Raw genomic sequence first — 60,948 nt, 5'->3', positions numbered from 1 at the left:
TCAGACCACAAAAAAAATTAAAAGTCAGGTGGAGTAGAATAATTTGTACCAGAAAGATTTGGCAAAAATGTCTCCAACATAAAAGCAAAAAGAATCAATGGCCAAAAATATGAACACACCATGATTGGTTTGCTTAAAAATTATAAAAACATTTTATTACAGACTAAAAGTTTCTCCACAGGTTGTGATCAGTTTAAAAATAAAGTGCAAGTGAAATGTCCACTGATGAAACATCAAAGTCGGCCTCAGGCGTCTTTGAGCAGAGCAGCCGCCATGTTCTTGACGAGCGCCGACTTGAGCTGAGGGATGAGGCTGATCTTCATCAGCTTGCTGCTCGAGTACTTGTTCTTGATGGCCTGAACAGAAACACAGGGTTAACGTCACATCTGTGTGAGGAGACGATCGACTCTGCTGTTTGACAGTCAACTCACCAAGAACTTTGTTCTCCCTTCGTTCACATTCACCACGTTTTTGGCGATGTGCTGCATGATGGGCTTCAGGTGGGCCTCGTCGTATGTGGAGTAGTGCTGCTGTGTGGGAGACTGAGACAAGAAGGACAGAACCAGTCAGTTGGTTCCCAGCAGCACAGACACAATCAGAAACATTAACAGCGAGTGGACGTCAGACTGACCCAGGACAGCCCTTCAAGCAGCAGCTGAGACAGACACAGAGCGGCAGCAGCCACCTCAGAGGGACGGTAGTGCACCATGTTGTAGTCGAGGAGGGTCAGCTCCATCAGGTACTTGGCCAGTGTGTGTCTCTCTACATCAGACTGACACACAAACAGCCACAACACACTGAGCACATTTCATAAACACCTGCAACACTCGTGTTATTTTCCACAGTAGCTCTAAAAGCACCAATCACATCTTCACTCTACAGATTAATGTCCAGACTATTTATCACAAATTAATTTGAGTAGATTTCATTATTGGACCATGATCGTCGAGTCAGAAACTTACGCTGGCCACCTTTGACGCCCGCCTGAGGAAGTGCAGTGGGAGAGGACGTCCCAGCTGAAACTTGAGCGTCTCCAGAATCACCTGCTCCATCTGCAGAATCTGAGACTTGGTGAAGGCGTTGTCTGTGATGTAGGCAAAGTCTCCGACCTCTGGAGCGTACATCTCCTCGTACTTACAGGCCACCAGCATGGACGTCACGCCAACCAGCTGCAGCTTCCTGCGAGACACTTGCTGAACCTGAAGGACGGCAGAGTATTGGTTTTATATTCTTGTCCTATAATTCAGTCTCACTCAGAGACTCACTGAATAATGATATTGAGTACAATTCTGGAGCGAGGCGGTCTCACCTGCAGGAAACGATCCAGGATGGCAACTGTGAGGTACAGAGTCTCGTGCAGCAGCTGGAACCTGGAGTGAACCTGGACCAGCCAGTCGACCAGAAGAGCTCGCATGCGTTCAGTGATCTCATAACCCTGCATGTAGTTGGCTCGTATGGACTGCTGCACCTGTGGAGACGCAACACGTTGTCAGACAACTCAAGAGGATGAGCAGTTGGGTTGTGTGGAGAATAACTCACCTCCAGGACATGCAGGTACTTGTAGATCTCCTTCACGTACTGTGAGCAAAGCTGCGGCAGGTCGCCGTCCTGCTCGTCCACGTCGTGCACAGTGAGCAGCGTCTCAGAAAAAGCCTGGCACAGCTCCTCCTCCTTCATGGACACATCGGCCGGCTCCTCCGGCACCAAAGGGAGCGGGTCCACAGGTTCCTGGACCTGGACTTGTGGAGGAACCACCGCTGTGGGTTCGACTTTCTGAGCACAAGGTGGTTTGTCTGCTGCTTTGGCTGATGGTTTGACTGGTCCTCTCCTCTGGGCAAACAAGTCAGATTAAGGTACAATTAGAAATATTTGGTAAAGCAGCAACTTATATTAACAAGTGAGAGATGCAGTTTTTCTTCAGTGTAGGATTACAATGGTGAGGTGTGAACTGTTGTTGGATGATGAGGACCAAGTTGCAGCTAAAGTGAGTAATGCGTTTTAAGTGGAGTCACAGTCAAACCTTAGACCTATGAAAATGTGTAGTTTGGGCTGACTGACACAAACCCAATCAAAATACTGACATTAACTGTTCTTTATCGATTAGCTGACCAGACACCTGATAGTGAACACATGGTGTCAGTGCTGCATCAATGATGTCTGACCACACATGTTGGGGGGGTGGGGGCTGTGTCTGACTCATACAGTCTGTGGTCTGCAGCTGCAGCTGCTGCTGCTACTGTTGTTGTTGTTGGTGGGAGCAGTGGGGAGAGCATGGGCATACATGTCTATTGTCTATGGGGCAGAGAGGTGGGCGTTGAGGTCTGGTCTGTGCTCCGCCATGTTGTTTTACCTTCGTGTTGACCGCCGCACCGGGAAAGTTGGTCACCTCCCCGAGAGCAGCTCTCCTCGGGCCCGGGACTGCAGCTTTCCCCCTCGCTGGGTTCACCGCGTGCGGCCGCTGCTGCAACAACAAACCGTCGAGATAATTAACGACACAGGTGAAACAGCGACGGTTGATAGAGCGGAGCACGAGGACGTGAACAGAGGAGCAGCGTCACCAACAAACAACGACCTGAACTCAGGTCACTCACCGCAGCTCGGACTTCCACAGACGACATGTTGAACGGCGGCAGGACTGACGTCTGACCGTCACTGAGAGGGACCACTCGCTGATTTAGCTCGAGAAACGACTGTTACAAAGCACCGACAAAGTCCGTGAACACCGACGTGAGCAGAAGCAGCAGATAACAACACGAAGACACGAGCAGCTTTCAAATAGCGCTCCGTGGAATCTGATTGGACAGAGCCTGAGTAGGCCGCTCCTGATTGGCTGACGGCATCGGGTCTAAAATTAAAGGGCTAAACCAAACACAGAAAACATTGCATCGTCGTTCTTAATTTTATTTTCATGAGTTATTTATCTTTTATCTATATTTGTTGTATAATCAATATTATTTACTTAACCTAATTCCAATTATTATGCTTTTGTTTGTTTTACTTTTACACTGAATTTGTGATCAGTCAGAAAATGACTTCTTCTCTGGAGGAGGGTCTGGCGAGGGAGACCAGAAAATGACTGATGAAAAAAAGTGTGAAACAACAATATGAAATCAGCCATATTTATGGAAGGTGTGACAGGTAGGCTACATGTAACAATAATCATGATGATGATCATGATCATGCTACCTGCATCAGTATTCTACATAATTTCGAAAGAACACATGTAATCTGGGCTCTGAGAGTCAACACAAGTGTTTACAAGGATGAGCAATTTTATTTCTTGAAAGGAAACCAGTCACACCTCTTGCCTCTTTATTAGAGCACTGTCCTGTCTGAGAGTGTTGCTGAAGCCACAGCAATACATGAGTATACAGCGGTATACAGTAGAAAAATACACAACCCTAATGGACGGCTGATAATAAAAAGTGTTTCAAGAAGTTATGTTTTCCCAGTGTAATGAGATGACAGCTGTTTACAAAAATCCCACAAAGAGACCAAAATAATGAATTTATCCTATTAACAATTATTGTTTAATGTATTTAATTATTTTGTGCCAAAAACTTCCAATATTGTGCATCAAAAACAAAACAAACTATACATTTTTTGTGTGATTTTTTATGTTAGTCAGAAAAAGGTAGAGAGAGGAACTAACACATCGTCTGTTTTGGTCTCTTTGTGGGATATGATAACAATAAGAAAAACTATAATACTGGAGGCCTTATCCTTTAAGAGTGTACAAATCCAGTAAAGTTATCAGAGTTGTACAAGTGAAATGAACCAGAAACACTGAAGATTGATGAAAATATGTAGAAAAGAAAATAACCTAAAATATTTTTGGTACAAATAATCTTGTCATACAGTGATTGGAAAGTGTCAGTGGCGTAAAGCAGAGACTTTCATGGAGGCTATAATCAATCACCAACACAAGTTACACATTTAGTCGTTTGGTGAAGGGACAACAGCCTTTATGCATCACACAGATCTTTCTTTTTGTTCACTGCAAATATCAGTTAATAAATCTTTATTTATGTGACATAAAAATAGCCCAAGATGTTATCTGATTTCCACTAGATGACACTAACTTCAGTCAAAATTTATTTAAAAATATTTTCTAATTTATTTATTTTTTGGAAAAAAAAGAAAGAAAAGGACTGAAAAATGCTCTTCAATTGGTGACATGGTGATAAAAAAACAAACAAACAAAACAGTTGGTCCAATACTGACATCTAGAGCTGCAACCACTAGTCAGACAGTTATTGCAATTGCAAACATAATGCCACTGGATTTTGGACTACTCTATTTTTTGTAATTTTACCATTTTTACCTTTTATAGACTCATAATGGAGGAAATAAGAGGCAGATTTTAAATGATGATAAAAATGATCATTAGATGCAGCTCTAGTGTCTTCTGCTAAGTCTGAGCTCTAAATATACAGACAGACGACAGATTAGAGGAGAAACCAGCCTGGATTCAGGACATAGAGGAGATTTAGGAGCAACAACAACCATCAAAACACTAAATGAGATGGTGTCTTTTAGAAGATCATCACTGCATCCATCCAAGATCAAACACCTGGACGCCCCAAGGCTTTAATTTAACCCATCACCTGTCTGTACAACCTCTTCCATTTGTAAATTACAGTAAAAATCATGCAATAAAAATATGATTTAATCCCTTAACTGACTGGCAGTGTTACAGAGTTTCTCTGGTATGGTCGTATCATTACAACCTCACTTCATTCATTTATTGCGTTGTTCTTTGCTGTTGTGAAGAGACAAAGTGACCCAAACAGGACAAGGAGGACACGTCATGTCTTCACATGTGGATCTGTCCAGTTTGTCCTCCATGATGATTTTTGAAGAAATAAAGACTTGGATTTGGCTGCGAAGCGTCAAATTTTAACCGTTATTCTAAAAAAAAACAAAAAACAACCAAACTTGTTTTCTGCTCCAATACACATAACCAGGAGACGGACGACAACCCAGCATCTGTGGTCTTAACATTTATTCTGTAGGTTTTTCTGTAGAGGGGCTGGACAGTCTGTGAACACTATCAGTTTCCATTTTGGTTCGTCTGCAGATAATCATTATGAAGTTTCTCCTGGGTCTCGTAAAGTTTACGCAGCTTCTTGGCTTGACCTTTGCTGAGCTCCTTCCCTTCGACGTCGTGAGTGGGGAAACCCTGAAAGGATAAATTGCGATTGGTCAAGTTTTCACACCAGAGCAGAGCAAATTATAATTTCAGTGTGTAAAGCTAAAAAAAAAAAAAAAAAGACCATTTTGATTCTGATACAAAAAACTCTTTTTTGGGGGGCAATATTTTTCATTTTGTTTTGTTTTGAGAATGTTTTTCTTGTATCTGCAACACCTACAGTGTATTTGGCCCATTTTCTACAAGTTTGCGTCACAGTTGAATATATCCATTCTTCAACTTCACACTTGAAATTTAACTCGACAGAGTGAGAATCAGGAATGAGATTTACCGTCTCATCAAACTTGGAGTATTTGTCTGTTTCTGAGCGAAACATCTCACATGGAGGGATCTTCATCTTGGCAAGTTTGGCCATCTGTAGGAGTGAGAACAGTGAGTCAGTGACTGGTGATGGTGAACAAAACTCCCAGCGCACAGTTATGTAAGAGAGGAGCACTCCCATTAACAAATATACACATATCACGCGACCAATAATCATTTCATTTTTTTTTTTTAAAAGGTCAACATCTTCTATAAAACAGGGAAAACATGTTTTAGTAAGTGTTACCTTTTGTAAAAATGTTAAAACAATTTGGAAAACATTACTGATCATGAGTTGTTGACATAACAACATCAGCCGAGAACTGAACCTCAGACCGTGTTCACAGTCTCTGTCCAGGCAAGTTTTTCAGCTATGCATTAGAAATGATCTCAAACACTTTATCACATGACTGTTAAGAGAAAACTGGAGTAAAACACAGGAGTGAAAGCACGAGTAAATACAAGTAGACAAAGGATCCATCTGACCTCTTGTTCCTGTTTCTTCTTGGCAGCCTCCTCCTTCTTCCTCTTCTTCTCCTCCTCCATCTATAAACGAAGAAAAGTATCTTTACATTAGAAATAATTCATATATAAATTTAAAGATATGTACATAAATGGTATTTTTGCAAGCTTTGATGCCTTTTCACACAAATTTGGCCTCGGTCTAGTTTGTTTTGATATTTCAAAGTCCACCACTTCCTTCAGCATCATGATACCAACTTTCCTAAACTCCTTTCAACTCTAGAAGACTTGTTTCAAAAATGAATGGCTGTAAAAACTCAGTCCTTGCAAAGATCAGGGCAGGATGGGTGGATGAGTTGGGGGAGGACTTGGAAGAGGACATCTGGGACAGCACTCTATTATGAGTGAATGACAGCACTTCATGTGCCAAATTAAGCACAATATCATTCAAGATAGAAGACATGCTACAATAAGGAAAAGATACAAAAACATCACTGCTTGCACACTGAATATTACATTGGAAAAAAAAAACATAGTATCACAGCCCTCTTGCATTTGCCATATTATCCTCCACTCACCTTCTTCTTCTCTTCTTTCTCCTTCAATAGTGTCTCCTTGTCCACAAGTTTCACCACAGTGGGCAGCCCTGCAACATGAGGTCACCATATTATGAGCTTCTGACAGTAAAACAATCCTTCATTAACTGAACCGAGGCTGTAACAAAGTGAATATTATTTTCCTAATTAACATCCTTAAACATTTATTGTGGTGTTCCCCTGTTGCTCTCTGCTGTTAATTCACCCCAACACTACAGATTGCACTGAATAATCTGGTGGTTCTTAATGTAGACAAAATTAAATTTATGCTTCTCTCCATAATTCAGATCCATAAACTAAACCAATCTGATGATCTTTAATATCATTATTATTATCATCATTAGTACTATTGTGCAGCTGCAACATGGAACAACTGAAACAGAAAAGTCTAAAACTTCCTTTACTTTTATTCTTAGGGCTCTTTAAATCTCCAATTACATCACACTTTACTTTAATATGTTTCTCTTTTAGCTGATTGGTACATCTTTATTTTAATATTTTAATAGGTGTTTCAGTTTGTATTTATATATATTCTTCAGGTCTGTGGCTTTTATTGTTGTCGTATTTATTAACACTCTCCTGACACTTGTATGAGCTTGACATTGCTGTTTCTTGTGTCTAGGACCTTTTAATTAATCTCTTTCAACAACATTGTAAATGAGGTTACTAGTTGAAATAACAGTTGAATGAAAGAATGAATGAATGATGTATATGTGATGTAGTTGCATTACCTTCATGATCCTCCAATCGGACACCCAGCTCTGGTAATGTGTCGTCACGGACGACGTCACAGAGTTGCAGCAGCTCCATCACTACATTAAATTAAAAAAGAAGAACAAAAAGACAAATAAACATTTATCTATCCTTTGTTTCCTACATTTGTGTTTTTACGTTAGAAAGTTATTAAGTGCTACAGACAGACTATAGTCGGCGATCACATCTATAGCACTCACTCCTGCAGAGTAATGACGCTCCAAATACAGCATTATATCTGGGTGTGCGTATATAATACATATCTTGTGGGTTTAATTAGACCCGAAGTCTTGCTTATTTGCTACAGACATGAATTCTATTGGTGTTAAATGCAGGTTCTTACCTTTCTGCTCTCGGGCGATTTTTCTGACCTGCTCTCTGAAATCGGACAGCACCGAGAGATAGGGCATCACAGTGCTCTCCAGCTGGAAAAAAGCAGCAACAATACCTCAGTCAGTGTGATTTAAAAACCAGTGGCCTGACATTGTGTAGAAATGAGCAGCAACACGTCTGTAGAAAATCACTAAAGCTCCATAGAGTATTTATTGGATTATAAAGCAGGATGCAGGATTTAGTTTCTCTGAGTGTTTCACTTGCAAACTGCTCTGTTTTAATTGGATTATTCAGAAAACAGTCAGTCTATCAGAAGAGACACTCAGATCCTCCTCTCTACGAATCAGCCAGTGTTAAATACAAATAGTAAAAACAGAGTAAAGTCTCATCACTTACATCAACACTTTGACCTTGTCCACCCACGGGGAAACCAATAGGATCCGACCCCTCAATGGCTCCAAATATCTACAAGGCAACAGACTGGTATCAGTGGGTTCACTGCTGCTTCACATAGAATAACACATCATATTCTAAATCAGAAAACAATGAAATGATGAAATTAGTCATTTATCCAAAACTGCCAAACAAACAAGGCGTCCCAGAGAAAATAAACAGCAGGAATCTTCAATTCTACTGAGAAGAATCTTGTTTTTCTCTCTTCTCTAAGACAACTGTAAACAATACTGCAATACTTGAGCAAATTTTTAAGTGCTTCCTTAAAATGAGACAATAAAAAACAGACAATAAATGGGAAATCAATAAAGTGGTACGATGCCTTTGAAATTATTCATGTGTTTGGCATGTTGATTGAGAACTGATGGTTTTGTCTCTAGCTCAGTTTTTACAGAGTTTGACTGGTGGCTGAGGGACAGATCATGTTTATTGCTGAAAAAGATCATTTCTGAGTGTTGTTCAATGTTGTCCATGGACATTTGTTGAATATTTTCCATATTTTTTTTGAATGAATCAGTTTATAAATGTTGATGATGATGGAAAACAGTGGTGGTGAAGACGAGCTCACCTTCAGCATGTTGGTGAGGTACACGGCGATGCTCTCCATCAGCAGCCGGTTGGGCCTCAGCTTGGCACCCTTCCTGCCGGCGATGTAGCTGTTGCTCTGGTTGACCAGCACCCTCATCTCCTCCATGGCGGTGCGAGTGTCCAGGTTGTCGCATAGAGCCTCGCGGACGGCCGACTTCCTGTCGTAGAAACTGGACGGCAGAGACAGACATATTTGGAGTGTCATCTGTAAGTCCTGAGTCCTTATCTAAACAATGGACCAGAAACACATGGGAATCTCACAAAAATAGTGGATTTTCAATGGGTGATATGACATCAGTTTGGAGCAGATTTAATCGCCAAAAGCCTAAGAAGTAAAACTGTCATTTTTTGTAAAAGAACAAGTCCATAAGTTGGAGGTATTTCTTGTTTTGATGTAATGATCCCATACTTAGAACTTCACCACCCACTCTATAGTTGCTTTTCTGGTGCCTGGTGTTGAAAATGTCTTCTTGAATCCAAGAAAAGTGTCAATATTCAAGATTTATAACTAGTTATCTAGTTGTCTTGCTTGCTGTGCAACTTGTTTATCATATATAAGGCTGTAGTCTTCTGTAATTATTTTATTCAGAGTAAAGACGGTAATGCTCTCTGTAATATGATACTACAATACTCTTCCTCACCATCCCCTGTTCCTGAACCTACTGCTGCTAGAGGGAGGGGGCTCTGCAGCTTTTCCCTGAATAACAGAACTTCTACATTTTCAAACATTTCCACAAGATACAGACTCAATGTTGAGACTTCTTTCTTTTTACAGACCAACAGAATACATTACTTTACAGTGATTCAGTCCATATGCTATGAATAGTGTTATATTAGTGTCCTAGCTTTATATTTCCCCACAATCATTTAAATCTGATTGTTCTCTCTTAACCTTCAGTGAGTGAAATGCAAAGACATCCCTGCAGCGGCCTTGCACACAGAAGAGACCTTGGGAAATATTTAATCTAGTCTTCCTTTGAGTAGTGTAACCTGTGCATGATTTTTTATAACGTATAATACATCCCAGGCTCTCTTCCCTTGTGTCATTTTGTATCTCTGCTCCCAGTTACTTCTGACTTTCTCTCTCTCTCTCTTTAGGGCAGAGGTAGTTGGGTCTATGAGCAGGTTAAATGTTTTTCTCTACTTTCTCTTACCTGTTGTTGAGCTCCTCCTCTGCTGCCTCCCACTTCTCAAACTGACCCGTGATGTCGGTGGGGGCACGCAGGATGTCTTTGACATTGAGGAAAAACTCCTGTTCAATGAAAAAAGGCACTAATCAGATCAACGCCAAACATGTGAAGAGACAAGCTGTCAGGATCAAAACCACACTTGGTCTCACATTCATGAACTTTTCGTACTGGACGGCTGACTCCATGGTGTTGGAGGAATAGTCCAGGGTGTCTTTCCAGGAATGCATCAGGAAGGCCAGACGGAGCTGTCGAGCTGCAGGAGGACAAACAGAGGGAGGCGTCGTTTCTATCGTCAGGGTTTCAGGGTTAGAGACGCTGTGAAACGCTGTCATATGAAGCCGCCCTCTGCTGGAACTTATGAGGACTGCAACTTGTGGCTCCACCTGAGGCCTGTACTACCAAGGGCGCTCAAAAAATGCAGGAAACTCTTAGTTATCTGGGTTATCTGAACCTAACACTGGTCGTCCTGATAATCTCGTACTATGAAGCAGGCTTTATGGTTGTCAAGGTAAACCCTGCTGGTCTCTGTTTCAAAGCAGAGCTGCATGGGAACTCTATCTAATAAAATATACTAAGCTTCATTTTAATTAAACAGAGATTCTTTTGACATTGATGATTTTACTTTTACTCCTTTGGTGGTCAGGCATCTGGCTCACCTGTGTTCTTTGCCAAGGCATCTTTAATGGTGATGAAGTTCTTCAGAGACTTGGACATTTTGCAGCCTGCGATTGTCAGGTGTCCGGTGTGCAGGAAGTATCGCACCCAGTGATCGTTCTCAAAGTAGGCCTGCAAGGGAAACAACCAGCGGCTCTCAACATCTGGATTTTACCTTAGAAAACTTTTCTGTTTATCATCTCACGAACAAGTTCACAGTAAGTGATAGTCAGACTGTTCCTCTGCACCTCAGACTGAGCCAGCTCGTTGTCGTGATGGGGGAACCGGAGATCGAACCCTCCGCCGTGGATGTCCATGGACTCTCCAAGGATGGAGCCGGCCATGGCTGAACACTCGATGTGCCAGCCTGGTCTTCCCTGTTACCACATCCAAACAACCACAGATTCATGTAAAATGTCAGAAAACAGAAACAACGTCCAGTTTAATTTCAGAGAGCCCGAGGTGACCATCGTTCCCCATCAAATATGACAAAGAGAAATAACACATCACTACAAAAGCTGGAACCAGGAGCTTCTTTACATTTGTGCTTAAAAATAAACATGAATGTGACTATTCAACTAATTTATAAACTAAGCAAATTAATAAAAGACCATGCAAGTTTGGCCAAATTGCCACCTCTGTTCCTGCCTTCTGTACTTTTCTCTTGTTATTTACTCAGTGAATGAGACGATCATCTCTTTGACATTGTGCTGTAGAAAGAGTGACCACTCACCTTCCCCCATGGAGAGTCCCAGGATGGCTCTCCTGGCTTGGAGGCTTTCCACAAGGCAAAATCATTTTGCGACTTTTTCTCACTCAGTCTGTCAGCAGAGATGCTCAGGTCACCTGCAGCAGCACAGAACAGAGAGGAAAATAACATGAGCAACACGACTTCAAGAATATAAGTGAAGCGAAAGAGTCCAGGGAGAAAAAGTTTCCTTGTTTAAAACAATAGAGTCACGAGGTGACGTCAGTGTTAAACTAGTTCAGATATAGTGCAGATGGATCAGGCCAATGCTTTAATGAAAACTGCTCACCTTTTCTTAACCATTTTGAAACCTATTATTATGACCTTACTACATTTTGCCTCCTGTTGGGGTCACTTCCGTAGGTTTGAGAAGGGGGGCTGCCATATTGTGTAATGTTTGATTGGTTGCCTGGTCACCTGGCCGCTTAAGTCTGACGTGAGCGGAAGGAGCGAGGCAGTCTGGGAAAACGCCAGTGGACAGACGAGGCTGCCGCCCCGAGGAGAAGTCAAGGGAGTTGACGATAGAAAGGACCCTCTCCACCTCAAGAGTGAATTATCGTTTTAGTTATTGTCTCGTCTAAACAAAAATGAACTGACAAAGACGCGACCGCGTGACGACGGACGGAGGTCGACACAAGCAGGACGCTGGAGCTGGTGGCCGGCCCGGTGCCACTGGAGCCGGACGCCGGTCTGCCAGGAAAGCCTTGCGGACCAAGCTACAGGTGGTGAGCGGAAGCAGCCGGTGAGTCGAACATTGTGCAATATGGCAGCGAATCCCACCAAGCTCCAGGTTTTCAACAATAGAAATATGTGCACCTGTGTCATCCCTGTAGCCTAGACTCGTTAGAGCCCTAACCGTAAAACTTTACTTACCAGGGTGGCGCATGGTCGCTTAGGTTGTTTAGTTTTTATGTCTTATTTTGAATATTTGTGTGAGTGTGGACATCTGTGTAAATGAGAAGCCAATTAAATTACAAGTAAATTTAATTGGCAAGTAAATTCACATGTAAAAAAATAAATATTTTTGCAATATAACTTAAGCTGTAACGGCATGCTGACGTACCCTCTCCCTCCTGTAAGGCTTTCTGGTCTCCCACTGCCTCTGGCACCAGTTTGGCGTATGAGTGCTTTGGATTGGCGTCAAACTTTGAGGTGTCAAAGTAAACTGAGCCGTTTGATTCGTACCTGTGAAACATCACAAAAATGTATTAATTAAATTAACAGTTAAGAAACAACAACAACAATGCCACAGTCAGATGGTTGTGTCAGCGGTGTCTAACGGCTGCAGTGTCCTCCTCACCCGTAACCATTCGACACAACCTTCTCCACAAACTCCACGATCTCGGGCACATACTCGCTGACTCGGGTCAGGACATCAGGGGGAAGAACCTGGAGGACGCAGAGCAGGACGAGATTAGACAAAATCCTTGACATATGACCGATGTCCTACAGTTCTCAATACATCAGATGAACGGAGAAAAAATAGATCGATACTAAGATAATAGTCCACTATTTTGCATACAAGGCAAATGACCAGAGAAAGACTTAAGAATAAACTGTGTCTCAGTTCAAGAGCTTCATCCCCCCCGCTGCTATGTCTGCATGTATCCACACACTGTGGGATACGTTCACCTACAAAAGATCCAACAGTTAGATCCTTCAGATTTAGCAAATAAAGTTTAGGTTTTGGTTTTGGTTGGTTGTGCCACTGTGATGCATTCAGTCTTAACATGCAGCCTCACAATGCGGTGCCTAAACTTGGACACAGCTGAACTGCTGTCATTAACGTTGAAAAAAGTTTTTATGCCTCTTAGTAATTTTCTCTGGTGTTATTAAAAATGGTCAATTGGAGACACAGTGTGATGAACCTAAAGCCTTCTTGGTCTCTCGAGGCCTGACTCACATTCAGGGCGGCCATGTCTGTGTGGTACTCGCCCTCCCAGTATTTGGGCAGAATGGAGAAGATGGAGTTCTCCGTCACTTGACTTCCAAACTGTTTGTCCAGCCAGTCGGACAGGAGGTCCTTGGAGCTCTCCAACAGCACCTGGAAAAATGATGAGAAATCAATAATAATGATGACAATTAATATATAATATTCACATTAAATATGATATAAAAATAGCAGCCGTTATCAACTTTAATATAAAATAGTAAAACAATAGCAATAAGACCAAATTATTGTTTGAGCTTATTGGTAATACCGGCATTTGTTTATGTCTCTGTCTCTCTATTTTCTTTTTAAGCTGTGTTTGCCTTTTAAAAATTGACAGGATCAGACAAAAATTTTTGAGCCTGAATCACAGCTGATTCCAAATGAAATTATCACTCAACAACATCATTGCAAGATCATATTCAGTTATTAAGCTGGACCTGTTATTCCTTGTTTCCATTCTATGTGGACACCAAATACAGTGACATCTTACACACACATAGTGTGAGAAGAAGGGAGATATTTTCCTTCTTTCCAAAGAAGAGTAAATCCATATTTAAATGCAGAATTCCAGTTGAACATTAGAGGCCGTGGGTTCAGTCTCACCTCTGCCAGAGGCTGCACAGCCTCGTCCTTCCTCTCCATCGCTGCCTGCAGAGGCTTCAGAGCGGCAGTGACAGCAGCGTCCAGCTTCTCCAGCATCTGCTTCTTGTCTGGGTCTGTGGTCGAAGCCAAGTTGACCTGGAAAGGCTGAAAACCAACACACACACAGATTTAAGTGACCTACACTAAACCTTCAGGTCTGATGTTTCAGCTCCTACAGTTGAATCTGAGACTCATTGTTAACTCAAGTGTGTTGTGGTCAATGATAGTGTGTTATGTTTAACTGTTCTGCTTCCTACTAATCTGATCTGATGCACTTTGACTTATCGACTTGTTCTTTGGACTCCGAGTGTCCATCAGGTTTAAAATCTCACCTTTATCCCCTGTGTTTTTATGTCAAACTCCTCTCTGTCTGTGTCAGTCAGGAAGCTGTTATTATGTTTTGTAAAACGGAAAGGTGAAATCCGGCGATCTGATTGGTTGTTAACTGTGGTATATTGAGCATATACCACGGCTACTATTCTAAAACCTTATCACAGCGTAGGCTATCACTCCGCGTCAGGCACGTATGACTGGTATGAATGGAAGTTGTTGTCATGTATCCATGACAACGGACTGTTGCAGTCCGTAGTAAAAGACAGCTGATGTTTTTACGATGTTAAAAAACGGACTAAAGTAGTTGAATTCACATGTTTAAGGTTGACTTTCACCTCCGGGGAGGGTTAACAATGGTAGAGGGGACTGAGCAGTGACTTTAACCTGAAAAAATGCGGAGGAAAAGACGAGATGCAGAGCTAACTTGGAGCTAACGTCTGGAGAGGTGGGACTATTTTTTCACAGTGAGGCTATTTTATTCGATAATATGTATTTCTGGTTGAATAAAACTACATGAAATTGATTGCGTATCCCTCTTTTATATTGCCTTTATTCGTAACCGTTTTATAAAAGCAATATATCACTCCAGTCCGTGGTATATGCTCATTATACCACTCTAAGGGGGTTGTCGTCCCTCCGCTTCGCGTCGGGCCGAACAACGCCCCTTAGCCGTGGTATAATGAGCATATACCACGGCCTGTCGTGATATATTGCTTAAATATTCATTGTATGGTGTTGCACAGAAATTTCATCAACTCTGCTTGTTTTAAATGTGTGGCTTTTTAAAAAAAAATTAATTGATTTGAAGTGATGCTGTGTCTCACCCCTCTGGCGCTCAGGACATCCTGCAGTATCTGAGCTGCTTGAGGCTGCTTGGCCTTGTACTGTTCTAGGAGGTAGTTCTGCCGGGCCCGTTTAATGATCTGAAACACAAGGACGGCACAACATGAAGCCCACATATGTCGAAACATTTAAAATAAATAAGGATAAAGTAACTGTGACAATCATATAAATATCAGTAAGTAGAACATAGGCAATAAGTATATATTGCCTATAAGTATATATATTTCCTTGCAGCAATTTTGAGAGTGATCTCTGGGGTGTGATCTCTGTCAACATGGGAATCAAATCCATGACCATAAGGTCAACAGTCCCATATTGTACAGACGGAGCTATAAGAGACACACATGATCATCTCTCCTTGAAATCTGTGTGTGTGTTAAAAATTAACACATTTTACAGTGGGTATTTTACATTAATACCTTTATACATCAAGAGGATGTACTGTATATATTTGATATTAATTCATTTCCTTCCAGACATGTGGCTTCATAGATAGACAGAACAGATCAGGTGATTGAGGACATCTATAATGTACTGTTTGCGAGTGTTGGTGTGTATGGTATGTGATCTAACTACAGTAAGTGTAAGAACAGAACTGCTCAGGGTGGTAAAGCAGGTCTGTTCCAAGTTCAACTTACTAACAGGTCACATACACAAACACTCACAAACAGTACAGTATTTCCTCAATCACGTCATCTGATCCTGTCAGCCAATAGTGAGTGGAGGACATAATGGCTGCCTGTCATGAGACATGTTTCAGTGTTAAACTCATAATCCTAAAATGATAATGTTTGCTACACTGCAGCAGTGCACACGCTACATGTTGCCAACCAAAATCATCCGTTGGTGTAAAACTCTGATAGAAATACAGGGTAATAAAAGGGGAAAGGGAAGTCCGGTAGTTGAAAATGGATGGATGGATGGATGGGAAAAGGCTTTAAATCAATCCTGATTTTAATCAAATTAAATCAATTACATTTCACAGCTTATTAAAAATAAAAACAATCATAATCCCTGTTAATGCACCACACTCACTTTATCGTCTATGTCTGTGATGTTCATGCAGTAGAGGACGTCGTACTGGAAGTAGTCCCTCAGTATCCGCCTCAGGATATCAAAGGAGATATAGGATCTGATTGAGAGAGAGAGACTATAAGAGACCGTGCTGCTGGTGAGCGACTGACACATGACAATGGGTTTTCTAGTCAGTTCACCTGGCGTGTCCCATGTGTGAGGCGTCATACACTGTGGGGCCACAGCAGTACCAGGTCACCTTGTTCCCTTTCTGAGGAACAAACGGCTCCTGGAAAAGAAAGGTAATCAATGTTAATGAGCTGAGGGACAATTTTCAGAACTCATCTTATTATTATCACACGTGTCCTAATGGAGATCAGCTCCACTCCTCTGATAAACTTTACACTTCATACAAAAAGATCACTGGAGTCAACCGATTTGAAAAACTAAATTTACAAAAGTGGAACCTGACAGACATCAAATATTAGGAAGTCCCTGTTTTCCTAGATTAATTCTGATAAGTGATTATTGATATGCACTATTCACTAATTTGACACTAAAATAACTGTGTAGTGCGTTCACACAGCAGAGTAGGTGAATTTTGTGTATGTGAGAAATATTAGCATGAGTAAGAATGAGTATGTGCTGTGAGCATACTGGACACACTGAACTGTCCCATGATGCACTGTGGCTGTTCAAAATACAATAGTGGGCTATGAAGTGGAAGCTATAAGTGGACCAAAAACTGTAACACAGTTGAATTCTCCTCTAAAAAATAGAAAAATTATATAAAAAGTGTTATCAGCTTTCAGCCTTCTTTAAAATCATGCCAGTCATCACTGTTGCTGCCGATTCCTGCTACAGTAAATACATTCTGGGATACTGGATTCATATGAACATCAGCTTGGTAATGGACAGTATGCAGTATATATTGAGAATGTAGGAGGTATTGTGTTGATGGCCGAGTCCGAGCACAGCCACAGGGATTTGACTTTGACCTCTGACCTTTGTTCTGGTCAAACTGTTGTAGAGCATAAGCTGAGGGACTCCTGTTCCTGCTGGAGGAGACCAGGCCGGCTGGACCCGCTTTCCCTTCACTGAAATTGAAACAACACACAAACATACACAGTAACTTAACAAAGGGCATTTGTTTCATTTTTAAAAATGAAATGCAAATGTTTTACCTGAACTTTATTGTTTTGCTATAAAGAAAGATTGAAGTCACTACATGCAGAATTTTACTTTTCGATCATTCATTTTGTGCTTCACTTTACTTTTTGTCATTATTTAAACATCCTCGTTTTTGGAGTTGAGGCCTTTTTGTTCACTATTGTCCTGCTACTTTCTGGCATCACAAACGATCGATCGTGACGATTATCCCTTTTCACAAATGTGCAATAATCCAATAACAATCCTGTACATAATTTAATCTGTACATCATTCAACATAAATAGCTTATATACAAACTAAAGTATCATTCAACAAGTTATCGATGATTTTATTAATCCAGAGTTAAACAATTATAAATGTATTAGGAATTACGTATTAATTAGCATTTAAGTAGAATGCTTAATAAAAATTTGCTAAACCAATACTGTGTACTTTTTTATTAAATTTTAAGTTCCTAGATAAGATAATACATTTTTTTTTTTTTTTAAATAGAGGAAATTACTGTTGCAATTCTTTTTGCTTAAACTATAAATTGAAAATGTTGCAGATTCAATTTCCATTGATCGGGTGATCAATGAAAAACACACAAGACAATTTCTGGAAAAATACATCTGATCAAGATAAGATGCATTTCATATCTAGATGTGAGAGATCACATCTAGTCTGATTGAACTGATGTTTGATAATAGTGACTATTGCACTATATCCCTCCAATACTTTAAGTTTCACTCAGTCTGCACAGCTGAGACACAATCGCAGAAATGCTATTCAGACCTCTTCTAACTAAAGCATTATTTTACTCTGACCAAGGAGCAGGCACTGATGTTATCTGTTTATTTGTACCTGAACCACTGTGAATATAAAACTTCTTAGAGTTCATTCTGACAAAAAAAGCTGAACAAAGTATTCAACATAAATTCTGAATTGATGTTCTAATGTATCCCCAAGCTATGACTTAAAATTTCCTCTTCTACAAAACCAGTTACCCAGAACATATTTCCATTCTCGGGGCATAACAGAGATAGACGCCTGAAAGAGTCCGATTTTTATTATTTGTCAGGATTTTTTAAAATTTGGTTTGTAGTTGATTTTTATTATATATTTGGCTCAAAGTGTGAAAAGTGAGTGAGTTTGGTCTGGATCAGTCAGATAACAGAGAGGTGAGTGGTCAGTGCAGATCCATGAGCTGAGAGCTCATATAAAGGAACACACACATAAAGCCAGGAGACAATGAGCTGCCACACACAGAGCATGCACAAACACCCACACATGGTGTTCACATGAATAGGTGCAGTGAAAACCTGCGAGAGACAATGTCTAATACTCTGAAAACGTGTGTGTTGATGTGTCTGCAGGGGCCTTGTCAGATTTTCACGTTAGGCTGGTTACACATGTACACTAGACAATTTTAGGCACAATTGTCTTCTCCAACAACAAGGGAGTGTGGCCTGATGTGTGTCATGTCATAAACAATGATTACTCTACGTAATCCTCAAGTGTCGTACTTGTGTCAAAATGATTATTTTCCTGTTCCTAATCAAGTCAGAGCCTCAAGATCTGGAACTTCACCTCTGATGGAAATACTCGCAATAGCCATGACCAGACTAGCATCATAAACCGGATGTTGCCACTTTTACAGGTTGCCATGCCTACACTGTCCTCTCAGCCAGATTTTCACCAATATACTTCCTTCTTTTTTTGTTTTTCACAGCATAACAGAGTGCACACCACTGACCATGTCCCATATTTGTTTGTCATCTAAAGTCATGATTGATCACATGAGTTTCAGTGAGATCTGTTGCTGGGGAATCTCTACAGTGAAACTGTCGCCACATATGGAAGGCGTGTGGTCTTATGGTCTGGCTAAATCGTCTCCTGTTTGGTTGAAACTGTCCACACGTCTGTGGTCTCCCCAAGTTGTTCAAATCAGTGGTCTAGTGTGTAACCAGCTAGGTGTGTCTCTCTGTAAGGAAGCGTGTGCTCTGTGACTTTAGTGCAGTTTGTCACAGCTGCTGTCTTTTTGTTTGAACAGCGATAAAAAAAAGAGTCCTTGGTGCTCGGCTACAGGCAGCACACACACACACACACACACTCCACTGCTGTTACTGACAAGGAAAGTGAAAGCTAAAATTGAATTCATCCAAACCCCTGCAGAAGAAGCTCAGGGTGCATGCATGTCAGTGTTTGCAGAGCGTCAGGTTAGAGCTGCTCTCAGTTTTTCCTGCCTCAGGCGGCCTCAACTTCAACGATGTCTATCCTGTTCATGCCTTCAGCTGTCTACTCACTGCTGCTCTCAGAGGTGAGGTCCTGCTGCAGGGCTGCTATGTGTCTGTACCAGCGCAGAGCGTGCACATGTTGTGGATCTGGGGGCCTGTGGAGGAGCTTAAAGGCTTTCTGGTCGGCCTGGGAGGGGCTGAACCCAGCCAGGTAGCTGCGTGAGGTTAGGTAGTCATTCAGGGCCACAGCCAGCGCGGCCTCCTCATTTATCTGTAGCAAGAAGCCAAACTCAAAGGCTGCAGAAAACAAGAGGGCAGATGTTCGCAATGAATCACCGACCAGGCTGCAACAGCCGGAGAAAAACACCAACAACAGGACGGTGAGGGAGTTCACGCTGAAACCACGAGATCAACTGAAGAAACACATTTTAACTCACATGATGTAAAAAAAAAATTATTTTCACTAAACTGAAATCTTCCTGAAAAGTAACACGTAAGCACAAAAGCTGAACCTGCCTTTGTCTTGAAAGGATACTTAACCATTATGATCAGCGTAAATCTAAATAAGATGGTATATTATGGTCCTGGACAGATGTACCAATGCACCAAGACGCTGGGTTTTCAACTATATAGATGCCAGATGTTGCATTTAGTGTCTAGTGACATCTGGCAGAGTTAACATTGTCTCTGTCCGTGGTGTAGCAGCTACAGTATCTGATACGACAGCATGGGGCTCAGACATGAACATGGACACTGCAGGGGAAATGACTCTGAATGGGAGTTGCAATGCAAACAGATAAACAAGTGGAAAAAGAGTTAAAGAAAGTTTCAAAATCTGAATCTCTATTGGGTCAATCCAATAATGATCCTCTGAATTTTCCAACCCACAAACACCACAAGAGTGAAAACCGGCAACTCAAACAGAAACTTAAATGTCTTTGCTCCATGCATGAGTAATGAAATACTAAGACAGAAAGTGAAAACAAAGTGAAAAAGAAAGTGACTCAGACAAACTGAAATGTAGCTCTAAAAACGATGGAAGGACAGAAGCAAGTGGTTCATGAGGGTCACTAACATGAAATGAGGGACAAGCAACAAATATACAGCATTGTTTCGACTGAGATGATTGCGGCTTGTGGCTTAATGAATTGCCATAAATAAACCATCTATTACAAAGCATTAAAGAGGCGATAGTGAGCATGAAAAAGCTGAGTTACTTTTGCATGCAACCTAAGCAAAACTGAATAATAAACACTAACCTATTATAATTTGATGATTCCAATGCAAATAAGAGAAGAACACACAATAAAAGCAATAGTAAAGAGGTGAGCAGTATATTATACTGAGCATAGAAAAAGTGTTGTTTTTTTCACACATTTTAAGTATTAATATTTGTATAATGATCATTATAAATATTATTATTAAATTATTATTATATTATATTTCTTTTTTTTATAAGAATGACAGTGCTTGATCACTGCACCATTAGTTTCTGTTTGACACTTTCACATTTGAGCTATCCCACTGGATGATGCAGCAATAGAAACTGAAAATAAAAACTAACTTATTAAAATTGAATTATTTCAGTGTATAAATAAACACACAATATCTAACAACATCTACCAATCACATCAAAGCTTCAGTACACAATCAAACCTGGAGATATGGACAGGATTAAAATGTTAAGGGACATCTTTTCAGTATGACGAGCACCGTTATAACCTGTTCCAGATGATGCAACATCAGCTCAGGTGGGACATTGTGAACAGGATAATAAACCTACCTACTGTAATTGTCTTTATTTAAGGCTGCAGCGTTGCATTTTATTCTCATAAAGAGCCACAAACTGGGAACACTATTCACTGATAATTACAAATTGCCTCAGGTTTCTTTTTCTTTTTTTTTAAAGCAGCATGACAGACTGGCATATATTTCTCTTAAAAAAACAACAGGTGACCCAAAACTCTTTTAAAAAATGAGCTAATTACAACATCTGTCTGTCGTTTCTTAGTGACACACCTCCATGTGAAACACATCTGCCGAATATCAGCGTGTCCGCTTTACTTTCACTTCGTGTCTAATTTGTTAATCTGTTTTTGCCGATATATTCCGATCCATAAACAATCAGCTTAACTCGCAGGTTTTTGTTGAGGGGCTTCAGTCTGTCACTTCACTCAGTGACAGTGGTGCCTGCAGCTATAAGCGGCTCTGCTCTGCTGCAGCCTCTCTCCTGGCTAAAGCTAACGTTAGCTCAGCGGCGGTGACAGGTGGTAAAAAACAACAAAACACGGAGAACATCACTGTCACGGCCTTGTTTCTTGTTTTTCAGCTAAAGAGTGTGCAGGGAGGGAAATAGAGATTATTGTCACAGTACCTGTCTCTCCTGAGGTCGACATTGCCACAGTGTTGGATGGCTGGGTGCTGATGCAACAATAGCGTGCCCGGAAGAGCAGCAGCGTTAAATGCCGGAACCGGAACTAATGTGCTGGAAGGCGAGAGCGGAGGGACGGAAATGACCGACGGACCATGTACACGGAAGTTTGCTTGGTTTGAAAAAAACTGTTCATTAGAGAAAACAGGAAATAAACAAACAAACTTTGACTGGCACAGACACTAAATGAAGAGCTTGTCTTTCAATGCGCAGTAGGTGAGAGGTAAAATGTCTCACATTAAAGAGTACGTGGACAGACTGACTCGTGTTTATCAGCGTTACACCGAGTACGTGAGGACGAATCCAGCTGCCACAGCACAGCTGGAGAGCACCGTGCGGACACTGTCCTATCTGATCGCAGGTGAGTCTCAGCAGCACCTGGTTAAACTCGTGTTAACGGTACAAAACAAAGCGTCAGTAGCTGTAGAGGCCGTGTTAAGGCTGAGCATAGGCAGTGACAGGATATCACTGCGCTTCGCTTCAACCCAGAGAGTTTGTAGTTTCATTTTCCATTGTACGCAAAAGTTTGCAAAATGACATGTTGACTTTTATAGTAGAAAATAACCCATTCTCCTGCAGACTGTCCTTAAAACTGGCATCAAATGATTAATTATTGCACTGCAGCTTTGTTAGCTCACCATGCTCCTGATTCAGTACCCGATATCACCTAATACCAGAGACGTTGGTAATACCTAGGCCTTCTGTACTAAAGGAATCAAATAAAGTATCTATCTATTTGGGCAGATATGGTGATTGTCAATTTTGTGTGGATGGTCATTTTCTGTCTTGGAGTGACCTATCTGAAAGTTGTCTTGATCTTAGATGCTGTTCTTTTAACAGAAACATTTGAAGAGACACTCATTTGTCTGAATTCACCTCTGTTCACTTTCAGAAATCAAGAGATATACAATTTTCCCTGTCAATGTTGATGTGTCCTGTCCAAACATCAGAGATACTTTCCACAGTGTTCCTGTTGTTTTCTGATGTTTCCAGCACATAACAAACAGTAACATGTTGTAACTGTTATTTCACACAGGGCGATTTGCAGATTCCCATGAGATATCAGAACTAGGTGAGTACTCTTGTTGATCTATTTACAAGAAATTAAAGCAGATATCAGTGGAATGTTTTTGTTAATATAAGTCCTAAATAGTCCTATTTTCCGTCAGCAATCACTTACATGAAGTATTTCAGCCTAAACACGAGTCTCTCCGTCACTCTGCTCTGCTGTAACCCGAGGAGAAAATTTTCCTTGTGGGATACAAGTGTTATCCAATGAGGAGAGAGAACGGCATGAAGGGCTGTGTGTGCAGCCAAGGGATGCGCGTGAATGTGGTGACGTAGCACGAGGACCAATTGATGCCTGACAAGGGCGGGGGCTGCTAACTCATGGTGCGTTCAAAGAAACTCGTACTTTGTGTTTTTCCTTCCTGTGAAGTCATACCAGTTCGATCTGGTACGAGTTCACGGGTCGGAAGTTACGAGTGGCCGTTATAGGGAACTTTCACAGACAACAGGATGGTAAAAACACGAGCTACGGGTTACCTGGAACGCTACCAAGTCGTAGTTGTGACTTGAAGCTGTAACTTACGGTTTCAAAAGCCTGCCTTGAACGCAGCATTAGCCGAAACGGCCGTGAAGCTGATATCTGCTTTAACATTACATGCAGTAAAATGAGTTTATCTGTAGAAAAAAACAGCAGTTCTTTTTGTAATCTGTTCACTGTTGGGCCTGTTTCAGGGGTTTTCTGCTATTCAGATTGATTACACCTCTTCTTTGTGTATTTTTCAGTTTATTCTGCCTCCAACCTCCTGGTTCTGTTCAATGACAGCATCCTGCGCAAAGGCCTGAGATGTACCTTCCCTGTGGTGAGTTCCTCCTCAAGGCTTCCCCTTTAAACAACTTTTATCCATCAAGCTGGACTCAGTGAACCACAATGACCCATTTAGTTCTCGTCTTTTTTCATGAACATGACACTGTGAGGATCTGGATACTTTCAGGGCTGCTTTATGAGTTGTCAGAAGTCACTCATTTGTTTAAACTTGTAACTGAATCCCAACTATTGAATTCAAATCTACAAACACTTACAGAAAACATAAAAAGTGTGGCCGCCATGGCAACATCATTCATAAATTTCCCTTAATCCTTGCAGAAACATGCTGCAGTTTCAGTTTGACTGAGAAGCTATGGCTGAAAGTTAAAATGTTCACCACTGTTGGCACCTGATGTCTGTGTGTGTTCAGTCTCTGTCTCAGCAGAGGCTCCTGACCTGGCTCTCTGTGCTGGAGTACGTGGAAGTTTTCCTGGAGATTGGAGCCTGTAAGCTGTGGGGTGACGTTGGCCGCTGGCTGGTGATCGGACTCATTCAGATTTTTAAGTATGTGTTTAAACTATCCCTCAAAACTCCTCTAGTCAAGTTTCAATGAACATGGAGTGATCCCATATTTAAAGCAGGAGTAATCGATATTTTTGTGTTAATATAAGTCTATCTACCCACAGCAATCACTTACATAGAGTGTTTGGACCGAAACACGGGTCTGTCAGTCACTCTGCTCTGCTCTGAGCCGAGGAGAAAACTTTTCTCGTATCCTACAAGTTTTATCCAATGAGGAGAGAGAACAGCATGAAGGGCGGTGTGTGCAGCCAAGGGATGCGCGTGAATGTGGTGACGTAGGGACGAGGACTGTTATGGTGCGTTCAAGGCAGCCCGTAACTCGTGTTTTTCCGACCTGTGAAGTCGTACCAGTTCGATCTGGTACGAGTTCACGGGTCGGAAGTTACTAGTGGCCGTTATAGTGACTTTCACAGGTAAAACAGGTCGGAAAAACACGAGTGGGTTGCCTGGAACACTACAAAGTCGTAAGTTGTGACTTGAAGCTGTAATTTACGGTTTCAAAAGCCGGCCTGGAACGCAGCATTAGCCAAAACGACCGGATCGCTTACTTCTGCTTTAACTTGTGCACTGATCTTACAAGAAACATTTGGATTTTAAGACCAACATAAACCGTCTGTGTTTTGAAATAAGAAAATCTCTGCAGCTGGTTCAACATCTGGCAGAAAGCCTGGAACCAGAAAATGGATTGAACTTGTTGATGAATTAGTACCTGGTTTGAAGTACATGTTTTATATTGTTTAATGATATATTTTAAAAAATGGAATAGATGCAGAAATAAGATAAAAACTTGTTGTCAGATCTTGTATAATAATGTCTACTAATTAACCATAAATGCATGATGTAACTCTGTTGTTCCACTCAGACTTTTTTTTCTCATGTTCATCCTCAGGACAATTTTTCGCATTGTGCTTCTTCTGTGGTATAAATCTGGCATCCAGACTTCACCTCCCATAATCCCCCTCGACAGAGCTGCAGAGCTCAGCGTTGAAGGTCAGCTATCTTTTCATGTTTTAATGTTGGACTTTGAGCTTCAAAGTCAAGAGGTTACGTCACATATCAGTGAGCATGTGTCTGCTAACAGTAGCTTTTAGCCCGTAGCTGCCTGAGCCTCACAGAGCTGTTAGCATGGCTTCAGACTCACTGCCAACAAGTCACACCAAAATCAGTTAATGTCAGTTAATGTCAGTTAATTAAAGCTGCACTCATCACTAAGATGAGATAAGACTTCACTGATCCTCCATAGAGGGAGTGAAATTGTAATATATATGTAGTAGAAAGTGTAATTAAAAAAAAACATTTCCCCAATATTCTCATTATTCTTCTATTAATAACATATCTATATAAATATTTGTGTAAGTCAAGTCAGTGTCATCTCCAGAACACATTCAGACACAGCTTGAGTTGACCAAATGCTGCAAATGAACATGAAACAAACAAAAAATAAGTTAATAAAATATATAAATAGTATATAAAACAAATGAAAAGAATAAGTAAATGTGTTTGTTAACAAGTTCACCATGTCGCCTCTGCAGGGTAATGATGCCATATTTACAGCTTCTTCTGTTGCCTAACAAAAATCACTGAAGCAGCTTTAAACTACAAAACAAATGTTGTTTCTTCTCCACAGATGATGTTGACGGCGAAGCGCAAGATGACACGTGTTTTGTGGGTCAGAGGTCAGGACGGGTCATTAGGCCGCTGGGCAGTGGTAAGAAAAAAAAATCATCATTATGTCTCCATGGGGACGATGGACAGAGCTCTGTGGACTCTCTTTAATGTCACAGCTTTATTTGTTCCTCTGCTCGTCAAGTTACACCCATTTAAATAAAAACACTCAACGTGCTGCTTTAAATGTGAAACACATATTCTTTTCATAGCAGTAACAAGAAATTAATAGAAAGTGTGAACTTACAACAGTGCAAAAATGTTAAACCAGCAGCTGTTTTGCTGATTTATTTGTTGATGTCGCGGCAGGTCAGTCCCTGCAGGCCCGCCTCTTGGGGGCACCGACTCAGAGGAAGAGGAGGAGCAGCAGCCTGAGGGAGAAGCTCCACAACAAGCCAACAGAGCTGGGGCTGCAGGAGACCATCGCTGAGTCTGTGTACATCAGCCGACCTCTCGTCCACTGTATCCTTCTGTCTCAGTCCACTGCTGTGCAGCACATCTGTCAGTGCAGCTCAACCATTTAAATGTTAGCAGGAGAAGACCAGGGTCCTGCTTCAGTTCAGTTCAGTTTTCCTGAACGCTGCCTGCAGTGCTTTGCCTCGCTGTCTGTGGGAAACGGTCGTGGAAGCCGTGGCTCATCTCCGGAGCCCTCGAACTGTCCAGGTGAGAAAGCTCCTCCGGAACAGATTCACGTCCTCACGTACATATACTGAATATTTAACCAAGACAAGACAAGGCAAGGCAAGACAAATTATACTTTATTATTTTGGAAAGAAATGTAGTCAGTTATTTCTTGACCAGTTGCTATGAATAAATCAAAGATAAATGTGCTCTGTGTCTTTTGTTTGAGTTATGAAAAGCTTCATGTTCAGTGATCCAGTGATTGATGTTGTGTTTTTCTTTCCTGCAGCTTCGCGTTGCTCAATGAGACCAAGTTTCAGAACCGCTGGGAGAGAGCGGAGATGAGGAGGAGAACCTTCCTCCTGCTCTACTACCTGCTGCGCTCGCCTTTCTACGACAAATACTCAGAGTAAGTGTCGCAGCGACGTACCTCATTTCCGTCATTTATGAAGTCCATTAAATTGTTAAGAATCAGAATCAGTGTGAAATTTCTGAAGATTTCCCAGAGACCAAGGTCGTATGTTTAAAAGTCCAAAACAAGATAACATTTTTTCCATCAATTAGGTTAAAAGGATACTTCACCCAAAATCGATAATTCACCAATTTTCTACTCACCGTCATGCCAACGATGGGTTCGGAGAACTTTCAGAGTTATCAAAACGCTTTTGGAGTTCCAGGGGGGGTCCGGCTGGCAACGGATTTTCATATAATGGCGTTGGATAGTGCTTTTGAATTGTCCAAAACTAACACTATGAAACATCCAAATACCTCCACACTGCTCGTCCGTACTGACCCAAGTGTCCTGAAGCCGCAACATGAAGAAGTTGTTCGGAAAAATTAATTTGATCTCTGTTTTTAGCCTTGTTGTAGTAGTAGCTCCCAGTGGATGTTTGTGCACATGCATGAGATTTGCTGTAAGATGTTTGTTCATTGTTGTAAACCATTGGATGTATGATAGAACATCTCACAGCAAATCTTGCACATGTGCACAAACATCAACAGAGCCACTGGGAGCTACTGCTACAACAAGGCTCAAAACAGAGATCAAATTAAGTACTTGGATGTTTCATAGTGTGTGTGTTTTGGACAATTCAAAAGTGAAGTCTATCCGCCACCATTATATAAAAATCCTGTAACTCCAAAAGCGTTTTGATGACTCCAAAAGTTCTCCGAACCCTTCCTTGGCATGACGGTGAGAAGAAAATTGGTGAGTTATCAATTTTGGGTGAAGTGTCCCTTTAATGATAAATTGTTTTCGTCCAACAAGAAAAACGCTCATATCTTTTTCACAAGCATCTGTGCAGCTTTAAATGTTTTTAAGATTTGTTGTTTAAATTGTGTTTGGCATCGTGTTTCTTCGTCTGCAGGGAGAAGATCCTCTTCCTGCTCAGACTCCTGGCCGATCACGTCCCAGGAATAGGACTCGTTGCTCGTAAGTACTCAGGCCTTCAATCACATAGTCTTTTCAAGTCCAGAAAAAGTGTTTATTGAGTTAAACATAAAATACAAAGAAAAAATATCAAGAATCAGCAGGCTCTGACCCTTCCCCCCGTGTCTGTGTCTCAGGTCCTCTGATGGATTACCTCCCCACCTGGCAGAAGATCTACTTCTACAACTGGGGCTAAAACCTGCTGCGTCTCCACCTTCAACCTTTTTAACATCATCGTGGGGGCGACGGCAAGAAATAAAGTGTCCCATGGCTGGTCAGAGACACCCGCCATCATGACCCTCCCCCACCCCCCAACAATCAAATATGGAGAGTGACAGCATGACGGTGTCATGTTTCTGAATTCAGAGATCTAAGCAGTCACATGATTCTGACCTGCAGGTTTTAATCCTTCTTTCTGACACTACAGAGAACTGGTTTAATCAATGCTAAAGAAAGTGTTTTGCCTTATGAACGTCTTGATTTCTTCGTGTCTGTCGTATAGTATTAGCACTTGACTCGTCAAATTTGTAAGATTCAGGCAGATCACAAGTGTCTGAGTGACGGCAGAGCTGCAGTGCAGAGATTTAAACCCGAGAAGCACATAAACCTCTCCACCCCTCACTTCCACCAGCCGCTGTTGGAAAGTTATCATGCACAGAGAAGTGAAGCTACTGAAGCAGATTAAAGTTAATAATATATATAATGAAGTGTGTGCAGTGGAGTCGGAGTCAGAGACGTGAACACAGCAGCGGAGGTTTTTTCCATCTTTATTAACATACTGAATAAGTTTCTGTTTTTTGTAGCCTACAAATAAATAGTCCAATGTTTCATCCTTTCGCGCCACATGGTTGTTACTTTGTGGGAGTTTATCACACGGGTGGGACACACACACACACACACGCAGGCTCGGCCACGCTGGGAAAAAATATGACACTCTGATCTTTCCAAAAAAAAAAAAAAAATCACGAACCAGGACCCTCATCTGTTCAGACCGTCCTCTCAATAACATGTTGAATGTGAAATCTGCCAGGACCTCAAGTGACCGAGGGGATTGAGACAAACAGGGAAGAAAGACAAATACTGAAAGGCTTCTTACTCTGAGCATCATCATCATCACTTAAGAGGCACAACCATGATCATGTTTTACAATGTGAACGTCTGGAATATTTTCTCATTGGTCAAAATGTGTGAAACGATAACCATGTAAACTGAAGACATCGGCCTTCCAAGTAATAAAAAAAAAAAACAGGGGAAAAGGCAGCGTCAACAGAGCGTCTTGTGTTTTCAGGGTCGTGGCAGACTTCAGATCCAACTGGCAGAAACAGTTGTAGAGTACAGTTGTAGTAAAATGTAGATGCATAGTCGAGACAGTGTCAACTTTTAATGAGCTGGGACTGAGCACGTTCTATCTGATGTATCAATACGCATTGATCTATATTTTTAATTGAATGCCCCCCCCCCATCAGTCTTAATTTGAAATTTCAAATTCCTGTGCGCGACCGACACGAGTCAGATAATAAATAACCGCAGCAGCTCGGACATCAAACATCTGATGCTCCAGTGTTTTCACCCAGACAGAAGTGCAGGATCCCAGAACTCACAAAGTCTCTGAAATTGTGTAAAATAAAAAAACAACAATAACCTGTGGACAAACTCTACTGTGAGTGAGCAGCAGTGAATCAAACGCTGAATGCAAACATTGTGGATTCTTGTTCAAATTGATGCTAAAAGTTGAAAATATATATACTGCATTTTTTTTAATATCACAATAAAACAAAATAAAAGACAGAACTGGGAAGAATATTCGATAATATGAACAACACTTTGATTTATGCAGGAGGAATAAAATATCGTAGAATTAACTCTTGACGTCATTTGTGAAAATCTAAGACCAAAAAATTTCTTGACAGTAAATTACAACAAAACTCTTGGTTTAGAAAAGACTACACCTTTCCATGGTTTCCTTTATGAAAATAAAACTCAAGAGTCTGCTAATGAGGATGAGGAGAAAATACTGTCTCACTCCTGGAAAATTGTCTCTAAAAGAGGGACGGGCGAGAAGGACGACTTCTTCCTCCACTCTTCATGCAAATCCTCCGCTTCCCGCCCCTCTTCTCTCTCGTCCCGTCTCTTCCGCCCAAATGCACATGTCAGTCAGGAGGCTGGTTGGCTCTACGCAGACGTTGGTTAGTTTGTGTTCCCACAGGCCGACGCTCGACTCGGGGCCGATCAGTAGGAGCCGTAACGGTCCTGGCAACAACAAAGGGAGAAATACACGACAGTCAGGAGTCAGGACGGGGTCAAACAGCAGGAGATCCACTCCTCCACCCTGTGACACGGAACCAGGTGTGTATCATAACCTAAATCAATGTATTGATTGATCAGCTGCTCTAATGGAATCACTTTTATACAGTTGACAGCTCTCTATTATCAGTCCTGAAAGTTTATATAGAGGTCTACAGGAAAAGAACTCTAATCTACGTTATGAGCAATAATTGTGAACTGTATGAAGAAGATGAAAATATGATTTCTGGGTCAGCACTCTTCGGCTGCCGTCTCACCTGGATCGTGTTCATCACTCCGTTGGCGAGGACGGCCATCTTGCCTGCAACGGTCTTGACTCCCTGTTTGAACTGGGCGATGTCGGGGCCGGAGGGAAGCACGCTGTCGAAGCCTGAGGCCCGCGCTGAGGAGCAAGAGCAGTTCGACTCAGTTAACACTCATTCCAATTCTCTCACACACACACACACACACTATATTACAGGATGTGGATTAATCCGCTGCAGAAAATAGTCCCCAACAAATTCACATCACTCTCCCTCTGAGTGAGGTTTGATTAAATAAAGTCAGTGAGCAGCTGTTTTGGGAAATTCTGAGACTTTACAAAGTCAGATTTATAATTGTGAGGTGTTTTTACAGATGTACAGCTCAGTGCCATAGTTAGGGACAAACACACAACTACAACTTCCTATTAGACCTGATTTTATTTTCACAAATGAATCATTTTGTTGTAGAGAAAAGATCAATAACCCTCCCTGTTTTCTTTTTCTCTAAACTGTATGAAAGGGACACTGTATGAAAATGTCTTGATGCTGAATGTTGTTTTTCTGTCACTTAGACGAACACAGTAACGTCACTCTGATCCTTTAGCTGCTACTGCTGCTACTGCTGCTGCTGCTACTTTAACTCTAACTTTTTTTAATGTACTTGGCTCCACACTGAGGAGCAGCTCTCACCTTTCGGGTCACTGCCGTCTCCAAACAGGTCAGCTGAACTGATGGAGGTGCTAGCGGACATGCTCTCCAGTCTCGTCTTGGCCTCGTACTGACAGAGGACAGAAAGAAAGTTAAAACAAGGATCTAACAGGACATAGTTCATCGAAACATTAAAAAAAAAAAATACACAGTAAAGATTTTTATTTTAGACAGATGTGAAGGGAGATGTGGTGTCTCACCTCGGCACTGCTCTCCCGACCAAAGAACATGTCCGAGGAAATGGCCTTGGCATTGGCAAACTTCTGCCGGGCCTCGCTCGACTCCGACACGGGAGCCGCCACCTCAGCTTTCCTCCTGCTGGGGAGTCTGGATTCAACAGGACACCACACGGTCAGAGCTGCAGCGCACACGACGACACTGAACAGAGGCTGAACCCCCCCGAGAGTCAGTGTAGTTACCTCTCTCCTATTGGCTGAATACTAGAGATGGTGACCTCCTCTTTGGGGTCGTCTTTCTCCAGAGCCCAGGAGGCGGTGAAGGAGGCGCTCCCTCCGTCAGCGTCCCACCGGGACCCGAAACTATCTCCCACTGTGAACGGGTTGTCCTTGTACCTGAAACATCCACCACAGTGGGTTTAACCACGGCGGGTTCACGACTTGAAACTGACAGAGGAGGATCAATAAAGGGAGGGTGCGTATATTTACTTGGGGGGTCCAGAGGTGAAGCCCGGCTCATCAAACATGTCCAGTTTGGAGCGAGAGGAAGACTTTGCTCCTATGGGAGATTCCTGCTCGATCACCTGCATCTCTGACATCACCGAGTGGGACACGGCACTGAAACGGGAAACAACACAAACACCAAAGCTTCAACTTCGCAGCTCAAACACCGGTGGAGAACAGACGACTCGTCCCCATGGTGACCTTCTGGTTGAAAGCAACCCGTCATTTCCTGCCGTGACGTTACCTCCTGTTGCCGAAGCCCATGCCCAGCCTCTCCGCCTGCTCCCTCTTCTTCCCCTCCAGGGTCTGAATCTTCTTCTCCTCCATCTTCCTGTCGATCTCCAGCTCTTTGTACGCCAGACGCATCGAGGCCACACTGAGAACACAGAGACGGAGCCGCGTCAACTCGCAATGCGGACAAATGTGAGGAGCCGTCACGGTTTCCCTCAAAGCTGAAGACAAACAGAGATCAAATAAAACTCACATGGATTCCTCGGCTTGTTTCTTTGCCTCGGCCACCTGCTCCTCTCTCAGCTTCTCGGCCACGTGCGCCTGCTTCTCCACCTCGGAGAAACTCTTGCTGCTCACCTTCTGGGCACCGAGACCTTTCTTAGCACCGAGCTGCATCAGGGAAAGGAAGTTAGTGTTTTTCTCCTTATTCACTGTGATGGTTGAGCTTTTTTTTTTAATGGAATAACCTTGTTAACACCTTGTAACATCAACTATTATTCAAAGCAGATAATTTCCTAATATCTTTCACAAATAAGATTACTTCTTCTGTAACCTAGTTTATTTTAACAATGGTTTGCAATGATTTTTTAAGCTTTATAACTATAGAAAGCCTTTTTTTGTCACTGTACAAATTATACAATAAAAGGAGGAGTAGTACGGCAAGTTAAGACATAGCATAAAAAAAATATCGCACTTCAAATATAATAAATACTTTAAAGGAAATATGCTTTCCTGAGTACAGTATTCTTTGGGGCTTAAACATCTGTATTTCATTGTTATGTAAAAAAAAAAAAAAAAAAAAAAAGGGACAAACAGACAAAAAATTAAATACTTATATGCCTACATCTTGAATTTTACTCTTGGGGCCATCTTCAACGTCAATAAACACTTCCCTCTACACTTTATGGTCATCATTACTATCCAGTCCAGTTACCAACATGAACTTTCTGGTTAAACTGTGACTCACCCCTTTCTTGGCCGTCATCGGCTTCTTCTTTCCAATAATAGAAGGTTTCACATCTGGAACAAAAAGTGACATAATCTTAAATTTTTTTTTTTTCAAATCCTGATTTGAGAAAAGAAAAACACACCAGCTCAACAAAACAAAAAGCTGCCACTGAGGAGAAGCAGCACTGAGTGGGTTAATTCTCAAACTGCAACTCACAACAAAAACACAAAGCAGAACGCTCTGTTAGAGAAGCCAGAGCACAGACACAGTATCTAAACTTCTCCTTCCTCTTCTTTTCACCTCAGTCTCCAAAAAACATCTGCCTTCTCGCAATCGCTGTTTTTTTTTTAAACTCCTTTATGAGAATCAGATGATATGTTCAACATCTCCACTTCCACAACTTGGGCCCAACCAATAATTGATATTAGGGAGTAAAACATTTCAATAACTGATTAATCAGCTGATATTCCTCATGTTTACACATATACACTTTTATGGTTCAAACACAAATATGTATTGAGGCTCAATATTTAACTTTGAACACACTTTGTCCTACAGTGTTGTGTGAAACAAACCTATAGAAATGAGAGAACCACAAACTGAATGAACACAACACTAACAGTGTTTTTCTCTAGTAAGGACATCTTTTCTAAATTAAATCCAGTTCACCTGTCAAGTTAGAGGGAACAAAAGAATACTTGTCATGGTTTCTTATTGACCAACACATACACAGATGAGACGATTAATCTCTTAATCACATCATCTGCATGACAAGAGGGTTTCATTTCATTTTCAATTTCAAAACCTGTTCAACAGCAGGAATCGTGCGTGGGAGAAGCGGGGGAAGAGAGGGAGGCAGTTTTTGAGATGTCAATCAAGCAACACAACCATGCGCCTGGGGCAAAAGAAACAACAGCTTAGCTCACACCAGTCAGTCACCTCTGGGTGTCCGTTCTTCCTGTGATGACAAACGCATGTTTTCCTCTACGGGACGAGACAAACCAGTCACCACAAGCGCCCATCAATTAACCCGTTTGTCAAACAACAGATTATAGAGGCGTAATTACTGTCTATTTATACACCTTTCCATTATTGTGCTGCGTCTTCTTGCGCATCATTACTTTGTGTTACATTGGCATCATTGACTGAAAAAATAATCAGGAAAATAATCAATAATGTAAACACTGGCACATTTGCTTCAGACCTTGAAAAATAAAAAGTGAAAGTCATGTTCATGATTATGAAGACACCTCACCTAACAGACAGAGACATAGAGTTTTAACATTTTTCATGGTTTTCTTGTTAATTGTGTCTAAAACTTTTAGTGATCAGGACCCTGTTTTGGAGACAACCACAACAAGCACCATAATCTGCAGTCATGTCGACTGTGTAGAGAACAAAGTCAAATAGTTTGTGCGGATAAACCACAGAGATAGAAAGAGACAAAGAGAGTGAAAGCAATAGAGAGAGAGAGATAGAAATGAAGATGCAGAGTGAGATTGAGAGCGAGTGTCAGACGTGAGAGGAGGAATTACATGTGACAGCGGTTACACAAGAGCAGAGCAGGACGGCGCTCAAGACTCACCAATGGAGGCTTTGGGTGATGTGCTCAGGCCATCGATGCTCGGTCCTTCCTCTTGCGCTAAAAAAAAAACCATAACAAAAAAAAAACCCCATCAAACATTTGAAACAATGAAACTAAAGACTCGTGCTTTTTATCACACAGTTTGCTGCACTGTCTAAAGTGAAGTGTTGTTTAGTTAACTACTTTATGGTCATTATATTTTCAAAAAGCTGCCACATTGACAGCTGCTCCGTGGCAACTTTGAGAAGATTAGAGGTGGACTTAATCAGCACCGATGGGATATTAACTCTTGTTATCAGAAGAAGTTTGGTACGTGAAACAGTTGTTTTGGCTGAGCAACTTTCATAAGGAGCAAGAGATATGAAGTAACAGACGAATGTGTTTTTTACTAACGGGTGTCATCCTGGACTTTAGCTGCCGTGTCCGTCAGCTGGGAGTTGATAGCGGCTCCATTCAGCTCTGGCTCCGAGGCCGGCGCCATGCTCCAGTCATTAGCCGGCTGCAAAGAAACAATTAAAAGGTATTTGTAATTTCAACTACATGGCAGAAAAACTCTATTTTAAAACCCATTTTCTGGATTATTTCAATTATACCTTTTTATGCTGTTTTCAGTCAGTTTTCAGAACCACTTTTAGACTGCATCATTGTACAGTTCAGTTATTTTTCTTACCTCAACTTTAACATAGTTTTTAAAGTTATTGATACCAATTAAAGCAGAAGTAAGCGACCCGGTCATTTTCGCTAATGCTGCGTTCCAGGCAGGCTTTTGAAATCGTAAATTACAGCTTCAAGTCACAACTTATGACTTTGTAGCGTTCCAGGCAACCCACTCGTGTTTTTCCGACCTGTTTTACCTGTGAAAGTCACTATAACGGCCACTCGTAACTTCCGACCCGTGAACTCGTACCAGATCAAACTGATACAACTTCACAGGTCGGAGTTACGAGTTTCCTTGAACGCACCATAACAGTCCTCGCCCCTACGTCGCCACATTCACGGCGTCCCTTGGCTGCACACACAGCCCTGCATGCCGTTATCTCTCCTCATTGGATAAAAACTGTAGGATACGATAAATGTTTTCTCCTCGACTCAGAGCAGAGCAGAGTGACTGACAGACCCGTGTTTCGGTTCAAACACTCTATGTAAATGATTGCTGTCGGAAGATATAACTATTTAAGACTTATATTAACACAAATATATCACTTACTTCTGCTTTAAGATCCCAGTGATGTTTGTAACTCATGTGTAATCTGTAATTAGTGCGACATTAATGTAATGTCCCAACTGTGTCGGTTCAGCTTCAGCTTCAAACCAAGTTCTGGTAGAAATTATTTTAAAAATGAGAAATCATATTCCCTGACTTGAAATGGTTTCCGTCATAAAACTCTTAGCAGAAGACAGCGGCAGCGTTACTGCTGTGAATTTGACAGGAAAACAAACGAACCTGTGTATGTTCAGCAAAGAAGTCTGCCTCTTTCTTCTCAGGAACTGTGGGAGTGCCTCCTCCAGATGAGTCGATCCACAGCTGTGACGGAGAGGACGAGACGCCCAGTAGAATGATAACAATTCTTTTTTTATCTTTATTTTTGTGATGGACTGTGTGGACTCTGAACCAGTTCTGCCACTGTGGCTGATAATCATTATTATGCAACATGTCAGTGATCCACCACGCGGCACCAGGCAAATCAAAAGCCATTATTCAACCGCTGTATCAGACTGTGTGCAGCCGTCAGCTAAAATACAACAGGAGCTGGACCAGAGATCAGAGCAGTGAAGTGAACATAAAAATCACATGATCGACGTAAACATTTCACTTGATATTAAACCGACCGCTATGTTGTGACTTGGGAAGATATAAGAGTGTGTGTGTGTGTGTATAGTTAAGATACAAGATATTATGCAGATAGGTTTATTGTGTCAAAAAAGGGTTCATTATGCCTGTGCAGATTCATGATAGCTGGAAGAGGCCTGGGCGATATTCACAGTATAATATCTGTTAGCAGCCCGAATGTGGAAATGTGTGATATTACTGCTGGAAGTATTTAAAAAACAAAATGAAATACAGCCCTGTAGCTTTGCCACCGAAGGCAGGGACACAGCCTGATCATCTATGATGGACTCATCTGTAATGATTAAGGCTACGAGATACAATTCCACTTCCTTTGTACTCACATCTGTGCCATATTTGGACAGCGCGGCGTTTGCTTGCTGCCGAATCTTCTCCCTGTACATCTGGGCTGCACGGCTGTTATACTTGGCGTTGGTGTCGTTCGTAGAGCAGCCATGCTGGCGGAAGAATGCCATCTTCAGAGAGGAGGGGGGAAAAAAAAAAGTTATTTTTTTTAGTTTCAGGTGATCACGCTTCCTGGAATGTGGGTTTGGACTTTATTCAACTTACCGCATTGGTATTGCCGCCAACCTGCATACATCTAAGCTGAAACCAGTTCCAGTTGGAGTCTAACTCAGTGGATCTGATGGAGGAAGGGAAGAAGGTGGTAAGTCAGCGCTTCAGTACGACAGGTATTACATATTACATACAATACAGGTCTCTATCGCACACGCTCAAAAGACTGGCTCACACTGCAGGTTCCCTCAGTTAACACCGAACTTGGAAAGACCAGCTTCTCTTACTGTGCACCTACAACCTGGAACACTCTGCAGAATCATTTGAAACTTACCTCACTTTTATCAATGGGACAATTTAAAGCCATAACAACATCTTATTTTACCTCTAACTGCTCGTGCTTTTAACTATGTTTCAATTTATATTCTGGTATTCTGTTATGTTTTTGTATGTTTCAAATGTCTTGTCTTCTGTCCTTGTGTGTTTTGTGTCTCATCTCGGCTATATTGTAAATGAGGTTACTCCTCAATATATCTCCGAGTTTAAATAAAGGTTATGAAATGAAATGAAATGTATTCATGATCGTGGTACTACAGGTCACTTGTCTGAACTAGTTTTTACAATGTGCTGCTGTTGAGGAAGACAGACATGGTGCTTCACATGGTGCTGCACTAGTTTGCACAAATGACAAGTGCTACAAATTGTTGTGTAACAAAAGAAAAAAGGCCTGAGAGAAGTGAAAACCCAGGCTTCCTTTCTGACTTCCACACAGCAGTGTGTGTCAATGTTGGACTTTTGATTTCGCAAAATGACTCAGTCTGGAAAGTGTGGCTGAGGTACAGTCGCCTCAAATGTCTATTGATTCTCTGTCATTCACAAACTGTGGTTCAAGAGAAAACTGCATTCATCTGAACAGTGTATACAGAAATATTCACTCGTGTCCCCTGTAATAGAAGTGACGCACACACATGCCTTTTGTCTCATACAAAAGAACTGTCAAGGAAGAACGTCGCACCATGTCTGCTACCAACAATACTCATCGTTGAGCCTACCTGATGAAGCTGAGATGCACTCCCAGGGAGCGGTGGATGCCAGAGCAGTCGATGCACAAGAACACACCATAGGAAATACTGGCCCAGCTGGGGTTTTTAGCTGAACAGTCAAAACATACCTGCAAAGAACAACATGTTTGAAAACGCTCAGAAAGCACAGACCTCCCAATGTCAAACAAAATGCATCCAGACTTCAAAGAAAGAAAACAAAACTCTTGTGAGTTAAAATCCCCCGACTCATGTCATGTCCCATCCCTCCTCCACCAAGTCTGCTGCTAATCAGTTCGCTGCTTTGTGCATAATTCTGCTGACAGATAAACAAGTGAAAACAACCTCCTTATGAAACGTTTGTCCTGGGACAATTTTACTGAGATCTATAACCGCTGTTTTAAAACACAATATTATGTGTAATCGCAAGCTCCCAATTTCTTATCTTAACTGTTGTTATTAAATAATAATTAACACACACACAAAGAAAATACACAGCTGACAGTCACGTTGGTCTCTTAGACTTTGAAAAAGCTCAACAACACATAACACCAACTTATGAAATAGTTCAAAAAGTTTATAGAAGATCAACAGAGGAGGAATAACTGTCCCTCTACTTCAGAGATATTGAAAGTAGAATTTCCTGTTGAAAGTCACCTGGGTTTAACAAAAACCATGTTAACAAAATTAGGAGTTTCCTCGTCTTGCCCCGGTCATGTGAGCCAACCTCCTATAGAGCACCTTGTGTAAGTATTGTACAGGTGGAACAGAAAAGGTTATTATTTATGTTTTTTCCATACTCTTTTGTGTTGCTTTTTGATCCTTAAGGGGGTTAGAGAGAAACACAATGTCGACCCTGTGTCTGCCTTATATGTAACAGAAATCAATAATAACTTTGATAGCATAGTAAAACACTAAACCTCCATAGCAATGATACAGTTTACATAAGTTTAACATAAAAACAGATCAAGAACCCAACCCATCAGGATAACCACTAAACCACCATTGATTGTAGTAAGTTTCCACCATCAGAATGCTTGTAGCCTAATAAATTCATATTACAACCAGAAACTGTAATTAGGGATTATGTAACAGGACAAGGACTAAAGGCCACACAACTGTAACTGTAACGGAAACTGTGAGGATCACAGTAAAATAAATGACTCTAGGTTTGATTTTAATAGTGAAATTTACAGTTAGAGTGAAATAAGCATTAACTGGAGAACTGACAATGACAGGTTGGATGATAGTGAGTTTTTCTCTGAGGCCTCAATAAGTACCGATGAAGACAGAAGCTGCCACGCTAATGGCCTCAGTAACAATGGTGTGACACTAAAGCAGCTGGAAAACGTATTTGTTTATTCATTTACTGAAGACGGCTTGCCGATATATCATATACATGTACAGCTGATGCTAAGGCTCTGATAACCTGCTCGATATCCTCTGTGAACATCAACGACAAATGCTTCAAAACTACAAATGTGTCCGTCTACGTTACATGCGCTGCGTTTTCAACATGTCTAGTTTTATTGACCGGCTAACGAAGATTTCTGTCATTTCTCGAACCTGGCGAGGCTCAACAGACCGGTTTGCCACCTCGGCAAACACAAATCGTATACGTGGCCTTTATGTTTGACTGCTTTACTGGTGGGCTAGCTCCCCGTTAGCTCCCGTTGGCTCCCCGACCGTAGAGCCGGGCCTAGCTGGAAAACAGTTAGCCGGCCAGCTAACCGCTTCTTACCGGACACATCGAGCAAACCGACGAGCTGTCAGTACACAACAAGCGTAGAGGATGATACACAAACATCGGTGGTGTTTGGCTCGGTTACCTTGTTCGTAGGAATGGATCTTAATCTTTTGAAAATGGTGAGGATTTCAGTCTTATTTGGTTCCGTAGCCATCTTGTCACTCTGAGAATTTCCATAAACTGACGTCACTACGGGTGCTCGCAGGCCCAAATGTCTGACGAAAGCGAAAATTGTTCTAAGCTTCAACACGTCACTCCAAAAGCTGAAAATGATTGGTTCATAGTCATAGCCCACAAAACATGTTTCCAAAACTTTTTTTTTTTTCACATCCGATTAGGAGCTGTGGTCAACACCTACTGGTCGACCCCATGAAAGGCTCAGCCAATTACCATTAAGCCTTTAACTGGATCAAATGGAAAGATTAGGTAGGTCTAGTCAAAAGGCTCATAAGAAAAGTGAATCAGCAAATTAAGAGCATCCTTCCTCACAACTAACCAACCAACAATAAAGAACACTTTCAAATTAATTTACATTTAGGCCTACATACAAGTTTTTCCCATTTTGCTGTTTTTTTGTAGTTTTTTTTATTTTTTATTTTTTATAAATGCTGCACAGGTAGGCTACTGTCAGATCTGTGAAGTTGTTTTTGTTATTTGCTTGTGTTTTTAACCTTGGCAATGTGAATATATATAGGCTATTTATATTTTGAATATTTGATTTTTGATTTTTTCAAGAACAAGAACAAAGTTCAGCTTACAAACTGACAAGACCAAATCAAATAAAAAAATTCAATATCCATAAGGTGGATTTTAAAAAAAAGTAAAAAAATAAAATAAAAAAAGCGTGAATTGTCATAGTACAGTCCAGATCTGGTTTGACTGGTTTGTTTAGTGAATTTGGAAAGGAGCTGCCTCTCCCATAGGTGACACGGAAACTGACAGAATGAGCTGTTGCACAGACAGATTCAGTGAGACACCATGGAGGCAGGAGCACTTGTCCTGCTGCTACTGGTGTCCGTGTCACTGGGGTCTGCTGGGGCTCAGGGCTTTAATGGAGACAGCATCAGTTTTATGCCTCCACAGAAGAACAACGATGGGACATTCAGGGTACAGTAATTATCTTATTGACTTCTTTATATCTTCATAATATAGCTATTAAACATATAATTTAATTAGAGAATACTACCATTTGGCAAACCTTTGGATTTTACCTACTTCATAACAGCTAAATGCTACTTGGAGTAAACTATGTGTACTCTCTTTTCTTTGTTTATTATCATTTTTAAATTAACAACAAAAGATTTCTCGCAAGAAGATCCGGTACAATAACCCAAACAAGATCAATAAAAAGGAAACATAAGGTGGAAATTTTTTTTAAGAGACCATAAACATTTTAACATAAATTATTCGAAATCATTTAGTAAAAAAAAGAAATACATCAATGATAAATATCCTAATACTCTATTAAATTGAGAAGAAAAAGGAAACAATGCAGTAACAGATAGGTGGCATGAGAGAAGAGTTGTGATGCTGTTTGAGTAATAATATAATGATAATAGTACATTATGTCAGGTATTAATACAATAGGCTATCAGTAGTTACTGAGATCAATAACAGTTCAATTATTGCTGTTGTGAGAAACCATGCAGCCAAATGTTCTCTGTGATGCAAGACTGTCACCTATAAAATATTTATTGACCAATTAATTGTCTTGACTAAACTATCACAGATATTGTGTTTCACCCTCTTTTCTAAGCTTGAAGTAGTTCTTGCTGCACAGTAGCCTATTAATGCAGCTCTCTTCCCAAATGCTGCAGGTGACCTTCTACCACAGACAGAACGGATGGAGCACCTGTCAGGACCAGTCGACCCTCACCTGTGAAGAAGGGGTCTGCACCAGCTTTAATAGGTCAAGTGTCCTACAAACGGATCAGGATGACACAGGCCAAGGCCGCTGGTGCCAGTCTGAAGGACACACAACAGCAATTGTGTCGACCAATAAAACCTCTTTTTCTCTGAGGTACGTCCACGTCATGGGAACGAACTGTTTCTGGTATCAGGTTGTGTTTTCATCTGTGGGTGTGGTCTGGAAGCAGCAGTGGTGGCTCTTATCGGCTCAAGACAATCTGACATTCTGTTTTGAAGTTAGCTCGCCAGGCAACCTCGTGCGAGGCTATTGTTGCCAAAAATAACATTTCAGAAGAAAAACACTTATGATTATTCATATGAGAAAACGGTGGATGAACTTATTGCAGAAAAACAAAATTTCCTTTCTAGAGATATCATGGCGGACATCTTTGTTAATGGGCATTACAGTAACAACAGAGATTGCGATTCTACGATATTGCAGATTCTCTCGATTTTTTGTCTGCATTTTTAACATTTAGCTGCACACAAATAGCCTACTGTAGAGGCCTATAAATTAACATATTCCATTATAAAGTGAACTAAATCCCATTTCAAAACCTATACTCTCTGTATGTAAAAAAGGCTAACAAATGCACATTGCACAATATTAAAAAAAAAAAAATAATAATAATAATAATAAAAATTGATTTTTGAAAAAAAAAATCGATTTAAAATTCGTCGAAAGGATATCGCGATATTTATGTGAATCTATTTTTTCTCCCACCCCTAATAATCACTGATTATACCTTCCAATGCCCTCTTCTCAGAGGCTCAGGCTGCTGCTGGGCATCAAATGTCAATGGGAGAACAAACTGGACCAGTGATGCAGAACTGGACCTGGGAACTCGATCTGACTCCCGTTCCCTCAACAGATGTCCAGTGACAACAGCTGTGTCAGCTTTAAGGTAAATTATCAGAACTACGTAACAGATGATCATTTTTATCTTTTATTCTTGATCTCTTTCATTTATTACTGCTGTATTATTATTTCTATCTCTATTCTTTATCTTTTATGTGCATTTTTGTTTCTCTCGATCAAACCGTAAAGTGCTTTGAATTGCTCTTGATTGTTTTGAAAGCTTCTATATACGTAAATTAAATGTGATTAATTGATTGATTAATTGATTGACTGATATGTCAGCTGCGATTGGCTCCAGCCCACCCACGACCCCACGACCCTGCACAGAAAGGCAGTATAGACAGTGGATAAATGTTTTAATTTATATTTAGTGATGTTATTGAAGTGTGTGTATATTTTCATCAGGATGCCTCAGAACTGTTTCTCAGTGATCCAGCTTCTGGCCCATGATCCAGATGACGACATTGTAAGGTGCCGCTTCAATCCGGACGCTCCAGTTCCTTCAAACTTCACTCTGGACAAAGTAAATTGACATGACAACAGACTTTCAGAGGCTCTAATAGTCAGACATTAAATCCACACCAAGAACACATGATAGATGAGCTTATTAATCAAAAGTTGAAAATGTATATCTGTGTTAAAACATTGCATACTAGTTAGTATCAATGTAGGAAGAATGATGAATTCACTTTTTTTTTTATAAGGTGTATTCTTCAGATGGTTTATAACTTTTTCCTCGTTCCTTCCCAGACTCGGTGCACACTGACGAGTGCAGGTCAAGCCAGTGTTGGCGTGCAGGTGTTTGAGGTGCTGTTGGAGGATTTCCCCAACAGAAACATCACTTTGACCTATGCGGATGGAACATCAGCATCTCGGGAGGCGTCTGACATAAACTCCCCGCCTCTCTGCAGGGTGAAGCTCCAGTTCCGTGTGGAGAGTAAGCTAAACAAAAACACAAGGCTTCACAGATGAGCCGACTGTCTGCACAACTCTGTAGATGTATGTATAGTAGAATAGAAGTAAAAGCTATAGAGTGAAATGAAGTACTCTGATATAAAGGTAAGTAAAAGACAAATACATAAAAAATGTACTTCAATAGAGTGTTCGTGTGAACTTAATTTCCAGAGCTATGATTAATTTCATTTTGCTTAATTACTCACAGCTTATTTTTCAATGATTGTAAATAGATTACTGGCCCTGTCTTCAGTCACACTTCCATACTATTCTCAAAGAAGAGGAACAAACCTGTACCAGGGTTCCTTATTACTCCGAAAGGACTAGAAACCACCATAAAGAAATAAACATGTTTCTCTTGTTTCTGTGTTTTAGTTCTTCCTCCCATATCGAGCTGTGAAGCCGGTCATGTTCGGCCCATGTTCCTGTCTCAGACTCCTTCCCACGGTGATGTTCTTCATGCCACCGTGGGTCAGACCTTCCAGCTTCACGCCCAAGCTCAAGCTCATCACGCCAGGTATTAACTTACTGAATCTCATCATCTCTGGCTGAAGGAAAAGAAGATAAGAGCAAATGTTTTGTGACTTTTTTTCCTCCTGTCTGCCTCCTTTTTCCTGAAGCATACACGACTTCCAGCTCAGCGGCCCTCAGAACATGAGCAAAGAGCTCAGAGACGATGAATCAGGATCAGCTGAGCTCACTGTGAGCTGGACACCACAGCAGAGCGACCTGTACAGAACTGTCCCCATCTGCTTCACTGCAGAGACTAATGCAACGTGAGTGTCCTCATCTACAGTCACCGGAACAATGGATGGATGGTGGCAATGACCCTTTAGCCATGTTATGTTCAGTGTGGTGAATGTCAACTAGGTCATGTGTGAGGTTGCTTGGGTCAAGTGGAGGAGGTGAAGATGACACTGTGGGTATCGGTACCGTTGCAAATAAATTGCAAATAATAATCTAATCCAGCACAATTTTTTAAATATTGATCAATATCTGATTATTGATTTTTTTTTTGATAGCCCTTCAGCTACATGATTCAAATGCGTTTGAAGATTATATGAGAAAAATAACCTCACGTAAAACATGAACAATATTCACTAGAAATGCACTAGTAACATAAAGATAATAATTATTGTCCCTCATCCCGTGTTTCTGCACTGAAACATTACATTTGTCTTTCAGCCAGTCAGAGATGAGGTGTGTGGTTGTCATGGTAACCAAAGCAACTATCATTGAAGGTGTGTTTCTCATCAGTTATATCTTTACAATAAAAATGGCAAACTCAGTCGCACAGTTAAAACGATTACGATTAATTTTCAAGAACTTCACACTACATATTAATTAGGTATCTGTCTGTCTGTCTGTCTGTCTGTCTGTCTGTCTGTCTGTCTGTCTGTCTGTCTGTCTGTCTGTCTGTCTGTCTGTCTGTCTGTGATTTAAAGGTAAGGCCAAAGTTGAATGCTCCACCAACATGATGAGGGTGGTCCTGGACAAAAGCTCCATGCCAGACATCGACGAGAACTTCCTGAAGCTGAGCGACCCGTCCTGCTCACTCACCTCCAACAGCACGCACATCACGGGCAGCATGTCCTACTCCACCTGTGGCACTAAGATCGAGGTGGAGAATAATAAATAACATTTACATTTTTTCACCCAAGTTATCAAAGGTTGTGACAGGAAAACAAATCAACAATTATTTTTTCTTTGTCTCGATCAAGGCTAAAGGCGACTATATCGTTTTCAAGAATGAGATCAACTCCTTCGAGTTGCCCAACGAGGTCATAACCCGCAGGAGGACGGTTAAGATCGATTTCTCCTGCCAGTTTCCCAAAAGCATCCGAATCTCCACTTTCTACAATCTCCACAAATCTGACTACATTTTCACTGAGTCCAGCTTCGGCAGCTTCGGCTACTCGTTCGAGATTTACCGCGACAGCAACTTCACAGACCCGGTGGAGGCCCGCGCCTACCCAGTGGAGGTCAAGCTGCTGGACACCATCTTCATGGGCATCGACGCGACGTCTGAACTACCGAACCTGAAACTGTTTGTCGAATCGTGCAAGGCCACTCCTGACGACAATCCTGAAAACGCCCTGTCCTACGACCTCATCAAAAATGGGTGAGTGCAGATGCTTTTACAAGGCATGCAAACGTTTAGTGTTTTTTATTGTTTATTATCACGATAAGATCAAGGTAATACATTTTCATAAAACGTGTCCTTCAGGTGTATGGAGGATGAGACAGTCAAAGTTCATCCATCTAATCAAACCTCATTCAACTTTGAGGTTCAAGCCTTTAAATTTACTGGAAACCACGACCAGGTAAGAAGACAAATCATACAAGATCATCTGGTCTGTGAACTCTTAACCTGCTGAGATACAAACTGCAGCACAACACAAACACATTTCCTGCCATTAACTAAAAACTCTCTCTTTCCCTCTGTGCAGGTGTACATCACTTGCTCCGTCATCCTGTGCCAGGTTGACAGTCCCTTTTCCAGATGTGCCCTTGGCTGTCTGCAGAATCCATCCCGCAGACGCAGGCGGAGCTCAGGCAGGGAGACAGGCAGCCACTACATTACCCAGGGGCCTTTGCAGTTTGTCGGGGCGGCTGCTCCCAATGCAGCAAGTGATGATAAGGTTGTGATGAAAAAGAGCGACGAGCACCCAGCAGGTTAATATCTATCTATCTATCTATCTATCTATCTATCTATCTATCTATCTATCTATCTATCTATCTATCTATCTATCTATCTATCTATCTATCTATCTATCTATCTATCTATCTATCTATCTATCTATCTATCTATCTATCTATCTATCTATCTATCTATCTATCTACAGTAACTGCTGTATTATGTTTCAGTGAGTCCTCCACCAGTTTTTCCAGATGTGAGATCCGGAGGAGGTGACTGGGAGATCAGGCGGCTCCTAACCACCAACATCACCACAGTGGTCTTTGCCACCGCCTTCTTAGTGTCTGTGGTGTTGATGGCTGTGATGGTTCGTTACTTCAGCAAGAAGAGAAAAGAGGAAGATCGAAGCGCTCTCATAGATTCTGCCGTAGACAGCTAAACCCAGCTGCTCTCAAGTGTGACATACCACTAAAAAGTCTCTCCTCAAATTTTATACATTCTGCTCCAGCTCCATACAGTATAAAGGTAGATGTCCATGTATAGGATTATATCAGGTCTAGGTTCTAATACTGTGAAAGTAACAAAGCCAGTCCACAAAGAAATGCACACAGCCTGTATTCAGAAACAGGGGCAAGTTGCACAAAACACCTTAAGTTATGATTTTCCTTAAAGTCTGACTTAAGATTTCCCTAAAATAACAAAACATTTCCCTCAAGGTTTAATCAAAATATTCTGAAGTTTCTGTAGATTTTAATTTTGTATTTAAAGAATGACTTAAAGTCCGGTTAAACTGCATTAAGCAAAGAAAATAATCTGAAGGCTCTGCTAACTTTGTCCAAACTGCAACTGTCTGTGTATTGTATCACTGAAAAATCTCTTTGATCACCACAAATGCCTTAACAAAGCAAAACGTGTCATAGATTCTTTGCAACACCCTTAAATAACTCCTTTTGCTAAGAAGAAAATTATACCTGCAGTGCCATACCTGGCATAACTAACCCTACCCTAACCCTGTACCTACCGAGCTGTCCCGACTTTCTGTAGCCGTGTGAACAAAACAGTCACAAGACACATTTCTCTGAAACCCGCTCGATATTCTTGGATCACTCAGAAAACATCCAGTCAATCAGAGGAGAGGCTCAGAGCCTCCTCTCTTCTGATTGGCTGACACCAACCTGCTGTTAGCTCCAGAGAGAAGCTGAGAGAGGACATACAGTAGCCTATAAGTCGATGATCTTCGTATCTTCAAATCGATCAACACAGAAGTAAAATAAAAGTAAAATATGGAGCTTTATAACTTCCCAACATGCTTTGAGCCATTGTCCTTATTGTGCAGCTTTTCAACCCCGTCTCTTTTACCAAAAGATCTTTTAATGGCCAGTACAAACAGAAGGAATCATTATAATCTTTACTGCTTCATTGTTCTTATTGTTCATGTTGATCATTTTCCATTGTGCATTGCATCTATGTCAAACAAACCAATGGCTGCAATGAGAATGATTTTGGTTTCTATTCATGGCTCTTTACCCTCACATAACCAGTTTTCTTATGGAAACAAAATTCCTTTTATCTGGTTTTGCAGGATTTTTTGCAGCAATTATCCTCAGGTGAACTACAGTAAGAAAGATGGACAGTATCTTGTGTTCAGCAAATAATACAGTCCTGTTTAATCCCCGTAAATATACACACCTTTAATTTGACCATGAAGAGTTCATTCAGCTGCTGTGTGAATCTGTTTGCGTGAGAATCCTGTTGTGTGAACGGTGGCATTGGTGTAGCCAGTTAGCTGGTAGCGTTTTGTGCTTTTGGTTTTGGTGAAGACGCCAAGATCAGGACGTTATCGCTGGAGGTGACAGAATCAGCTCCCCTGAGGGGTCAGTGCACTGCAATTTAGTAAGAACACACATGCAAAGACACAAATGTGCCACAAATTCAGGCAATAATTAAACACATGCACTGCAAAAACTCACAACACAACAGAAGTCATGATGTCACTAACCCACAGAGTGTGCATCAGTGAAACTGGAGAGGTTACTACCTATTACTGCTTAATAACTTGGTACGTTGGTCACATTTTTTGTTTTAAAACCATGTTATGTTTTATGCATTCATCTTTCATTTATTAATTGTACATGAATTAAACACATGATATAAAGAAAAAGTAAAAAAACAACAACAAAAAAACATGTTATATAGCTCTGGTCAGATGAATATGCAACTGTTACTGTAAAGTTTCCTTGTAAATCAGAGATAGTCATATGGTGTCATTTTAATTACAGAATATCACACTGTACAGTCTTAATAAACCCAATGCTGTGTGTTTGTGTGTCTGTGGTTTGTTTTGTGTGCCATGATTCTTTTTGAAATTGTTATCATGATTATTCAGAGAGATGAGGCACATGAGGTGGTGACTGATGACAAACACAGATTCAGTCTTACTGTAACTCACAGATTCTGGGGAAGAAGCTGCCAAAACAAGGTGACAGCTGAGTCATCGTCAAATAATGATTGCACAATGATTTTGCATAGATATTGTAAACATGTGGTCGTTTACAAAACACCTTGTATTATTTATCTATGAACAAAAACACAGTGATTCTGTTCTCCTGGATGCTGGGTCCAACATGTATGTAAGAATTAAAAAAAAAAAGGCTACACCCATCTGTTTCACGATTACACTCCACATTTTATACAATGTTTTCACCAATTTTGTTACGTAACATTTGAGCCACACACAAGACGATTTTGTATTTTGACATTCAACACTGTTTTCCTGTAGCCTGGCTCTCGCCAGACCCTTGTAGTTCCGCAAAGCTCCACCAGAGGCGCTACGCTCAGCTTCACACAAGGGTCTGGACTCGAGGCCAATGCAAACTTCTTCCCCGGAGCAAAAAATAATGAACCAATCAGGATCGCCGGGCGGGACTTTCTGAGGTGTGACGTAGCGCTGAAGCGACTGTTTGAGTCAAACAACAATGGCGGCTCGCAGTGAGGAGTCGTGCGTTGGCATTGATTCTGCTATTTCAACTGTTTTGTCGAATCTATCGAATATTAATTCTTTGAAAGATGAACAGAGAACGGTTTTGAAGGCATTTATTGGTGGCAAGGATGTTTTCGCTCTTCTTCCGACCGAAGAAGTAGCACGTCATTCAAGATAACGGACAAGTGGTTTATCCAATCACATACAAGATTTTTTTTACAAGGCCCCGCCTTCTGAAATGAATCGCCTATGGAGCAGTCCCAGACCCTTGTGTGGAGCTCAGCGTAGCTTTGCGGAACTACAAGGGTCTGGCGAGAGCCAGGCTAGTTTTCCTGTATCCTGAGACTACATCGACTGTTGGGTTGTTTAAAGGTTTTCTATTTCACTTTGGCTCAATTCTCTAATGGCAAAAATGGTCCTATTTGTTGTTGATTACAATTTCTGCATTGTTTTGGGACATGTGTGCAAAAAAAAAAAAGAATAGATAGATAGATAGATAGATAGATAGATAGATAGATAGATAGATAGATAGATAGATAGATAGATAGATAGATAGATAGATGCCAAAAGTATTGGCAGTGTTGATTTTAGTGCAAAGTAAAAAAAAAAAAGTGCGATGTGTGTAACTGTGCGATGTGTGTATCATATGTAACGAATGTACCACAAACATGCACAAAAATCACTTGAAATAATCAGTTGATTCTAAATATGAATCACGTGTTTCTGATGTTTGGGATGACCTTCCAGGTCAGAGTAATATGTATAAAACTGAGCTCAAAACAACTGAGGAAAAACCAATTGACATTAAAAGTCCCTCACAAACAGAGTTGGGTAAAAAGGTGAACGAATGTGTTGTAGATCACCCGCAGGTGGCACTACAGCAAAATGACACAGGCCCAACTCCAAGCCATACATACTCACACACACTCTGCATAAGCGAGTGAATGACTTCATTTTTATATGTCTGTTTGACATAATTGGTGACTTATTACTGGGAAATAACTGCAAAGAACTAAGAGACTAGAAAGACATTTTTTTTTTTTTTTTTTTTAGCTTTGTGGCTTTTCATCTTTGAGACTGTATTGGACTGGGCCAACTCATCACTCTGAACCATCTCTGAAGAGACCGTGAGAAGCATGAATGTAACAAAGGTGCAAGTGATGCACTGATAATCTCAGACAAAGGTGAGGAAGCAACTGAAAGTACAGTAACCTCCCTTATCACAGCACACATCACCTCACGGTACATGACATGATAACACAACACTATCATCACACTAAATGAAACATGACATTTTGCGCAGTTCGCATTCATCTCTGCAGCTGCTGATGCAAGACTTAAATATCTTCCAAATCATGGAAAGTTTCCACATGTTTGTTTTTTGTTGGTGATGTTATTTTCCTTTATTTCGAATAAGAACAATAACTAAATACAATGAAACATTCAAACATAATAATGAAAATAATATAACAAAATGATTCAACAGTACAGCTGATGAGAAGTATGATTCAATATACAGTAAGCACATTACAAATACACATTAATAATTAATTCAAAGCTGTCTGATAAGGCATAGGATGAATTATTATTGTTGTTATTTTTATTGTTTATTGTTTTTATTGAACTTTTTCCAGTTTTATCCAAAAACAGAAACTGAATACAAACAAAATGAATCTAGTTATACAATCTATCATCAAATTGAAGTACATGCAATGTGTCAAATTACTTTCATATAAATGAGCAATGTATTGATATGCTTGGTAAAGGTGGAGGATAAATTCCATGTAACTTCTGTTATTATATAATATAATCCAGTAAACTATGATATATATATATATATATATATATATATATATATATATATGAAAATACCATTAGATTTCATGTGATCATATACCCACTGAATTGTTTCAAAAAAGGTTTATGTAAAGACAAAAGAGAAACATAACAAAAGAAATTAAAGCAGAAGTGAGTGATCCGGTCGTTTTCGCTAATGCTGCGTTCCAGGCAGGCTTTTGAAATCGTAAAATTACAGCTTCAAGTCACAACTTACGACTTTGTAGCGTTCCAGGCAACCCACTCGTGTTTTTCCGACCTGTTTTACCGGTGAAAGTCACTATAACGGCCACTCGTAACTTCCGACCAGTGAACTCGTACCAGATCGAACTGGTACCACTTCACGGTCGGAAAAATACGAGTTTCCTTGAACGCACCATAACAGTCCTCGTCGCTACGTCACCACATTCACGGCGTTCCTTGGCTGCACACACAGCCCTGCATGCCGTTCTCTCTAAATTAATTTCTAAAGAAATTAATTATTGAAAAGATGTGGCCCTGTGTTTGCCAGAAGTCTCTGGATTTTAATCAGACTGGAATGATTGTAATTTTACATGTGAAGGGTGATGAAAGAAGCTGACAGTAGAGCGGAGCTGTCCATCAGACTTGACATCTGGATCAACACAGCTATTTACAGTTGTCTGTGGGAGTTGTCTATATGATCAGAGATAAGCTCCTGTTCGGGAAGTTACACCCTTGAAACAATCACTGCGTGTATCACAAAGGCTCAGCACGGTGTTGTCAGTCATCTGTGGAAAAGTGTGAGCTGGTGTCTTAGATACATTTCATCAGATTTGATTGATGGACTGTCAGCTGTTGTTAAACATAGCAGTTCAACCTTAAACTCACTGCTCATTCGTGTACTTTGATGTGACAACTCACTGCTGTGTCCAAGTTCCTCTGATGTGGCAATTGTTTTATAATCTGTGTTTTTATATTGTTCTTTTATTGGACTTTTTTCTTTCTTTTCTATTTTACGCTTCTTCAGAATTTTCTGTTAGCAACACTGAAAGATCTTGATCAAAGAAGTCTGTCTACTTTCATATAATTATTATCAGTTTATCTGTCAGGGACAATGCATGTAGGTATAGTCTAAGTGAAAGAGATGCAATGTATGTAGGACTGTGGCTAATTTTCAGTCCTTATTCCTGTAAACCTTTTAGGAAATGATGCACATACCAGTGGATACCATTACCATTTGGCTGTGTCCAATGGTCTCACATTGTCCCTCATTTAAAACAGAGTTGAAGGCCTCGAAGGAGTTGAAAGCAGACAAAAACTAGCTGTCATGTATTTGTAAATTAATAAAAACCAAACAGTTTTGAACAACAACTTTGAATTGAACAACCATTGTTGTGACCCTAACCCTAATGCAGCCTCTGAAGGAGGCAGCAAATCCTCTGAGTTACCCTCTGCACCACCTGTCTTCAGCCACAGATCTACCTGCTGTAGAGAAAAAGAGTGTGTTTCCAACCTGAGGCCCCCCTATTCTAACTGTATTTGAATTACAAGTGCTTCAGTCCAGCTTTCACATGAATGACACCAAGAATAAACTGTATCTAGAATCACAGAGACTGTACCTAAAGACACAGCTTCTTGTTTTCAAAACTTCATCCTACTTTAGATTACCACTAAAAAAACATGAACACAAAGTTCATGTCATGTGGCCTTATGAGTTTGTCTATGTTGTGATTGCGATCATATTTACCACATTACAACATTTTGAGAAAGTGCAACTGCAACTCTGCAGACAACATTTGCAACTGCAAACAACCAACAAGGGTGTATTAGTTTATCCAGATTTCTATAGTTCTCCAGATCTACGGGAAAGGGTTAATGATCTACCAGTAGATCACTGATGTATTTGTGACACCTTTTAACCTTTTATCATATAGTATGCATTGGCTACAGTTTGAACTAGATAAAGACTGGGAAAGATTAGAGACTGCTGATTTCCCTTTTCATTGACTGCATATTAGGTACAGTATATACATTGGCCAGGCACTATATTAGGAACACCTGTACATCTGTCTATTCACACAATTATCCAATCAACCAATCATGTGGCATCAATGCAGTGCATAAAGTCATGCAGATACAGGTCATGTATGTCAGTTAAGCCTAACATCAGAACAAGCAAAGCCTAGAAAACTAGGAATCTGGATTTCTGCTTAGGACACAGATTGATGGGTCCGAATTTGCTATCATTTGCTTCAGTGTCGCCTTTCATTTTTGGTGGAAACAGGCTGAGTGAGTTAGACAAGCATCTTTTATTTGAGCAGGAGATGCTTCCCACAAACGGACACTTTCGCATGACAAGAATGTGACAAGCAAGAATGTAATAAAGGTGATGATAACCTGTGATGAAGATGAGGCTGCACCTGAAAGAAGTCTCATGTATCACCTCACGTGTCACTTCATGGTAGCTACGTGACATGATAAGACAACACTTTCATAGCAGCTGATGAGCAATAGCCTAATGTACCAGAACAGCTGAAGGTCTGAATGACGTCTACAGGAGTAATCAGGATCCGAGGTTCAACTAAAACTTCTTCAAATATATTTGATTTACTATCTTCTAATAATTTATCAACTTAAGTGGAATTTGAACATAAAATAATAATAATTATTAAAAAGATTCAAAAAACACAGGATGAGATGTACATTTCTGTGCGAGCACATACAAAAGAGAACTGGTGGGCTTGCCGGTGAATAGTGGATAGTAAGTTGGTAAGTCAAATTTTGGGACGCATCGTCAGTAAAACATAACACATGCAAAAAAGCATGTGTAAAACTGTGCAAAGATATGACACATGGAAATACAAAGAGAAAGAAATGATACCAGACAAGGACCCAAATAAAATAACAAAAAGAGTATTAGGGAAAGAAAACAGAATGTAAATTTAAGATTTATATTAATTATTAGCTGTTGATGTTTTCTGACTTAGTAGCTTTGTTTGTTTGCGTCTTTGCATGTGTTTTCATTAATTGACCAGTGACACAATGGCATCGCAGTGACAATTCTGAGCAATTCTAATTTTTGTCACTTTTGTAGCTGTTATCCCTGATAATAAGACAATATCACTGGCCAGAAAACAGATTTCTTTTTCTTTTTCTATTAATAGTACTATAGCTAGCCTAAGTTATTTTATTTCTTCTAAGTTATCTCGTCTTTATTGTTTAAAAAAAAAAATGTATTCTACTCTGTTGGAGCTGCTGTGACATCACCTGCAAAGGATTTAAAAAAGTATTATTCTATTCTATGTACAAAATAATAGCAGCTTGTGCTCAACTGGGAATTGTTGTTATGTAACCTGCTCTGTTTATCTGGACACAATGAGCAGCAATAACAATGATCTGTTCACTGGAAACCTGCAAACACAGGGGAGGGGTTTACTGTAAGATGACTGGACATCAAATACTGTACAAGCACATTGCACGAGATTGTTTCTTTTGGCTCAGCAGCCGACATGAAGTGAAACAATCAAACAATGCAGAGTTAAGATTTATAGCTCAGCCACACCTGTTGAAGGACTGGCACTGAGTCCTTGTCACTATACCCGACTGGCGCCAGGTGTACTCTGATGTACAAAACATTTTAGAGTTGTCCAGCTCCTCAGCACTGATTAATGCAGTATTTTTGAGTGTATGTTTTACTGTATGTTGCTTTTGTGCTTATTGTTTGATGTATTATTTAGCTAAGTGTTAAATGATTTGAATCTTGAATCAGTTATAACGATCTGCATTTATTTTTCTTTACCTCCAGGAGGATAATGATAACATCATCTTCAAGAATGAGATCACATCTGCTGACCCAAGTCAAATTATTTCCACAAGCGCAAAAACCCATACCGTACGCCTTCTCAGAGAAAGGCTTTGGTGCTTTCACCTTCCAGTTTGAATTCTTTGATTCTCAGATTCAGAAAGCAAATCAATAATGAATTTAGGTGCGAGAAGAAATGTTTTAGTCACCTGATATGAAGTTGAGTACAGACATGCTCATGATAAAGTTCTCATATTGTGTCACAGTCTGTTTACAACAGTTTTTAATGGCACTGGGACCTAGTTCTCATTATTAATCTTCATTTATATGAACTGTAAAAATGAATGTGTTAAAAATAAAAATCAATGAATACATTTTGTCTTTGTCTTGGCTGAATCTTTTTTTGATGTGTGACTCTAACCTTGTTAAATTGTCAATATGGCCCAAAAATCCCATTATGATAATAATCTGCCTGACTGTGGAAGTGCACTTACCCAACATGTGGGACTGCCCTGCCATCAAAGACGACAAGGATAAACAAGGCCCTACAACACATTTTAAAATGAAGACCACATTATATCTCAAGAATGCTCAAAAAGAGATATAATATTATATTAAGATATCATTTAATGAACATCCTGTTGGTAGCTGATAAGAAGAATCAAATGGTACATAAACCATAATGTAAAAAAAATATACATATTTGAAAAAGAAAAAAAAAGTCCATATGAGGTTTTTTTTTATATAATAAAGACATGTAAGTGAAAAAAAAATCATCACCACCATGGCTGAGTGTTTCCACCTTGAACTGCACTGAACCAATGACGGCCTCATGAACACAGATTGAGACCTCCAGGCTTTCATACGTTACAAACCAGAGGAACCAGAGAGCGAGAGTTGACATTAGCATAACTACCACTGCACTGCAGAAACATGGCATATACACAAACTGTATCAATGGCACAACCATCTGTGGGTGACTAGGTGAAATTTCCGAGTTCATAAGGTGAATGGGTATCTGATGACAAACCAGTCGACCAGCTGGATTACAGGTGTGCAGCCAGTGTGTGAAACGAAAGAGAGAGAATGGACAAGGGTGGGGGCAGATAGAGAGACTGACAAAACAAAAACACACCTTACTCATACCAACACAAAAAAGAAAGACAATCAGCAGATACGTATTACAGAGAGGGTGAGATTCAACAATCACAAAGGTAATGCTTCAGTGAGGCACAGAGGCAGCTGTCTTTCTTTGTTCGTTGAATATACTTTACATTGATGTTTACTTCTTTTTGTTTAGTTAACCTAATTTCATGACTTGTTACTTCTGTCAATAATAATAACCCCTCAGAAGCCCCCAGAGCCCCTTTAAGAGAAACCCATCCAACCTGCTTTCCATCTCCCTCAAATACAGATAGAAAATTTATCTGATCTTACCATTAAAAAGCAAGCCAAGGAATTTAAATGTAATTTGCCCCTAATGCAAACTGATGTTGAATTAAAAAAAAGGGAAGTCAAAACACATTCATGAATAAATGTGCAAATCACTTTCAAACAGTGTTGTAGGGCAGTTTTTCAAATCTTTGAAGAAATTGTTCTCTCTAAAAAGAATTACTCAGTCCCATCAAAGTGACAAGTGTTGTAAAAATATTTGGAGACCCACAAAGAAATTTACACATGACCTAGCAAACATCAGATTACTTCAGTGTTTTCTCAATAAAACACCCGACATCTGATGTGATGCATGTGTCAGTGAACAGGCTCAGCTTTATCTCTTGTTTCGCCGTGGTTTTATTTTCACCTTTTGAAATGTTTATTTCCTTGTTATATTGTGTTTTAGATTTAAATCTGACGTGAAGCTATGCACTAGCTGTAGTTTGTAAGATGCCTTGATGACAGATACAATGAAGAGAGAGTTGGGGCAATAAATGGTCACTCAGGACGGGAGTTAATCTTGAAACTTTCAACTCCACTTTACACACCCTAACCACTCAGCCAACAGAGCACCCTGTAATACTCTATTCTGACGGTTGACAAACGTATAGTAATACAAGGTTACATTTATAACCCAAGTTCTCTGAATGGGTGGTTCCACCTGCCTCAAGCTGCACCATCATTGAAACTCTCCCCAACCTTTTTTGGTGTAGCCTGGGCTCTATAGACAGGGGCAGCCCCATGGCTACGAACCTCTTAGCCCGGGGAAAGACATAAAAAAAGAGTCCGATGAGACCTTATTGTGACTTATTATGAACAGCAACAATGTCCGTTTGTGGGAATGTTGTATAATGTTCACTGGATGTTCCTCAATACCACAGTGTTTTCTTAATGTTTCAGGAAAGTAAATTTTTTGGCAAAGTATTTGTATCTAGGCCTACTACAGAGCCCCTAAATCTTACAACCATGGGCATCACCAGACCACTTTCACTGGGGCACAAGTCCTAGTATAAATGAGCTATGTCCCGGTACAAATTTTATTTGTGCTCTGTCTGTATTTTATTAGGGTCCGGGCAGCATCAGCTGCGTTTAAATTTAAAAACTTTGAAAATTTCTACCAAACCAACGGTACATGCTACAGTTTTGCAACTTTCACCAAAATGTAGCCTCCATACTGCTGAAACTTTTGTCCACTTAAACTCATTACAAATTATGGAGTCCATCACTCTGTTATTTTATTTATATTACTGTAAACAGTACTGTAAACATATACCATCCAATTCTTGATAAATACATTTTCAATCTTCCTGAAAAAAATTGACAATATTCTGGAGTCATGGTTGATGAAGTTTGGCAAATATCAGAATTTTACCTCAAAATCTAATTTTTTGAGAACATTTTAAAATCTGCTCTCATGGGAACAACTGCAGTCAATGTAAGAGTGACATTTTTAAACATCAGATTTTCTCTTATGAAGTAAAACACTTATCATTAAAAACAAATCACCAACATTTCCATGGTGTCAAGATGCAATTTATGTTTTATCAGATTTTGTTTAGATAATACAATTTGTGACATTTTGACAATTTTCGAAATCTGCTACAACAGATGCTGCCCGATCGGTGACTCCCTGAGTCTGTTTGAGAAGCCACACACCACATCTCACTTCAAGATAATTAACTCAGTGAGATAGGTCTGGTTCTTGGTGTCAAAGGTTGTTCAAGTCCTAGTAAGGGTGACACATGAGGACACATTAAAATCCCAGATGTCTTCAATGGTAGTGTCACAACATGCCTTTAAATTTAAAAAGGAAAAAAAAAAACTTGCCCAGTGCCAACCATTGACCGTATTATTAATGTGAATGCTGAATGTTGTTCGTGCCTGCCATTTTCTTTCAGCATTCACACTATTGTTGTTTGTGTCAGCCATTTTCTTTTTTAATATCAGTGTGAATCAATGAATAATCTCACATTCATAAAAGTCTCAACCTCTAATTTTCTCAAGTATTGCTATAGTCCAGCGGTAAGGTGGCTGCTTCCCAACCGCAAGATCACTGCCACCATTTGAGCCTACAGTGCATGAAAACGTTTGACTGTAAACAGTACTGTAAACATATACCATCCAATTCCTGCTAAATACATTTTAAATCTGCTCTCAGGGAACAACTGCAGTCAATGTAAGAGTGGCATTTTTTAAACATCAGATTTTATCTTATGATGCAAAACACTTTGTTAAAAACAAATCACCAACATTTCCATGCTATCTAAATGCAATTAATGTATTATCTGATTTTTGTTTAGATAACTCTATTTCTGACATTTTGACAACTGCTGTATTATCTGATTTTTGTTTAGATAACTCTATTTCTGACATTTTGACAACTGCTGCCTGGCTTGTGACTCCCTGAGTCTATTTGAGAAGTCACACACCAGGACTCACTTCCAGACAATTAGCTCAGTGAGTTAGGAGCTGGTTGTTGGTGCCAGAGGTTGTGGGTTCAAGCCCCAGCAAGGGTAATGATGATGACATAGCCTATCCAAATGCCAGATGTTGTCAACTAGTAACACAAGACAGTAGTCCTGATGCTGGCATTAAAGCATGTATCTAAATTTCAAAACTTTGAAAATAAATTCATAACAGATCAACCATAGCTACGGCTTTGCAACTTTCACTTTCAAATTGCCCAATTTTGTCTCTAAAAAAAATTGCCCGGCCCCGACCATTGCTGCGCAGCAGCTATAATTTCTCTTTGAAGTTACATCATAGATTGCCTGTTTTGGATGCATGTTACAGTAATCAGAGTTGGGCGCAAATAAGGAGGAAAGCAGGATCATCTTTCTATAAGCACTGATATGGAGGAGCTGTAACCACATTAGGTTACGTGTGTGTGTGTGTGTGTGTGTGTGTGTGTGTGTGTAATCACATGAAGTTACCTGTGTGTGTTAGAGTGTGGGAGAGGAGTGCGCGCTTCCGCGCGCATTTGTATGTTACCTGTGTGTTTTGATGTGTGTGTGTGTCTATAACTGTAATCACATGAAGCTGGTTCTAGAGTCTGTGTGTGTGTGTGTGTGTGTGTGTGTGTGTGTGTGTGTGTGTGTGTGTGTGACTTGACACATGTTATGAGCTGCATCCTGTGTCAGTCTGATTTCGCTGTGTGTCTGTGTTTATAAACATTTAAACGAGCGCCAGGTGGATTGTTTATGAAGTTAACGAGCTCTGGCCTGAGGATCACAGAGGTTACCACGGCGATAGAGGCCCCCCAGGCTGAGACAGACAGAAACGTTGAGAAAAAGAGTGATATTCTGCCTCTGCACTGGTCTCGCAAAAGGCTTACTGTGACAAAACGGTAACTCCTATCAGAACAAAACACAGATCACGGTGCTCTAAGGACTTCCTGAAAAATTTGGTACGATTTGGTGTTTCTATAGTAAATATTTTGGAGACGCAGGCAGTTTTAAAACATCGGTCCGTTCTGCTTCTCTCAGAAAATATTTGTATTGGAGTCAATGAGGAGCAGAGACAGACGTGGCCGCACTCAGAGGCTGATTCTGTAAATTCTGTAAGTCTCTCTGATATTTTGAGCACATGATATGAGAGATAACAAGTTTGTCTTACAAATTCTGAAAAAATCATGTGTGTAGAGTGTAAATTGTGGCCGGGCCGAGTAAAAAAATCGAGAAAAAATCTGGATTTTTTCTGGGCTTTCTCCCACTCTAACCGATGATGTCACGCACTCTGACACGAACATTCCGTGCAATACACACCCATTATAATCTCATAATTTCTCCAAAAATGATCATGGTCATTGATCAGGGATTGATCAAAAACTATATGACCTATCAAAACGTGGAGTAATAATACAGTATATTATAGTATATATACAATACAATACACAAGACTTGTGTCTACTGTTTAAAGTTTAAATGAAGTCTCTAGGTGAAAGTATGCCTGAGCAGTAGACGTTTGTTAAACTCCAATGATTGGTCTTTTTCGCTCTTTTTTTTTTGCCCGAGCACTGGTCCCTGCAGCTATTTCATAGCTGTTGGGGCCAGTGCCCGGTGCGATGGCCCGTGGCCCTAAATATAGGAATAAGGAGTCTGAGGGTTCTATGGATGGTTTGTGGGCAGTTTTTATTGCTATTTTCTGTTGTGCAGTATGATGAATCCCACTGTTGCCTGAGCATGATATGAGCACATCAGTACTTGTATAGCCACTTCAGGGATCGAGTGTCACCGTACCATGGAAAGTGCATTTTTTGTGTGTAGTGAGTGTATGTGTGCCTATACAGGTGCTGCTCGACCCGCCCAAACTTGATGGTAAGATGGTAAAAATGGTATGGTTCAGACTGAGTTGTGTCCCAGTAGAGCTTCATGGCTAGCAATGATCCTGCTTAAATGTTAAGTATTTTTTAATCTTGTGTGCACAAGATAATACATTTTATGCAGTATTTAAGAATCCACAAGATATAACCACAATACCTTCTAACACAAAACATTATCTTGTATGAGCAAGATAATATTAGCTCTCATGGGACTTTCTTGGCTCCCTTGCTTGGAAAACATACAAACAACAACAGCAACAACAACAACAAATAAAACCACAACAGGAGTTTGTCAAATGTTCTGCAAGTCTTCCTCTGTCAGAGAACAGCATAAGGTCAAGGATAGTGTTATTTTGGTGTTTGTTCATTCAAAATAAATATAAATGACAAATGCTAAAATTGGTGTTAGAGCAGGGGTGCTCATTACGTCGATCGCGATCGACC

The 60,948-nt window shown here is 40.6% G+C and overlaps 4 protein-coding genes across 6 annotated transcripts; 1 reads left to right on the top strand and 3 right to left on the bottom strand.

The window, feature by feature from the left end:
- Positions 1 to 245: 245 nt before the first annotated feature.
- On the bottom strand, positions 246 to 2,727 carry LOC311008163 (G2/mitotic-specific cyclin-B2-like; the record flags this gene model as incomplete). Its single annotated transcript, XM_084001597.1, has 8 exons — positions 2,592 to 2,727; positions 2,351 to 2,461; positions 1,540 to 1,830; positions 1,310 to 1,468; positions 963 to 1,199; positions 632 to 772; positions 432 to 542; positions 246 to 356 (listed from the first exon to the last, which is right to left on the bottom strand). The coding sequence occupies exons 1-8, from the start codon at positions 2,616 to 2,618 to the stop codon at positions 246 to 248; spliced, it is 1,188 nt and encodes a 395-aa protein (XP_083857723.1). The 5' UTR covers positions 2,619 to 2,727.
- Positions 2,728 to 4,529: 1,802 nt separating this feature from the next.
- cars1 (cysteinyl-tRNA synthetase 1) lies at positions 4,530 to 21,900 on the bottom strand. Of its 2 annotated transcripts, XM_083969269.1 has the most exons (23): positions 21,815 to 21,900; positions 19,510 to 19,737; positions 17,060 to 17,151; positions 16,255 to 16,343; positions 16,076 to 16,172; positions 15,022 to 15,120; positions 13,826 to 13,969; positions 13,193 to 13,333; positions 12,590 to 12,678; positions 12,353 to 12,474; positions 11,275 to 11,387; positions 10,790 to 10,918; positions 10,544 to 10,673; positions 10,037 to 10,140; positions 9,852 to 9,949; positions 8,678 to 8,867; positions 8,053 to 8,121; positions 7,667 to 7,748; positions 7,302 to 7,382; positions 6,553 to 6,620; positions 5,999 to 6,058; positions 5,484 to 5,567; positions 4,530 to 5,182 (listed from the first exon to the last, which is right to left on the bottom strand). In XM_083969269.1, the coding sequence occupies exons 1-23, from the start codon at positions 21,834 to 21,836 to the stop codon at positions 5,054 to 5,056; spliced, it is 2,460 nt and encodes an 819-aa protein (XP_083825395.1). In that variant the 5' UTR covers positions 21,837 to 21,900; the 3' UTR covers positions 4,530 to 5,053. The 2 variants fall into 2 exon arrangements, with proteins under 2 accessions (XP_083825395.1, XP_083825396.1); XM_083969270.1 differs by lacking the exon at positions 19,510 to 19,737 and having other exon boundaries at positions 21,815 to 21,881.
- A 61-nt stretch (positions 21,901 to 21,961) lies between these two features.
- On the top strand, positions 21,962 to 28,304 carry pex16 (peroxisomal biogenesis factor 16). Its single transcript, XM_084001632.1, has 11 exons — positions 21,962 to 22,232; positions 22,908 to 22,943; positions 23,663 to 23,739; positions 24,115 to 24,248; positions 25,156 to 25,256; positions 25,894 to 25,974; positions 26,241 to 26,393; positions 26,522 to 26,594; positions 26,842 to 26,961; positions 27,920 to 27,984; positions 28,119 to 28,304. The coding sequence occupies exons 1-11, from the start codon at positions 22,100 to 22,102 to the stop codon at positions 28,175 to 28,177; spliced, it is 1,032 nt and encodes a 343-aa protein (XP_083857758.1). The 5' UTR covers positions 21,962 to 22,099; the 3' UTR covers positions 28,178 to 28,304.
- Positions 28,305 to 28,899: 595 nt separating this feature from the next.
- Positions 28,900 to 40,023, bottom strand: arfgap2 (ADP-ribosylation factor GTPase activating protein 2). 2 transcript variants are annotated; one of them, XM_084001630.1, is made up of 17 exons: positions 39,894 to 40,023; positions 38,077 to 38,195; positions 37,079 to 37,151; positions 36,853 to 36,984; positions 36,125 to 36,205; positions 35,074 to 35,179; positions 34,681 to 34,737; positions 34,035 to 34,079; positions 33,114 to 33,166; positions 32,400 to 32,536; positions 32,160 to 32,291; positions 31,901 to 32,029; positions 31,655 to 31,807; positions 31,436 to 31,562; positions 31,218 to 31,305; positions 30,543 to 30,667; positions 28,900 to 30,231 (listed from the first exon to the last, which is right to left on the bottom strand). In XM_084001630.1, the coding sequence occupies exons 1-17, from the start codon at positions 39,963 to 39,965 to the stop codon at positions 30,211 to 30,213; spliced, it is 1,650 nt and encodes a 549-aa protein (XP_083857756.1). In that variant the 5' UTR covers positions 39,966 to 40,023; the 3' UTR covers positions 28,900 to 30,210. The 2 variants fall into 2 exon arrangements, with proteins under 2 accessions (XP_083857756.1, XP_083857757.1); XM_084001631.1 differs by lacking the exon at positions 34,035 to 34,079.
- Between the last annotated feature and the right edge of the window lie 20,925 nt (positions 40,024 to 60,948).

This window comes from Trachurus trachurus (assembly GCF_905171665.1).
Source record: "Trachurus trachurus genome assembly, chromosome: 3".
Taxonomy (NCBI): Eukaryota; Metazoa; Chordata; class Actinopteri; order Carangiformes; family Carangidae; genus Trachurus; species Trachurus trachurus.
Note: the sequence above shows the minus strand (reverse complement) of the source record. Positions and strands in the feature narration are given on the sequence as shown.

What these genes read in the sequence shown, in the direction of transcription:
- cars1 (XM_083969269.1), bottom strand. Translation starts at nt 21,836, where the DNA reads ATGTCGACCTCAGGAGAGACAG. An exon ending in GTCGACCTCAGGAGAGACAG is followed by an intron (nt 19,738 to 21,814) that starts GTACTGTGACAA and finishes TGTTTTCTGCAG; the next exon opens with CCTTTGAGTTTGGCTTCTTG. An exon ending in AATCGCCCGAGAGCAGAAAG is followed by an intron (nt 7,383 to 7,666) that starts GTAAGAACCTGC and finishes AATTTAATGTAG; the next exon opens with TGATGGAGCTGCTGCAACTC.
- pex16 (XM_084001632.1), top strand. Translation starts at nt 22,100, where the DNA reads ATGTCTCACATTAAAGAGTACGTGGACAGACTGACTCGTGTTTATCAG. An exon ending in ACTGTCCTATCTGATCGCAG is followed by an intron (nt 22,233 to 22,907) that starts GTGAGTCTCAGC and finishes TATTTCACACAG; the next exon opens with GGCGATTTGCAGATTCCCAT. An exon ending in CATTAGGCCGCTGGGCAGTG is followed by an intron (nt 25,975 to 26,240) that starts GTAAGAAAAAAA and finishes ATGTCGCGGCAG; the next exon opens with GTCAGTCCCTGCAGGCCCGC.
- arfgap2 (XM_084001630.1), bottom strand. Translation starts at nt 39,965, where the DNA reads ATGGCTACGGAACCAAATAAGACTGAAATCCTCACCATTTTCAAAAGA. An exon ending in TGTCCAAATATGGCACAGAT is followed by an intron (nt 36,206 to 36,852) that starts GTGAGTACAAAG and finishes TCTCCGTCACAG; the next exon opens with CTGTGGATCGACTCATCTGG. An exon ending in ATGGGCTTCGGCAACAGGAG is followed by an intron (nt 32,030 to 32,159) that starts GTAACGTCACGG and finishes TTCCCGTTTCAG; the next exon opens with TGCCGTGTCCCACTCGGTGA.